This window comes from Colossoma macropomum, unplaced genomic scaffold (genome assembly GCF_904425465.1).
Source record: "Colossoma macropomum unplaced genomic scaffold, Colossoma_macropomum, whole genome shotgun sequence".
NCBI classification, from domain to species: domain Eukaryota; kingdom Metazoa; phylum Chordata; class Actinopteri; order Characiformes; family Serrasalmidae; genus Colossoma; species Colossoma macropomum.
The window spans coordinates 1,579,658-1,651,746 of NW_023494787.1; the positions used below are offsets into that span (position 1 = coordinate 1,579,658).

Genomic DNA, 72,089 nt, shown 5'->3' on the forward strand with positions numbered 1-72,089 from the left:
TCTCTTTAGCACATATTACTGTTCTGTTACTAATTAATGTTGTAACAAATTATTCTACTATTAATTAATGTAATAAACCTGTGTGTGTTTCTGTTGCAGGTGTATCTAGGAGGTGATCAGGGTGTCCGTCTGATGATTAACTACCTTCACGCTTCTCTTCATGTACCTATGAGTTTCACACTAATAAGTAAGCAGTACTTCAGGATCGTGCATACATTGCAAGTTCAATATGTAGGTACACAGTAAATACTGTGTGAAATACCAGGTGTATTTTAGCTTTTAGTGATTCAGCATTTCAGTAAATACATGCATACATCATAGAGAAATGCAGAGTTAAATAGAATGACTACCTTCTTTCCAGTACATTAACCTTTTCCATATTAACGGTACCGGTAAGGTCTCTGTAATGAGATAGAAATAAGACTAAGAATAGCAGTGATTTTAAATATATTCATATCATGGCACATCATAATGAATTAATAATGAAATTAGACACATTATATGACATGTAAAATGATTAATGGTGTGCTGATATGTTTAGCAATTTGTATAATTAATTATCATTACTGACATTTTTCCTGGCACAACTTAAGTAAATCAGCATCACATTGATCTCAGTCCTCTGCTGGTAACTGACAGCGCAGAACGGCTGCTTACAGAGTTTGATGAAAAGGTCTTGTGTGTTCAGTCTAGTTTTTCATAAATAAACTAATCCTTTAAACTGTACTAGGGTTTTCAATGAAACACACAGTGTTATGACTGTAGACAGAGCTGCTCTGCTGCCAGTTACATTATTATTTTCATTGTTCTTATTATGCACCAGTATTTGTTTGGGTTAATCAATAACTTATCTAATCTAAATCCTCTGGAAAAGGTCTTTTGTTCTGTGCATTCTGTATTTGAAACAGGCCTTTGGAACGTGGTTAGTTGTTGATTAATTAATAACCTGCCTAATCTTAATTCTTTAGAGAAAGCATTTGAATCTCATGAAAAGAAAATCTTTTCCAAGCAAACAAGGTCAGGCAAGATATTTAGTGCGTTCCATTCTGAAGGCAGCTACCTAACTAGTCACTGCCTTCAAAGGTTCCTCTCTCCTTGGGCAGCATTTTAACTGAAAAGGAACCTTAGTAGGCATCACATTTGGGACACTCTACAGAACCATCATACATCATAACTTTCACTGTGCTGTACACGTTTTCCTCGCAGTCGCTGTTTAGCTTACACTCCCCTCCGACTGTAAAGGTGGATCAACTCAGTGTATAAAGACCTTGAATCTGCAGCAGCTGTTTTCCTGCACTGACACTGCTGTGGAAATGTGTATGAAGAACCGGCTGCTTTAAGGAGTCGGATCTGTCGTGATTTACTCGATTCGGTGCAAATAGATACAGATAATCGTGACTATTAGTTTGTGGTTCATTTTAGTTCATTTAGTGTCTTCATCCACCTTAATGAACGTGTTTTACTTTAAAAACACATAGAATTAAAACTACATATAATCTTGTACAAAATGCACTCAGAAAACAGGATCGCACACAGTCTGTTAAGCTGCTAAAATGCATTTTATTTTATGCATTCTCATCTGATGTATGAGCTCCTAGTCTGAAATTTTGCCATCAACATTCACCTCACACTGATGTGACTGTGATAAACACAGTAATAATAGAGCTGGCAAAAATAAGCATTTGTGGAATTTATTTTTAAAAACATTTTGTTTCTGAACTGCTACGTCGTCCAGTACGTTAAAGTATTTTTCATAGTTCAGAGAGAACATCAGTCTGTAGTGCTGGTTCCACCGTGTGTTCCCCAAATACGCTTGTCAAGTGAGCTGCATTCAGCCATTGAGTGCAGTTTTCTCCCCCTAACAGTTTCTGTTCCTCAGCTCCTCAGACAGCGGCTCTCTGCTTCTGTAACGTTATTCCCTGACGACAGAAAAAAATCAGAGTATAGAATCAAATCGATAATTATTTACATACAAAAATCACTACTAAACAGTGAACAGTCAATGTTTTAAACAATAACATTTTTTTAAACAATACTTTTTTGAAGATTCAGTGCATTTATACAGCTAGCCCATTAGCTAAGCTAACTAATGTTAGCTTCACCTAACAATTTACAAACACAGCCTGTCAGGTTGCGTTAGACAAGCAAACTGCCTAAATTTCTTCACAGGAACCATTTCTAGAGATTTACAAACACAAATATGTTAAATACTTTACACAAATACAACAACCAATCAAAACAGTAAAGTCAGAAGTCAAGAAATAACTTACATTTTGGTTGGTCAAAATCAGCCACTTGGTCAGCCATGTTTATCAAACTGGAGCGACGGAGCTCTCGGCCAGTTAGCAGGTGAACAGTATTGTGGGATTGTCTTCGCTGAGAAGGATACATACAATGCTGCCTTCAGACCTTCAGACTTCAGTTGACTTATGCTGCCTTCTGAATGGGACAGCCTTCGACTCAGAAGCCCAAATTCTGCCTTAGAATGCTGCCTACTTAGACAGCTGCCTCCGATTGGAACGCACCACTGAATTCACCCATAACTCAGGCACAGTCCTGTCCTTTTGTTTTGAAACATAAAAACACAATGTAGTAAGTTTCTACTGTAGTCAGTGCACATACGCATTTCTACTTATTGCAATATACATATTTATAAATATATAAACATTTATCTTAGCTGCTCAGTTCTTTATCTGCTCATATTATATATTTGTACTTCAGCACTTGCACATCCTTTATATTACTCAGATTATTTGTGTATTGTTCACTGTATATATTCCAAATTTATTTTATTGGATCTAATTTTATTTTATATCTATACCTGCACCAAGAGAAATTTTCTGTACATCTGATACTTGGAGAATAGAAATTCTGATTCAGACTCTCCTGAAATTATAAAATCCTGTGACACAAATTGAACCACATGCACTTGAAAGAAAAGCATTTGTATTTGAATTTCTTGAGATGTACAAACAGGCATGGTCTTCTTGTACGATATCTGTTTTACCGTATTGTTTCAGAATTATAAGCATGTTAGTGCTTTATTAAACTTAAAGCTGCTGCTGATGTGCTGTTATGAGTGCATGCTAGTTAGCTTGTTAATTTAACTAATGTGAGCTAAGTTAATGGGCAGTAAAACTTTGTGCCTCAGATATAAAACAGAAAGATGTGCAATTAATATATTAGCAGAACATGCTGTGATCAGTCTCAGCTCCCAGACTTTCTCCTTCAGTAGTAATGACAGATGTTGATTTCATTTTGTTTGGCTGTATTATTTTCAATGTTATAGCCAGCCAACTCAGGGATGTTTTCACATGTGGACTGTTTGCAAATAAAAAGGACTCAATAAACAACTTATTTTACTATCTTACTTTTTTCTAAATTTACTTCACTTTATACTTTTCCAGATCATCATTAACTCCCAGTTCATTAGTAATGAGTCACCATGTGTTCCACTTCATAATAGTGTTCCTGATCATCATTAACTCCTAGTTCATTAGTAGTGAGTCACCGTGTGTTTCACTTCATAATACTGTTCCTGATCATCATTAACTCCTAGTTCATTAGTAGTGAGTCAGCATGTGTTTCACTTCATAAAAGTGTTCCTGATCATCATTAACTCCTAGTTCATTAGTAGTGAGTCACCATGTGTTTCACTTTATCATACTGTTCCAGGTCATCATTAACTCCTATTTCATTAATAGTGAATTACCACGTGTTTCACTTTATACTGTTCCAGATTATCATTAACTCCTAGTTCATTAGTAATGAGTTGCTCTTCACAGATAAAAAATTACTCAACAGACAACTTATGTACAACATTTCTTAATTAATTAAGAAATTAATTAAATTAACTCATTAATTTCTTTTTTTGTACTACAGTACATCATGTCTTTAGGGATTTCTATTTCTAATGTATGTATTTCACTGTTCCAGATCATCAACTCCTAGTTCATTAATGATGAGTTACCATTGTTTCATTTTATATTGTTCCTGATCATCATTAACTCCTAATGAAGAAAAGCAATATCTCATTCATTATCTAACAGAAAGTAATTATATAATTACTTGGTAATATTTAGAACCAAGTGAATTTGAAGGTAGGACACATACACAGTCAGATATTCCTGTGAGCCCTCTCTTCAACTGACCCTGCCCTCCAGAGGACTTTAAAGGAGAACTACTGTTCAGAAGAAACACTGGCACACATGCTCCTGCAGAAAAGAATGGTGTTTTCTTTTCTAAAGATGAGAGGTAAGCAGACTGGTCTACTGCATACTGAAGTATTTTAGCAGTTGTCCCATTTGTAGGCTGATGTGCAAATTGGTTCACTCTGCCAAATATGAAGAGGTGCATTGGCCTTTTAAGGTTTCTGACCAAAATAAACCCATGAGGGACACCAGTCAGCACAGTGTGGTGTGATGCCCCCAGCCTTCTCTGAGGATACCTGTTTCTGTGAATAGAAATGCAGGATATAATCCATTATATTGTACACACTGCATACTGTGTAGTGTATTTCACTACTGTTAGAAGTGTTGGAATACGATACATCAGTTAATAGTTTTGCAGGACTCAACTAATGAGCAATTAATGTTGAATTGATCAGTAATTTATGAGTAGTTATTCTAAGAATCCATAGTTACTAAGTAATTCACTATGAGACTCAGTAGTTAATGTTTAGTTAATAGTGAACTACTCTAATCATTAGTTTGCTATTACCTACTAAGTAGTTAACTAGTAGTCCTTTGTAGTTAAGAGTAGTTACTTAAGTGTTAATGCAGCACTACTCATTCATCCCTGCTTAGCTCCTGATTAGTTACTTATTAAGTATGAAACAGTATTGTAAAGTGTAACCCAGAAGTTTTATGAGCTTCTGATAAAAGAGACTGAGGGCAAAGCAACATCAGAGTTTGGAATCAAAAATGTTTCTGAAGCTCATTAACACTGTTAGAAATAAAGGTTCTGTGCTGAGAGTGAACTGTTCTCACTGATGATGCTGCTGCTGCACAGACTCAAACTATGTAATTATAATTTTTGCTTCACCTGTTTTTCCCCAATTCTGTATTTTAGTATTTTATACTAACATTAAAACTTTATCCTCTGTGCATTTTGCTCGTGTTATGGGTTCCCCTTTTGAGTCCTGGTTCCTCTCAAGGTTTCTTCCTCTTGCTCTTAGGGAGTTTTTCCTTGCCACTGTCTCCATTGGTGATGCTCATGGGGGCTCAGACCGGATTTTTCTGTAAAGCTGCTTTGTGACAACATATGTTGTAAAAAGTGCTATATAAATAAACTTTGACTTCTGAAGTTTACAATCACAAATGGTATTGTTTTGCAAATTTTACTCTGAATAACATTCATATAATAATTATTACTATTATGTTTTTCAAGGAAAATGTGAATTAGTATCTACAGAGTTGGAGTTGTGCTGCCACCACAACCATGAAGCTTTAAAATGTGCCTCATGTCTCACTGTAACACACACACATTTTCGAAGCTGTTTATCCTTCTGGGTCGCAGGGGTGCTGGAGCCTATCCCAGTGGTCATTTGCGAAAGGCAGGAAACACCCTTGATGCCAGTCCATCACAGGGCAGAGAGACAGACACACAGACATATACAGTCACACTCACAATCACACCTAGGTGCAATTTAGCATGTCCAATTGGCCTGACTGCATGTCTTTGGACTGTGGGACACTCCACACAGAAAGGACACTGGTTACCCAGCCGTATTAATATAGTATTTTACTGAGTAATAACAAAGTTTTGTCATTAAGTAATATCACAGAGTAATACGAGCCTTCAGAAATATTATATCCCTATTTAAAATATAAAACTCAGCTCAATACTAGGACATTAATGGTCGTGTTCATGCATGACATGAAAACACTAAAGACACAATGTGACATCTGAGTTCTTTATTTTCTGTTCCAAAGAAGTTCAAACCATGTTGTTTTACTTACACAGAAATATTTGCTTTATGTGGGTTTGCAGATTTCACAACGTTTTACATTTTTGAAAGCCTATTTGCAAAAAAAAACAAAAAAAACAACGACAAGCGATGCATGAAACTGAACTCTGATGATGCTTCTGGAAGGTGGGAGGAGCTACAACTAGAACAAGAATTTCAACTGCTTTGTGCTGATTTTTTTTCATAAAGATAATACTACTGAATGCAATCAGGGAGCCGCTTCTCTTTAACTCTGCTTCTCTCTCTGGTGTTGGGCAGGGTTCTCAGAATAGGGATAACCGTACCGTTTGAAAAATGACAGTGGAAAACAAACCTGCCATCAGTCTCGCAATGAAGTTTATTAAAAAGGTTAATCAGACTGTTTTGGTGTTTGTGTGTTTTCAGGAATCTCGTACAAAATCCTGAAGGGCTGTATACTGTCCACAGTGACACCCGAATAACCAGCAATTAAAGGAGAGGTCAAGACCAGACGAACACCTTTATCATCTCCTACGTACACCTGAAACAGAAACACAAACAGGATCATCAGAACATTAAAAACTCCTAAAGAGAAACACGTCCAGCGTTTGTCATCATGTTACCATCATGGATGTCTTTCTGAATGATCCAGGGCTTTGAATTTTGAAAGGGGCTGTTTTGCTACTTGCCCTGCGATGGACTGGCGACCTGTCCAGGGTGTATCCTGCCTTCCGCTCAATGACAGCTGGGATAGGCTCCAGCACCCCACCGCGACCCAGAAGGATAAGCGGTTTAGCTGATGTATGTATGTATGTATATTTTGCTACTTTTTTCCACATATCATCTCTTCATAATAAAAACTACACTATTTGTCCAAAAGTATCTAGACGCTCCTTTTAATGAGTGAATTCAGCTACTTTGAGGTCATTTATTGCTGACACAGCTTGTATAATCTCCACAGGAAAGCACTGAACAGTAAAATAGAGCTCTGGAGCAACTGATCCTAAGGTCTCCATGCCCAGTGCCCAGCATAGTCTAGAGGGGTATAGAGCCCCCCAGCATTGGACTGTGGAGCAGTGGAACTGTGTTCTCTGGAGCTCTATCCAATACCTTTGGGCTGAGTTGGAGTGATCCAGAACTGACCATCCAACATCAGTACCTGACCTCACTAATGCTCAATCAAACCCTCACTGCAATGTTCCAGCATCTAGGATGTGTCTCAAAACCTAGTGACCTCTCTACATAGACAGCACTTCATGTCATAATACGCGTGCTCCCGACAAGAAGGCTGTCTCAATTCTTAGGTACCTCAAATATGCTGCCTACCAAGGGATCTTATTTTGGCCGAATATTGAGAGGGCATTGGATGTTTCCTCGATGAATCCCACGATGCAACGCGGTGCAACTTTTGTTTGAAGATGGTGGGCAGAAGTGGTGCAGTAAGCAGCTCGGCTATTGGTGAAGGCATCTTACAATGTAAGCTATTCTGAATTTCTGTGGTGTTTTATTTGTTTTCCTGTCACAAAGGTGCAGAAATAGCTCTCCATGTTCACATACATGAGTTGTTTCCACTGTTTAGGGACCTGATCAGCGCTTGTGGCCTCCATAAAGGCTCGTATGGAGACAGGCTGTTCACCAGGGAGAGAAACTCTGCTTTACACACACAAAATCATTTTTTTCATCAGAACACCAAAAAGTTCTGAACTGCAGAAAATATGGCGATTCTTAATGTTCCACACTGATTTTCAGACTTTGGGACACATTTACTTCAAAACAATTGGATCTAACTGCTCACCATGTGGCCATGAGGGACAGGGATGCAGCCTCACTTCCTGCTCTGAAATTCAGGGGCAAGGCTAAAATAAGGCTCCGCCCACAAACGAAAACAACTGTGTTTTGGTAGTGACATGAAAAAATGGGATAGCTTTTTTTATTTTATTTATTTTTTTATTTAGAAATTAAGCTCATGATCAGTCTTAATCTTTCTGATTCACTTTAATAGCAATCAAATTAAAAATAACATTTAATAAAACATGCATTATTTTTAGAAGTGTAATTTTAGGGGTTGGGGTTTGAACAGACCGCTCCCAGGATAAGAACCTATAAATGATGAATGTGTATATATTTAGCTTATTACTATTTCTATTAATGTCATGGGTGTAAATACATCACAATGTAATCCTTATAAATATCTAAGATCTGAACGCTTCGTTGTTTTTTAACAGTATTTTTACTGTAGAAGCTCAGTTTGAACTCACACAGTGGAAAGGTCCTTATAAAGGTCGACTCTGAACATTAGCAGGGTGGCAATGTTTACAGACATTCTCACAGTGGTAATCAGTAACCGGGGGTGGTGGGGGGTGGTGGGGGGTGGGTGGAGAAAAATTGGAGATTTCTCTACACTTAATGGAACAAACACCCGCCCCCCAGCGAGATGGAAGCCAGTGATGTGGCAGATATTTTGGGGTGGTATACGGGGTGGCCAGTCAGATTTCTGGGTGGACACTGGCCACCTTGGCCACCGCTTTAAAACTGTGCATGCATACATTTCCACACACACTAACACACACACTAACCTTGGCTTCATATCGTCCTATTCTTGCCAGTAGGAACACTCTGTAGGAGAAGGCCTTGAAAAGCTTAAATGAGCCGGGAATTTGATCCCTAACCTCCAGTTGAAGGAAAGAAAACAGAATAATTACACAATCAAGATCAGCAGTTTACAGCATTTCTTAATCTGTGTAGCAACAATAACGTTAACAATGAACTTCTTTATAGAGCACTTTTAATACAGGTACTTGCTCAGTATGCTTTACAGACAGTAGTAAAGTAAAACTGGTAATTATACAGTAATAATACAGTAATAATACAGTAATAATACAGTAATAATGGTAATTTGTCCTTCTATTACGGTTACTCTTTGGTAATAGCAAAATAATTAAACAGTAAATGAATAAAAAAAAGTTGACAGCATTCATTTAAATAATCTGAGTCTAATTTAAAAGGCCAATAAAAAGATGTAAAAATTTTAACTAAAAAGATATATTTTCAAGCAGGGATACGGAAAGAATCTAAGGATGCTGAAAGTTTAGGCATGAAGATGTCATGCAAAATTATTTGCCTTTTTTAATGTATTTATTTTTATAATTTCTATCAAACATAATGTGTCATTTATTGTTGTTTTTTGTCTCTAACTTAGTAAATAATCACATTACAGCATCACACAATTACAGCTGTCATTAGAACCCTCCACTTAGAGAACTGTAAAGTGCTACATGTTGCTTTTCCAAAATTATAGTTTACTTGCAATAAGGAAGGCTAATTTTGGTGGCATAAATAATGGCTTTTTTCAAATTTTACCTAGGTGACTATGTTATATCTACATATGACAATATATTACCAACATATATCAGTATGGTATTTACACAGATGTAGTTTGTTTCTCAGAACTCTCAGAAATAAAGTGATTTTCTACAACTATTTGATCCTGAAGATCCAAATATCTCATTTAATATCTCATCTGCACTTTATAAAGAGTGAGAAAAGAATCAGTGTATTTTTCCATTATGCATCAATTAATGGAAATATACCCAACACACTGTTAGAAATAAAGGTTCTGTTCAGGTACGTTTTCATCATCAAGGTACAAACAGTGTAAATGTTTCCTCAAAGCTCCAACAGTGGTTTTAAGGTCTGATTGTGAACCTTAAATAAGTTTCTCCAGGTGAAAAGTTCGTATTTGTACCTTTTCATAACCGAATGTTTTAAACAGAACAGTAAAATAAAAGCCTGGAGACGAGACGGGGTGTGTGGAGTCAGTACAGCTTAGAACATATCATTTCAGTGGATTATGGTTCAGTTATGTTCCCTGACTAAAGGTACTGAGATGGACCCTTGAGGGTTCCACCCCAGTGACAGATGGGGCACTGACCCAGACACAGTTTAGGACCTTTATTTCTGAGAGCGTATGCCAACATTTTAACATACAGTGTTATACAAAACTACGGTACATGTTACGTTTTATTTTCTACCTTCTCCAATATGTTAAACTTAGCAAATAAATGGAAACTGTGTGCTAAACTGCTCTGTGTGGAAGACATAACTTAGAAAATCAACAACACATGGAATCTGACCAGGGGTGTTCAAACTTTCCACATGCAGCTGTAATTGAGTCCAGAGCCCAGAATATTATCCATTACTCACCTTATCACACATGTCCTGTACCTCCTGAGTGGCAGGCAGCTCTTCAGACCAGGGTTCCACCTTCTCTGAGGACATGATGCTTCAATGCTAGAGGTTTCGTCTGCAGAACAATGGAAGTACAGAAAGATCTAAGCAGGTTTTTATTTCTCTCCCTGCAGCTCCTCTAGTTATACTGTCAGGATCACTGACTCATTTACTGACACATGAAATGTGGGTGTGGCTTAAAACAGCCAATCTGAAAGATTGTTCTGTTCAGGAAATGAGCAATGAGGAAATAAGGGGCTGAACATCTCCCACATGATGAATCTGAACTACACACAGTTTGACCTTTCAGTTCATTTAAGGACCAAAACACAGTCAGACACACAATATAAGACATATCTGCGTTCTAGGTGTAGCAGAATGAACTGTTCTGGATATTCCTTTTAGCTAGACATGTTTCTTTTCCAAGAAGCTGGGTTCTCCAAAGTGATCACTTATTGCTCTTGTATGGACAGTTTTATCTTTGTTATAAATACTATATTACATAAAAGTATTCCAATATCTAATAGTTTTTTAATGATAGTTAATTATTATATCATTTTACCTGTGCATTAATAAGTGCCACTTGAATTTCTAACAATAGAAATGACTAAAGCAATAATGTTTAATAAGTTATACAATATGTTTATAAATGCATTACATATATATATATATATATATATATATATATATATATATATATATATATATATATATATATTCTTCAGATAGCACCAAAAAGGGTTCTTCAATTGTTAAGATGTCAAGCTTTTCAGTGCTATGTAGAAACATTTGCAAAGAGATCCTATATAGAACCATACACAACACATCCTCCCTCAGTCTGAAGAACAATTTCACCATGCAGAGAACTCTTAAATCATGCAAGGGGTTCTTTGGCTGATCATAGTTCTATACAGAACCATTTTCTTTACTAAAGAACCCTTGAACCATCATTGTAAGTGTGTACTTCACATAGGAATGTGTCTGAAGAATTAAAAATTAATGAAACATTAATTTTGAGTGATTTTTGTATTTACTATTTACACCATCAATTAACATGTAAATCTCACTTACACCAATAACTGTTCCACATTCCCAAATGGACTTTAAACTGTTTGAGTTTTTGAACCTGTGTCAGTTCGTTAATGGCTATGCAAAAAATAATAATTCAGTCCATGTAGTGGGGAATCTGAACCCGACTGCAGCCCAACAGATTTCTGACCGTTAGGTCAGAGTTGAGTTCAGACAGAATCTTTACTTTGAACAAGTCAGCCTCACTGAGGATTTACTGAATGTCTCTAAATCACTGTCTGAAGTTCACCAACAATCCAACACAATCATTTTAATCATCCCTGAACACGTTTTTTAAAGGGATACTATTATTTATAATCTAGAAATACATGAACAAGTGAAAGAAATAAAACAGGCCGATGATGAGAAATGTAGCATCTTCAAAACAAATTTAAAGGAAATGAGATAAAAGTATGAAACTAGTGTAAACAAACAAAAATCATTACTGATTTATCAATGATTAACACAGTGTGACTTTCACTAAGTCTAAAACATTCATGCAGAGGTGTGTAATGAGGACGACTGATACAGCTGTGTGGACAGTGTTACAGTCGCGCCCTGATAGTGATTCTCCTTTCAGTGTTGTGAAACTCTCTGATAAGACTGGGAATAATTTGGGTGTGAAGTGAAATATCTGTCAAGTGACATTAGGACAGAAAATGTTTAGCAAAAAATCCTTGAAATTATTTTTAATACAAATTATGTATCTACCTTCAGCAGTTATATATACACTGTTTGTTTAACAGCCAGAAAAGTACAGAGGTCAGTTTAATCAGCTAAGGTGTAAGTCATATCAGTCATGTCAATGACATAAACTACGATTCCACTTTATACAGATTCCAGTTTATCCAGTTTATCACGACTCCAGCAGCATATTGTCCTGTACACCATGTACACCAGTCATCACCACCTTGGTACCATATTGTCCTATCTACACCAATCTACACCAATCTATACCAGTCTAGTGGCATATTGTCACATCTACATTCTACAGCAATATACACTAATCTAGTAGCATATTGTCCTATTAACACCAATTTTCACTAATCTAGTAGCGTATTGTCCCATTAACACCAATTTACACTAATCTAGTAGCATTCTAATTTTTTTCTCATTTACTGAACTTCTGTAAAGAATAATTTACCCTGATTTAAATTCTGTTGTCAGCATTAACGAAATATTCAGTTGAGCCAACCTAAGAATATTTGTTGACCTAAGAATACAACTAGCAGAAAATCTGAGTCACAGCAACTTTTCTGCCTTTATGTCTACATTTTAGCACATGATCTTATTCAGGTGATGTACAGTTTTAATCATGCTACAAAGGCAGGCTAATAATAGGCATGTTGCTCAAGTCCACCCTAATCTGCTGTGTGGTCAGCTGTAGTTTAAGTTGATTAAGCCACAATCCTTAAAACATCATGATCCATTATGAGGGGTTGGTGTAGTGTAGGGTTAACACTGCTGCCCATAACACGACACAGGGTTCAGTTCCCTGCTGCAGCAAAAGCACCATGCTCCATCAAAAAGTACTACTAGTACTACCAAAGTAGCGCATGATTAAAACCTTACATCACTGTGGCTAATAGCATCTGCTAATAAATGCCTTAAATCTAATGTCAGTATGAAAGGAGTTTTGACTAATTGTGTTTCTTAGGACAACAAAATTATTCACAGAATTTGAGTAAACGCTAGTGGAAGCTATTATACATTGGCATTAAGACATTTTGTTGGAGCGTATTGTTCTATCTACACCAGTGTAGTAGCATATTGTCCTATATACCCCAATCTACAAGCATATTATCTTATCTACACCAATCTAGTAGGATATTGTCCAAAATACCCCATTGTAGTAGCACAGTTTCCTATCTACACTGATCTACATCAGTCTAGTAGGAGGTTGTCCTAAGATCTGAGGCCTCACCTCCTTTGCGGAGTAGAATTACATGAGCTGTTTTCCAGATACTGGGAATTTCTATGACAATTTAGACCTTTGGCCGTCTCTTCTCTTAGCACTCGCTGAAACACTTTATAAATGCAATCGGTAGCATCCAAGTTAGATTAGTGCAGCGTTCCTCTAACTGTCATTCCAGCCAAAACCCCAAACAGGTTACAGTACAAGGTGATTCAAAAAGATTCATCTGATTTCAAAACACCATATTTCTCCAGCCATGAGGCACAGAGGAACCAATCACAATCCAACTGAAAGAGGGAGTTTCTGACTGTCAGTGGAAGACGGCTCCCTTCAGCCTGAGAGGAGATGAGACCCCTGAGCAGAATGTGTTACTGAGACCTTGTACAATTACATAATAAACTTTATGCTCATTTAAACCATTTACAGTTCACTGCATTGATCTGTAATGATTTACAAGAGAAATAAATCATTTTGAAATCGGATCAATCTTTTTGAATCCTGCTGTGTTTTAGAGAATGCATCAGAAAGGGTCGTAACTTAGTCTAAAAGAACTGACCATGTCACCCTCATTCTCCGGAGCCTTCAGCGGCTGCTGTTTGATACCATTAATCAATAATAAAACAGTATTTCTCTATGGTCTCTAAACCTCTCACAACTTTAATTTAGTTTAGATTTTTAAGTCAAATTCATCACGAGACAGAATGGATGCAATGAATCAATTTATTTGATTAGAACATTAGAGAACAATTAGACTTTTGATTGGTTTACACTGTTTACTTTTCTTGATCTTTTCCACAAACAGACTCGATCATTTCATCTTGTTTTAATAATCAATCATGTTGATATGCTGATTTTATTTGGGTGTCTGTTCTCTCTCTCCCTTTGGTCCAGGTTCCACGCTTGGCTGAAAGAAGTGGAGAGAAAGGTCTTAAGTAAGAACTGGAATATAATCCAGAATCAATTCCAGCAACACAGAAAATCCCTCTAACTCACCTGCAGTGGGCAGTAGGGAGGGGCACATGATTCTCCATACAAACTGTGCTTCATTATCTGAAACACATTAAAAATCATTCCTAAAGCTCACCTTTACAGTTCCCTTCTATCTTTTAGCGTTTTTGTTCTAGATCTTATGTTGGCTGTGAGTTTCAGCTTCTTCAGTCATCAGTAACTCCTCTGAACAATCAATCACTGCTTTAATGAACTTTAATATACAGACAGTGATACAGCAGCACTTTGACAATGAGGATAAACTCATTCCAGTTAAATCTCAGACACACCTCGCATCTTGTCCTTTGGTCAAAGGTTGACATCAGCACCCAGATCATCTTGGTCATTGCTGCCTCAGAAGTGATGTCATATCCAGGAATAACATGTTTCTTTGTCAAAATCGGGCACAAAAAGAAACAAGGCCACAGTGGTCAATGAACACGGTGCACACGTCATGCTTACAGGCTGGACTACAGAACATAATAACTGGCTTATTGCTTTTATAAAACGTGGGCCAACATAAAATATGATAAAATGTAGTTTCTTTAGAGTGCGGTATCGTTTTTGTCATAAAACAATGAACATATGATAACGCAGCACTGTTTAATGCAAACACTTTCACTTTATAAGTACTTTTTGGTGACCAAACTTCCACCGCGAGTCTTATTTAGCACCAATCCAGTGGCGCCCTCTTCTCTCACTGGGCTGAATCTCAAAAGGCTCCCTGCTCCCTACACAGTGCACTATGTAGGAGTTTAAATACTGGATCCTGCAGCCCAGCAGAGCAAAATACAGCTAAGAAACAGTCATGTGGGACTCAGACTCATCCACACTCGATACATGATGCACTGTTTGACTGTAGAGGCTAGAACTTCTAAACTTTTATACCTAGAACACTATTTAGGGAGTACGGAGCCGTTTGGGATTCAGCCTGGGTTTGACGCAACTTCTGACTGAAACACGGATATTTGAACCTTGTAAGACATTAAAGTGACATTTTTAGATTTTTATTCTGCCATTTTACAGTTAATCACACCATAAATACTTTAACTCAAGCCTGTGATGTTAATGATGGAGCTGTTTAGCATGTTAGCACTCTTTTAGCCTGTTAGCTAGCTGACCAGCCTTGTTCTAGTTAAGAACATAAGTCTCCAGCCCCTCAGTTTTAACAGAACCGGGTTCTTACTTCAGTGATATACTCGGCGGCCAGTGTGAGCAGCATTAGAGTTAGATTATTTTGTTCAGTTCAGTTGTTGTGAGGAGGTCATAGGAGTGGCATATTGGCCTAGTATCCTCTACAACAGCTTCAAACACAGCTCAGCCAATCAGATTTTAGGACTGGAACTATCCATTCCATAATAACTTATTGCATTTACATGTGTAGCTAATTCAATCCTTACACTGTTAGCTGGTACATCTGTAGTTTGTTTACGTTTGACGTTCCCAGTGAAGATAAACATGCTGATGTTTTTGTGTTGTGATTCTTTTTTATGAGGAGTTCATTTGCAGAACTGCTGGATCAGAGCGATTTTTCTAAGAGGAATGTAAATAAATTTCCCTTGTTAAGCAGTTTGTGTTGTAATTGTCTCAAAACCTAATAATAAACATCAGTAATGAATCAGTGGTATGAAAAGTGCACTGACTTAGTTCATATTTATACATCAGTTCCACATGAATAACATTTTTATGTATTGCACAGGTTACATCAACACATATTTCATTTCAGTTCACTCACTTTTGGCAACGAACATTGGTTACATCGGTTCCACATTGGGTCTACATGCATATACACTTTTGCCAAAAGTATTCGCTCGTCTGTTTCACACACATATGGACTTAAGTGACATCCCATTCTTAATCCATATGATGTCGGCCCACCCTTTGCAGCTATAACAGCATCAACTCTTCTGGGAAGGCTTTCCACACGGTTTAGGAGTGTTTATGGGAATTTTTGACATTCTTCCAGAAGCGCATTTGTGAGGTCAGACACTGATGTTGGACGAGAAGGCCTGGCTCACAGTCTCCGCTCTAATTCTAATTCTAATTAAGAGTTCCTTTCACTGGAACTTAGGGGCCGAGCCCAACTCCTGAAAAACAACCCCACACCATAATCCCCCCCACCAAACTTTACACTCGGCACAATGCAGTCAGACAAGTACCGTTCTCCGGGCAATCCGTCCATCAGATTGCCAGACGGAGAAGCGTGATTGGTCACTCCAGAGAACACGTCTCCACTGCTCTAGAGTCCAGTGGCGGCGCTTTACACCACTGCATTCGACGCTTTGCATTGCGCTTGGTGATGTAAGGCTTGGATGCAGCTGCTCAGCCATGGAAACCCATTCCATGAAGCTTTCTACGCTGTTCTTGAGCTGATCTGAAGGCCACATGAAGTTTGGAGGTCTGTAGCGATTGACTCTGAAGAAAGTTGGTGCCCTCTGCGCACTATGCGCCTCAGCATCCGCTGACCCCACTCTGTCATTTTACGTGGCCGACCACTTCGTGGCTGAGTTGCTGTCGTTCCCAATCGCTTCCACTTCGTTATAATACCACTGACAGTTGACTGTGGAATATTTAGTAGTGAGGAAATTTCACAACTGGACTTGTTGCACAGGTGGCCTCCTATCACGGTACCACGCTGGAGTTCACTGAGCTCCTGAGAGCGACACATTCTTTCACTAATGTCTGTAGAAGCAGTCTGCAGGCCTAGCTGCTCGGTTTTATACACCTGGAAGTGATTGGAACACCTGAATTCAATGATTTGGATGGGTAAGTGAATACTTTTGGCAATATAGTGTATTTGCTTTATATGTTACGTCGGTTCTACATCAGTTCCACAACGGTTCCAATATATATATATACATCAGTAATGAATCAGTGGTATGAAAAGTGCACTGACTTAGTTCATATTTATACATCAGTTCCACATGAATAACCGGGTTCTATATATATATATATATATTTTATGAATATGTTTTATTCATGTGGAGCCGATCTAAACCTTTGAATTAAGTAAAGTCAGTGCATTTTTGATGTGGTACAGTTGTAATAATACCCTGGTGCTGTAGTGTGAGATACTGGTGCTGCTGTTCTGATCTACTCAGCCTTCAGCCTTCAGCTCACCAGTGCCAGTACCTCAGTGTAGAGCACTAACTCCTGTGAAGTACTGCGTTAGTGTAGAACCTGTGGCATTTAAAGTCCATGAGGAGAGCAGCTCAGTGAAAGATGGAAGGAGGGACAGAAACTCAAACGACAGTGAAAACTAAAAAGGTTCCTGATGGTGAAACCCCTTCACTTGCTGTGCTGAGTGGTACCTCAAATGTAGCGTAGATGGGTAAGACTGTGCCTCGATACACCTGAGTACAGTTCAGCATCAGAACACCTCTTTCATAAGCTTCAATCAGACGATCTCCTAGCCATTTAAAATTTGGAACGTTCCCACTGCCGTACGTCTCCAGGATGACACCGTCAGCTCCATTCAGAATGCCACAGACCTGGACAGCAGGCAAAAAACACAATATATACGTTTGGTAAATACAGATTTAGGGCGTCTGAACTGCTGAAAAACATATTTAACTTCAGTATATTTACATTTTTTTTATCATTTTACTACTTTATCACCACTATTATTGTCTTTGTGTTGTTTTCTTCTTCTGTCTTTTTTCTTACCCAATGTAGTTATCTTGGTGGATCATTCTCAGCACTGCAGTAACACTGATGGGGTGGTGGTGTCTTGTGGGGTCTGATGGGGTGTGTGTTGCGCTGGTCTGAGTGGATCAGACACAGCAGTGCTGCTGGAGTTTTTAAACACCTTAGTGTCGCTGCTGGACTGAGAATAGTCCACCAACCAAAAATATCCAGCCAACAGCGTCCTGTGACCACTGATGAAGGACTAGAGGATGACCAACACAAACTGTGCAGCAGCAGATGAGCTATCGTCTCTGACTTTACATCTACAAGGTGGACTGACAAGGTAGGAGTGTCTAATAGAGTGGACAGTGAGTGGACACAGTGTTTAAAAACTCTAGCAGCACTGCTGTGTCTGATCCACTCAGACCAGCACAACACACACTAACACACCACCACCACGTCAGTGTTACTGCAGTGCGGAGAATGATCCACCACCCAAATAGTACCTGCTCTGTGAGGGTCCATGGGGGTCCTGACCACTGAAGAACAGGGGGCTCACAAAGTATGCAGAGAAACAGATGGACTACAGTCTGTAACTGTAGAACTACAAAGTGCACCTATATTAGGGGTGGAGGGGTCGATTCTTAGATGCATTGCGATGCGAACGTTGATGATTCTGAATTGATTCACACACATCAAAAATCAATTTTCTAAATTTTAATTGATAACGTAATGTTGACGGAACACAAAAGGCAGAACTTTGCAAAGTGCAGAAGTGCAGCGCCCGGACAGTCTGTGGCGGCTATCTATTCATCTCAAAATTATTTATCATCTCGAATCTTCCTCTTTGCCTTTTTGTTAGCTACTAGCTAGGTGAACTAGTGGTTATAGGCTACATTAACTCCAGCATTTAAGATCATTTATTGTTAAACTGTGTTGAACGATCAGCAGAGCTTTATTTTACTGTAAAGGAGGATTATTTTATTTTTACCTACAAATCTAATTCTGCTGTGGCGCAGTCGGCCAGTAAAAGAGCTGCAAGTTGCCAACTCCTGTTCTAGGCCAACGTTTACTACTATAAATGTCAGAGCTTCCGCCCAACTCGGAACGAACGAAACGAATTACAAACTCTATCACAACTTTTATTGGCAAGGATTTGCGTTCGTTCTCAGTCATTGAGAATGAGGGCTTTCGTGCTGTGCTGGACACTTTGGAGCTGAGATACAGCGACCAGTCTCAAAGATATTTTACTGACATAGCGACCCCCCCCCACTCTCTAAAAGGAGACCAAAACTGAAGTTATGAAATCACTGAAGAAAACTGTTAGAATAGCTGTAACGTGCTGCGTGGACGTCCACTGCCACTGGATCTTATTTCACTGTAACTGAGCATTTTATGACAGATGAGTGGCAGCAGCGTCTCATGTGCTCCAAACAAGAGCAGTGAATGAGAGCCTTCCAGTTCAGCCTCATCACTTCCATTTGATTTATTAATAAAAGATACTGGAAGTAAATTCTTTATACATCATTACAAATACTTTGCTTTGAAAGTACCAAGTCCTCACACAATGAGAAAACAGAAATCCTGTATAGAAAAAAATATGATAATCTTTTTATAATCGCATCACAGCCTCTGAATCATGATCGAATCGTGAGGTGCCCAGAGATTCCCACCCCTAACTTATATAGTAAGTGGAGCTGATAAATATAACGTTATGCCTGATCGGTGTATATTTACTCTTTTCAATCCCTTGTTTTTTGTACAGTGCTTGGCTACATTGTCAATGAAGGTCTCCCTCAGTGGACCCCGAGGTTAAATAAAGGTTGACAGATCGATTGATGTTATTATGGTAACGTTTATACACTCATTGTTAGTGGTCTTCACCACTGGTACTATGTCGGGACTGACCATGGCAAATACCACCGTTATACTTGGGTTCCGTAGATTAAGCTGCCAGCTTTATTTTACACAGATAAATTACCAAACAGATTTCAGTGAAGGGGTAGAACTAATGCTGACAGCTGCATTAGTCATTTTCCAAGGCTGTGTCTGAATTATATTTAGCTTACGTAGTTTTCTGTGATGCCTGGGAAAAATCTCAGGATCCTCACTTCTGGTATGCTTTCCGGTGTGAACGTCTTGCACTTTAAGGAGGAATGGAATATGGGCTCCACCATCTTATGTTCAAATACTGAAGAAGTAAAGAGATGAATTAGTTTTCTACCTGTGTACATACAGCACTGCACCATAGTACATTCATAAACACTTATATATTTAGTTTTTGTTAATGACAGTCTTAATCCAGACATGATTAAATATGGCAAACGATTTACACAATAAGACACAGGAAAGTCTATTACATGTTTAGTAATTACATTGATGACACTAAATAGACTCATTAGTCCATAATTAAAGTTTAACTGAGGTCTGGAAAACAGTAAAGCCGCTTGGTATTTACGTTTGATGGTGGTTTCCAGGCTGGCGAGAGGGAACACATCAGGACTGTCAAACACACTGAAGGAATCACAGTCAAACTTCACCACTCGGTTGCCCCGGTACAGTTTGTTCAGGTCATAAAGCATCACCTGTAAGTAGACAATGGAGATCAAAACCGTGGATACTGTGTAGATTCGAATGTGCTGCTTCACTGTGATGGTGTGCCCATAAATAACAGCCTTCAATTTGCATTATTGCATCAAATATTGATATTTACTATGTGCTTTTGTCCCTCAGAAAAACATGGATAGACATTGATTTTGTAGCAATGACAGAACTACCAATAAAAATATAGACAAATATTATGCAGGAGCAGTTATTAAAGGATCTAAATAATAAACAATTATGTATAGATGCATAATAACATAAATGCATAGTTCAAACAGAATGTAATGTAAAACAAACTAAGATGAATGTTCTGTTCTTCAGCTGACCTGATGCAGCATTGGTCTGTCACAAAAGTACCCAGCCATGAGCATCGAACCAATAAAGTTATCCAGACCGTCAGTTCGAGGATGGAAGATGGGCATCTACAGATACGGTGGAAGAGGAGGAGGAATCATAATTATATAGCAGTTATTTCTGGCTTGTAGCTCCCTAAAACAAGAGAAATGTGCAGATTGTGAAGATATTTTGTCATGAATTAAATTTGATTAATCGTTTTTGTTGTGGTTGTTGTGTGTACTTTCTTATTTTTTCCTGACTATGTACAACCCATTTCCAAAAAAGTTGGGACACTGTGCAGAATGGGAATAAAAATAGGATGTAATGATGTGCAAATGATGTAAACCATATTTTTAAAGTAAAATACTATAAAAAAACATATCAAATGTTGAAACTGAGAAATTTTATTATTTTTTGAAAAATATGTGCCCATTTTGAATTTGATGCCAATAACATGTTCCAAAAAAGTTGGGACGGGGGCCTGTTTACCACTGTGTTTCATCACCTCTTCTTTAACAACTCTCTGTAAGCGTTTGGGAACTGAGGAGACTCTGCTGTAGTTTAGAAAGTGAAATGTGTTCCTGTTCTTGTTTGATACAGGATTTCAGCTGCTCATCAGTTCAGGGTCTCCTTTGTCATATTTTTCATTTCATAATGTGCCAAATGTTCTGAGTGGTGACAGAACTGGACTTCAGGCAGGTCAATTTAGCACCCGGACTCTTTTAATATGGAGCAATGCTGATGTAATACATGCAGAATGTGGTTTGTCATTGTCTTGCTGAAATAATCAAGGCCTTCCCTGAAAAAGACGTCGTCTGGATGGCAGCATATGTTGCCAAAACATGTATATATCATCCAGCATTAATGGTGCCTTCACAGATGTGCACGTCACCCATGCCATGTGCACTAATGCCCCCTATACCATCATGAATACTGGCTTTTGAACTGTGCACTGCAAGCTGAGTGGTCTGAGTGACCACAGGACACTTTACCACTTAACCTCAGTCCATTTTAAATGAGCTCAGGCCCAGAGAAGGTGACAGTGTTTCTGGATCCTGTTTATATTTGTTTATTTGCATTATTGCGTTATTTCTTCTTTGCATTTTAGAGTTTTAACTTGCATTTGTGGATGCGGTGATGAACTGTGTTCACAGACAGTGGTTTTCAGAAGTGTTTCTGAGTCCATGCAGTGATTTCCACTGCAGAATCATGTCTGTTTTTAATGCAGTGCTGTCTGAGGGCCCAAAGATCACAGCCAGCAGATACTGGTTTTTGGCCTTGTCCCTTACATACAGAGATTTCTCCAGATTCTCTGGAGAAATGCACATCATTGCATTTTATTTTTATTTACATTTTTCACAGCATCCCAACTTTTTGAGAAATGGGGTTGTAATATTATAGCAGTTATTTCTGGCTTGTAGCTCCCTAAAACAAGTGGAACGTTCAGACTGTAAACTTTCAATCCCTGCCAGATCAGTGTAGAAGAGATATTTTGTCATGAATCAAATTTGATGAAAAGTTATTGCTGTGGTTGTTGTGTGTACATTCATATTTTTGCCCAATTATGCAATTATTTGCATGATAAAAAGTGTAAAATAATTTAGATGACATATCAGTTGGTAAATGTGTAGGAAATGTGACCTGAGCTCCAGTCACGATCACAGGCTTGTTGATTTTCCCCAAAAAAAAGGACAGAGCAGAGGAGGTGAAGGCCATGGTGTCTGTTCCATGGATAATAACAAACCCATCGTACTTCTCCATGTGCTCCTATAAATGAGTCATAAGAAAGAGAGAAAGAAAAGGAGCAAAAGGGAGAAAAACTTAGATTTGACTAAACAATTATAGTTCATTCAGAATAGTGAACGATTATTTCTTGTATTTTACCTCAATTTTTTCATACATGGCCAACCAGTCTTTAGGGGTCACATTTGAGGAGTCGATCGGTGGTTTTAGGCCGTCCATTTCATAAAGAACCTTGTACTGGTTTCCTTTGGCTTTAGGGTCATCATCAGCCAACTGGTGACTGAGAAAATAATGGAACATGGTGACCTTAAATGAAAGTTCACTACAGTAAGTACCTGGTATTGAACGTGTAAATATGTAGTACCTGCAAGTAATTTTCTGGTACATACTTTACAATTACATACCAAGTGTGTATGAAGAATTATTTGTTTTTTTTATGTATTTGTGATATGCAATACATAACACACGGTGATCATAACCATACACAATGTTCACAACCATACATAGTGTTTACAACCTTACACAGTGTTCATAACCACAGCGTTGATAACCATACGAAGTGTTTATAACCATACGAAGTGTTCATAACCATACAATGTTAATAACCATACACAGTGTTTATAACCATACATAATGTTTATAACCATATAATGTTAATAACCATACAAAGCGATCATAAACCCATACACAGCGTTCATAACCATACACAGTCTTATGGATCAGTAGGTTAACAAACAAGGCTAAAACGTAAATGGTGTCTATACTGTAGTGTAAAACATGGATGAAAACAACTCACAGGGTTAAATTAAGTAAAAATGGAAGTGTATTGCACTAATATAAGCTAACAAGTGAAACAAGACGGTCAATACAGAGAAAATTTGCATTATATATGTAAATATAACAAATGATTACTGTACTAAATCCAAAGAACAGACAGCAGAGTTCAGCAATTATTCAGCTCAGAGTTCAGAACAGAGTCTAACGAGTGGGGATTACATCACACGCAGCAACGAGACGTCCAATAACCCAGAAGATGTGGACTGGAGTTCTGGATTGAACTGTATCGGCCTGTACTCAGTTATATTCAGTAATTCGTCAATAACAGCCGATCCAGTGCAGTCCAGTACTCCAGTCCTTCTTTAGGTCTTCCTGTGTCTCATTGCAGTGAAGACATATGGATGATGCATCACTGGCCACAACACAATTCATAACACAACGAAAGCACGAGCTGCATTCTGAGCGTTACAGTAAGGGGCACTACAACGACAGCCAAGCCTGACCAGACTGACTCGTACCATCAGACTGCTGTCATCATCTGTCATCAGCATACAATCAGTTAGACAAGTCCTCGCAAAAATTGTTTGTTAACATATTGTAGCGTCGGCGCAGAAGAAGAACTGGACATTACATGTTCAGGCAAATGCTCTTTAACTTTAATAGGGGTCACAAAGAGTGACTTTAACAAAGAGTAGAGAACTGCCCAGCCCAGCACTACCCCAACATGACACAGGGAGGGGGCAAAACAGGAGGACAAGACACACGAGGAGGGCAGATTAGATTAGGTTATGTTTCTACATTTCAAAACAATCGTTGATTATTCATCTGTCACTAAATAAATCATACTTTTTATTAATGCATATGTAACGATTATGTTATTAACAAAATATCACATAATGATTAAACTGATGTTTATTAGGGCCTGTTATTAAAGTGTTACTAAAGATGGATATGCAGAAAAGGACCTTATCCTCATTGTTAAGTATGGTAGAGGATCTTTGATGTTTAGGCTGTTTTTTGTCCAAAGGCCCTGAGAACCTTGTTACAACACGTGACATCATGGGCTCCAAGAAGAACCAGGAGATTTTAAATTAAAATCTGGCTGCTTCTGCTAAAAAGCTGAAACTGAGTCATGGTTGGATCTTCCAGCACGACAACAATCCAAAATTTACGTTCAGATTCACACAAAAATGGTTCAGTGACCACAGAATTAATCTGTCAACATGGCCACCCCAGCCCCACTTTATATTAAGTGTCTCTAATAACTGTGTAGTTACATATTAACAACACATGCAATACCAACATAACTACTAGTGTAATAGGGTGTAATAGAGTCATATGCTGTTTTTCCAACAACGCTTTTCTGATTGTAGCTGATGTAGAAGTACCTACATTATGAAAGTACAGGAAACACCAACTTCCCTAAACATCAGCTGACTGTATGTGTGTATTAGTTTATCATATTACAACACAAATATTCCACAGTATTTGTGATATACACTTTAAAATGAGGGGGCAGTTCCAGTGTAGTTGTTATGTTAACACAGTGAAATTACAGTCAATCCACACACAGTTTTAGGGGTATTATAGAACCAAACACCGTCAGGCAAAAACCTTATATTTCCATTTTTGTTGTTTCTTATTTATTTATTGATTGCATGATTTGAAAACTCTAATTACCCTTTGCATTGTATTACAATTTCATGGTGAACGGACCAACGGAAACAGTACAAAATTTTGGAGATAGAAGGTTTTATTTCACTGGCAGTGACATTTTAATGAATTATATAAAAGTCATTTTCAAAGCTGTGCTGTTTCTGTGTTATACAGTCACATTTCACAGTAGTTTAAAGCTGGAACTTTGGTTATCATGTCACAGAACAAGTGTCCCACTGCAGCTAGATAAATGTTCATTGGTGTTTCCTGTGCAGATACAGTATATAGGTAATTACACACCTGTTACAATCAGAACAGTCTTGGTAGAAGAACAGCAGTTCATAGAAATGTTATTACCCTTAACTTGTTACAACATGTAATATTACATGAGTCATAACTGAAACTGATACATATGAATATTTATAGAATCCATCTGTTACAGTGAATCATCACCATCACCAGTAGTTACACTGTATTGTTAATGAATAATTACACAGTTATTAAGGACACATAGTGTAAAGTAGGACCACCATCACAGCCTAAGCCCCACTAAAAACCTGTGAAGAGGAGAGTCCTAAAGAGAGGATCTAGAACCCTGGAGGAGGATCTGAGAGGAGTGCTCTCACACTGCTCACTCTAATCTCTGATCTCACCACACTTTATAAGAGAAAACTCAGAGCTGCTATGTTGGCAAATGGAGGGGTGCCATTAATTGTGACATGTGGTTTTGTAAAAATATTTTTTGGGGCTGGGGTTTGTTTTCTCAGGGTAAATGTACTTCAACTAAAGATGGATTTTTTCTCATTTTTCTAATTCAGAATGCGTTTGAGATAATTAACCACAAAAATAAGCTTTTAAAATAAGTTTTAACTCACTATAGTGTGATGAGACCGTCCGGGCTGATGATGCGTTTCCTGACAGCCTCCTCTGATTCTCCTGGTCTCCTCTCGTAAAGGATGGTGTGGCGAATGATGAAGTCTTTGATGACATCCAGGCTCTGTGGAACGAGCTTCCCTTCATATGAAAATAATGATATTTAAACATGAATTGATCGGTTTCGGACAAAATCCACAATTTAAGTGAAATATATAATATGACTCGAGGAAAAGTAGAAAGTCTCTGTACAAAAGTACAGTGTCTGATTTTAAATGGGCTCAAATATCAAAATAAAAGTTCTGTGAGTTAATCTATTACAGCTGTAGTTTTAAAAACTCTTAGATTGTCAGAGTTTGTATGACTGGTTTGTTTGGATTTGAGATATTGTGTTGGAACAAAAATGTAGATATTTTACTGTGAAATGCAAATAGTTTAGTAAAGTACAGATTCTTGAACAAAGGTACTGAAGTATGTTGTTTATTCTGTCCACCACTGGAATTAATGCACATTTCTGCAGACACTCAGACGAAGACTTGAGCTCACACGTTCCAGAGACTAAATAAATGATTTACTTACCATCATCATCTTTTTTCATTCCAAAAGTTCCTCCAGTGTAGAGAACATACACCTTTCTCTCTACAGCCATGGTCCAAAAATGGTACAATAGCTCTACAGATAATTTACTACAATGAAATGATATAAAGGTTACAGTAAACTGATTTGAAAATAACACAGTTGTGAATAAGAGTGAGATTAAGACCAAACAGTAGTTGTTATTCGTGTTCTATTCAGAGTCGAGTAAGAACCTCTTTCAGGTAACTTTCTGTCTTTCATCATATCCTTATTTTACATTTTAGAAGAAACTTTCATTTTAAAAATGGATTTTCTATTCAGTTTCCTTGCTTAGAAAAATAATAAAAGAAGAAATGAAGTAAATTGAGATTATCTCACATAATTGCACAGTACAGAAATATGAAATATGCATAAGAAAAATAAATGTTAATACTTGTACCTGCGTTCTTGGTCACACGTAGAACTAAGTGGTGTTAATGGACTGGGTTGGGGTTTAAATATCAGTCTGTAGCTCCACCTTTATAAAAACATCAGAGGGTGACCAATGAACTGTACACAAGGGGGCGTCAGACAACAACATGGAAAAAGTTGCATTTTGTGATATGAAGGATGAAATAGATTAAATGTCTCTCACAGAGACTCTGTGTAGGATCTAAAGGGGAATTCCACCATTTTTGTCTTTTTCCTAAATTCTACATAATTCAATCTCTGAAATGTAAACAAAATCACAGACTCAGATGTCTTTACAGTGGTGGTGATAGGAACCAGGGGTCGCCATGACTACAACACAGATATAGACATTTTATTTATCGGTCATCAGGCAGTGAATTCATAACCATTTCATGTAGGAACTTTCTGTATAAAACAGATTTCGGTAACACTTTCTTAACATTCACATTCATAACATGGTATAATGCATTTATAAGACATTATAAACATGGCTATAAATATTTATAAAAATGCATTATACATTATAGCCATGTTTATTATGCATTATGAATTATACATTATAAGTACTGATCATAACAGATTATAAGCGCTCATAAGTCGTATTTGTCTGCTCTAAGTAAAGTGAAGCATACTGTACTAAAGCCTCCTCCAGTGTTCAGAGTGAGGCTTCAAGCTGAAGTATTTACTGAAGGATTTACTGAAACACTAAAACATTCACAGTAAAGCACATTACAGGCTTCAAATGTCAGAGTTTAAACTAGAGCTGCATCAGTGTTTTACCCAATGTGGGAAAGGTAATGTTCACCACCGTTAGCTTGGTATTTGTCTTTACTTTACGCTCTCCAAGCTGGGACTGACTTCTTTGGCACTGACATTATAGCATGTAATTAACACTACTTATAATGCATTATATTAACAATTCATAATGTATAATAAACATGGCTATAAAGTGTAATTCAGTGTAATTCTTGTTTTATAAATATTTATAAGATGTTTACAATGCCTTATGAATTATAAACATGTTATAAATGTGTTTATAGATGCTTACAAAGGTGACATTCATAGAAAGTGTTACCCAGATTTCTTTAGAACTGGAGTCAAACTCTTACCGGTGCCTTTCCAGCACCGTAAACCTGCTGGCCTGGAGCCAAGTTATGCAAGCAGTCACAGAGCTGGGTAAGGTCAGTTTGTTTCTAATAATCTCTAATAATGACTAATAATAAAGGTGTAATGAGCCTTTTGTTTTCACTGTTTGTGTTATCAGCTCTATCACTCTATCACGAGTGAGATGCGGCGAATCAGAGCGAATTGTTAGAAAAATTATTCCATGTGTGAATCAAAGCTGGAGCCAAACACAGCCGTAAATACAGCTCAACAGTTTGTGTGGAACGACGTCTTTTTCAGTAGCGTAAACTCTACAGTACCGTCGTAGCAGTGACCAGTGTCTGCTGAGTAAACCAACACTTCAATGGCGATTTGGTTCCCTTGATGAATTACAGTAGAAACTTTCCCCAAAAATCAAGGTGTGTGTGGAAATAGAAGATCAGATACTTCATTTCATGGAACGTAATTGTTGTGTTCAGTTTTGTTTTGCAGAAAGAAAAAAGAACATCTATTACATTATTTTAAACATTTTAGACTGAAACAAACAGAGAAAGCCTTTAATTCTGCTCTGCTTTACTGTCAGTGTTGTGACTGTGGGCAGTGCTGCTCTGCAGCCAGTTACATTATTATGTTTTACTGTTCTTATTACGTGACTGAGTCTGTGTGGGTTAATTAATAACTCACCCAAACCAAATTCTCTGGAGATTCTCTGTCCTTCCTGATTTGGAAACAGGTCAAAGTTTCTCTGTTTGTTCTGTCTTTATTTCTTTATTTCTCCAAAATGTGTCATTACAGTCATAAAACCACGTGATGAGAAAATACAGTAAAGGAATTGTGTGTTCTGATTTGGAGCTACATTTGGTACACTTACTATATAGCACTGCTGTGTCTGATCCACTCAGACCAGCACAACACACACTAACACACCACCACCACGTCAGTGTTACTGCAGTGCTGAGAATGATCCACCACCCAAATAGTACCTGCTCTGTGAGGGTCCATGGGGGTCCTGACCACTGAAGAACAGGGTAAAAGGGGGCTAACAAAGTATCAGAGAAACAGATGGACTACAGTCTGTAACTGTAGAACTACAAAGTGCACCTATATAGTAAGTGGAGCTGATAAAATGGACAATGAGTGTAGAAACAAGGAGGTGGTCATAATGTTATGCCTGACCGGTGTATATATGTTTATAAAACAGTTTGCGGCTCTTTAAAGGACTTTTAGACTTACCTGGAGAACTGTAGACGTATCCACTTGAACTATCCAGAACTGTGACTGATTCCAGAACAGAAAGGACAGGACTTTGCCTGAGTTACTGGTGAATTAATAACTTCCCTAACACTAATTCTGATTGTTACTCTATTTGTGTCTCATTGCACATCCTTTATATCGCTCTCAGATTGTTTGTGTACTTGTGTTTTATATGGATCTAATTTTACTGTATGTTGAGAAACTCCTTGTACATCTGATCCTTGGCGAATAAAAATCCTGATTTTGATTTTTCTGAGATTGAACTTTATACACTATGAAGGAAAGCATTCTTATGTGAATCTCAATGTGAAACATAAAAATTACTCGATGCAGGAGATAAACGAGTTCATAAAACTACTAATTCATTTAGCTTTTTCCAAATGTGAAAACAAGACAATGCAGCTGCATTTAAACAGGCATATTAAAATATGCAAACACATTAGAATAGAAAAATGTGAGTAGATTAGACAAAACTTCATTGTCCATTTTCACAGAACGTTATCCTACACAAAGCTGCTCCATCGAAAGTACACGAAAATCCCAAAATGCATCAACAATATTTAAATGCATACACAAACACACGATGTCACACGTCCCTCCAGCCCGGCTGGAACTACAGCCAACTCGGTCACCTCGGACTGCCTTTCCCAGAACCCCTCACTCCCTCGCATGACTGAGGACTCACCGAGAGCCACCTGTCACCATTCAGCCTCTCCAGACTTCTAATCATGTTCACCTGTTCCCATTTCTGTTTAACCCGTCTGTTTGCATCTGTTCATTGTGAAGTATCGTCACTGTTTGCTGTGCAGACCGAGCTTCCATGTCTGTAGGTCCGTTTATGTGTATGACCTGTTTTCCGTTTTTGACTTGTTCTGTTGTGGATGTCCAGTTTTTCAACTTGTCTTTCCTGGTTTTCCACTGTGTTTTTTGATCGCCTCTTTGGAATAAAGCTCACAAAACTAGCCTCGTCTGCGAGCGTCACAGACACCATCCCTGTTCACTGATCACTGCAGCAAAAAAAAAAATCTCCTCTGTTTTGACAGGTTTTTAAGATATTTTTAAGATATTTTATTTTGTTCACACCATCCTGAAAAAGGCCTGCCTCATCCTCGTCCTTCGTTAACGCCACTAATGCACAATCATCTAAAGACTTAACTCCATCAATTTAGCTAAATTATTGAATCATTTAATGGTTTAGATGTAAACAAAATCATTCAGAGTGGTTTGGTGTGAAATGTGCCTTTCTAGAGAAACAAAATTCTTTCTAGAGTCAAAATTGTTTACCACTGTAGTAGTAGGAACCAGACGTCTGTATGTCTACACTTCAACTATCACCATTTTATCTGCTCTCCAAAATAACCAGTGAACTTGTGTGTGTCTTGTAAGTTTTAATGTCATACTGATAATGTAAAATACTGCAAAATTAAAAAAAAAAAAAACCTTTTTAATGGGTACTAATTTTTTCCTTGCCACGCCCTGCATGCACTCAAAAATTATTTAAAAGTTAAAACTTATGTATTTTAATTATGTCGATTTTCCATTCAATTTAAATACATAAACCCAATGTAAAATGGTGTTATAATTTATGTTTCTCCATCATGTTCAATAAACCTGAATGAATTATATAACATTTAAATTAGAAGTGCTTGTAGAATTTATGCAAGTTTTTCACATAACATTTATATATTTCTAAAGAGTTAATAGCACCTTCTGTATTCACAGCACAACTACTTACACTGTGTAAATGTATTAAATGACAAAACATGTTAAATTCACAAACATCTATTTTAGTCCAAACTCTATTAAACAGTATTTGCTGAGGCTCATTACACGACACATCTAAACTTTAAAGTCTAATGTGAAAGAAATAAACATAACTTTATATATTTCAGCTGTGATCAAATTCACTGCTTTAGAATTTCTGTTCACTCACAACTGAACTACTAATTAAAGCAAATGTTTATGTGCACAACATTCCTACTGAGGTGCAACTAGCTAACACTATCGGTCACTTCATGCCATGCTAACATGTTGAGATCACCTACAGTTCCAAAACCCATGAACTGCTGATTTGAATATTAATGTAATACATCTTTATTTATGCTTCACAATAAATCAATAAATCCCTCCCACTGTTTATTTAATCCAACTTTTGTACCTGTTAACATGACAGCAGGCCTAGCACGGATGCTAGCTAGCTAGTTCACTGGTGTTGTTTAGAGTATCTCTCAAAATAAGCAAAATGAAACATTAATATTTGGTCAAAAAGATTAAAACCACAAATTAAGTTAAAGCGCATCACTATTTTATTACAGTTGCACTGAATAACAAAGGATGGCAGAAGACTGTAAAAATAAAAAGAACCATTTCCTGTCCACCACGTCAGCTGAAGCAGTTTCCTGATGATGCGTTTCCTGTTACTAACGGCCACAGTGCGCCTCCTAATAAGATTTAGTGGAAAAATCTAACAGGTCTTATACAGTTCAGTTAAATCAGTTTTGGATTTATCCAGATTGGGTTGCTTCTAATGAATATTAATAAGTGAAGTATATTTGTATATTTTTAAATACGTTTTATGTAAAATATTTGCAATATATGTTTATGGTGGCTATAAATCATTTTTTTGAGTGTGTACCTCTCTCCGCCCTGCAGAGCTGCAGATTTACACACCCGCACTTTCACTACAGCAGAAACTGGAATCAAGGTAAGAAACTTTTGCGAGTAAAATAAATTAGTTGTTGTTAGTGTAAGGTGTTGTTACTCGTTCTGGTCACCAGGTGGCAGTATACGCGCTACGCGTTGTTTCTCTCTTTAGTGTTGGTGCTCAACAAGGAAAGCACAGTATTGTGTGCATCCTTGAAGGTGAGACATGCTGACTGTGCTCTGTGATGAATCCTAATTAATCCTTTAAAAATATCTAACATCCATCAGTGTTTTGGACAGATAACCACTGGATAACATGTTATGTTCAGTTAGTTGTCCATATTAGTACATATTTTCGTGCTATTTTTTCGTTTTTTTTAATATTGCAAGCTAAAAGAATGTGGTGTAATACTAGTTGCTAAGCTCATTTGTTTTATCAGTTTTAGTTTAACGTGACCTGTTTTTACATGTAGGCTTGGGAATTTAAACTGTTTAAGCAGTATATGGTTTTTTTTTTATTTTTAAATGAGCGCTGTGAACGCCACCGAGTACGACGTACATTTTAAATTGAAGAAACTGTGAATGTTAGCTGAGATTTTCATTTAGTGTAAGTTAGAAGTGGGAAAAACTGGGCTTATTTGACAGTATTGTGTGCTTCCTTGAAGATATGCCAAGCTACTGTCTGAGCCTGACAATAAAACAGCGCCACCAGCTGATTGCACCACATTCCAGCGCTTCCTGGTCCCTTTTTACTACCATCAAATCACAACGCAGAGCCCAGCTGGGGAGCCGTGTAGCGAGAAAGAAAGGGTTACATTAGCATATGTCACTATTAGCCATTAGCTTAGAACAGACTGTCTAACATGGGCAACGCGAAAGACAAAAAAAAAAACTAAAACTACCTCACTGTCCTACTCTATACACTGGTCAGTGGAGTAGCACGTAGTTTGGTGTTGAGACCAGCACTTTCCATTCACCCTGGGCTGCTCTGCATCAGCACCAGCGGATTGTCTCTCTCTCTCTCTCTCTCTCTCTCTCTCTCTCTCTCTCTCTCTCTCTCTCTCTCTCTGTCTCTTCTTTAAACCGCTGTGTTTTCTGGTTCAAACTGATATGGATCTACAACGTTTTGGAAACAGACCTCCTCGAAGTCCTTCGCATGCTCTCCAATCTTCCAAAATAGGTAAGAAAACTGTAAAATAAGCTGTAAATGAAAGCTGTAGCTACAGGCCAGTGACAACAGAAGCGCGTTAGGTTACGTGCGTTGATCTCAGTTGAGAATGTGGTTTGTGAGGAAACACGGAAGTGATCCTGGAGTAAAACTTTATACTAAAAATACGTTTTAGACCAAAACTTTATAACAAAACTATCACAAAACAGTGTCTCAGGTATCAAACCATGTATTTATAACCGTTTTGTGTAATAACAGGATGTAGCTTTTAGACCCATTAAACGCGCCGGATGTCTGGTTCCTATTTCTATAATAGTGAACAATTCTGACTCTGAAAATTTCTCTAGAAAGGCGCATTTCACACCAAACCACTTTGAATGACTTTGTTCACATCTAAACCACTAAATGATTAAGTAAGTTTACAAATTTAATTTGTAAATTTTACACAAAGTAATTTTACACAATCACTGGTATAAATTGTGAGGAACAAAGGGAGCCAACACATCCCTGTGGACACCCACAACTTTTCAAGACCAAAGAAGAACAAAAATTATTAACTCTGACCTGCTGCTGCCTATTAATCAGAAATAAACAATACCAATAAATGAAATGGATTAATCACCAGCTGTTGCATCTTAGGAAGCATATCATATCGTACCAAATATATCATATTAAATGCTAGTCAAAAATCAATAAATAATAATGTCGTATAAGGTCTAGAATTTGTATAATCCAAACGCTTTAAAATGTGTGAGAATGGCTACAGTTGCCTCTGTGCTACGTTCTTGGTAGAACACTTACTGATATGGGTCTAACTTATCTTGTATAGCCTGATAAAGCAAATGGAGCACAATTCTCTTCATTGACTACACTAGTGAGGACCCCCGGTCAGAAGTCATTATGCCCCCCAGGACATGTCTTCTTAGGAAGTGGGACAATATGTGGAATTTTCCAAGCAGTTGGGACCAAATTTATATCCAGACATCTCTGATGGACAGGCTGCCACACCAGGGCTAACTCCTCATTTCAGGAGAATGGTGCTAATGCAGTCTGAGACCATGGCTTTGCGCTCATTGTGGTGTATAAAACAAAACAAAGCCACACGTCACTGAAATCTCAACTCTATTTTCAGTCCCAACATCTACTGATTCTGGTACCTTCCAGCTTCTTTCTGAACTCCCAGTGTTTTCAAACCTTGTACAAAAGGTGTTCAGATCTTTTGCAGCTCATCCTTAACCCTCTGGGCTCTGAGGTCATTCTCTTTCCATGTGTTCATCTCTTCTTAAACTCTCCTTTAAAGGCTCTTCATATAATATGATCCTCATATGTTTCATATCTAAATGCTCCGTTATCTTCATCACTACTTTCCAAAACCGCTGCAGCAGCTTCAGCAGCTGTAAACTCTCTGCACGCCGTTTCACACGAGTCTCCGATGTGGACTGAATGAAGAATGAAGGGTTTCCGGCATGACGGTCAGTCCTTAGTGATTTCCTGAGTGTCCATTGGTCAGTTTCACACAGAATGTAGACGGACACACGAATCCACCAGTTCCACACGGTGAGAGGCAGATGACGTGTATCTCAGCCCCTCTTCATAGGCTCATAACTCCGGATGTGAGTCTCGTATGATCTCACCAGATCATCACAAGATACAGAAACAGATGTAGAAACATTGAATTTGATGAGCGGGCAAGTTCATGGACCCCAGATGGCTAATTGATGTTGCCAGTGTAATGGGTTTAAATCGGGGGTCAGCAACCCAAACAGTAAGAAGAGCCTTTTTATCTTGACTTCCCCTCCTTCTTTTCTGCAGGAACCACTGCTTGTCCATCTGAAGTTTAATTGTTTGAGACCTTCCCTTCCTGCTGTGGAGCCAGCAGGCCTATAGGGGGTTTACATCTATTTTAAAAATATTGTTTAAAATGAATTCATTAATTATTCTAACATCAACAAAAGAAATCTAGCTTTCTGACTAATCTCTGCTGATTGAGGTGGGGATAGATGTGGCTATTTGAGTAAACAAATAACCAAGATTACTTGTTGTTTAAATTAATAGGGACATATATAACCACATAAAATGCGTCATCTGATTACAGATATTATAACATTTAAAGTGATACTTTAATTTAGAGTTTAGTCCTTAGATGGAACCTGTCCCCAGACTTTAACTTTGTGTGACTGATACTGGCTGCTAAACTTCCTTTGGGGTCGATAAAGTATGTATCTATCTATCTATCTATCTATCTGTCTGTCTGTCTACTCTGCTCGACTGGTCTGCCTGTCACCTCTGGTTCTCTTGTTGGTGTTTCTGACCATAAGCTTATTGAAGCTACAGCTAATATCTCATTTTTCTGCCCTTGTACCAAGTCTTCAGTCTCTTCGTAATATCAAGTCTGTTTTTACTGAAAGTTGTGACTTTTGCACAGCACTGTAAGTACGTACTTCTGTATGTCTGTGTGTTAGAATAGTGGACAGTGGTGATGGTGAAGATGTTTCTACTGTACTTGTTCAGCACATGTTGTTTAAAATGTGCTTTATCAATACATTGGAACTGCAGGAAGTGGGGACTGAGGTGGTCTCATATTGTTATGTATATGTGTGGGTCAGTCCGTGTTGGTGTCCTTCAGTTCAGTCCGTGGGAGTTGAGGAATCTGATGGCTTGTGGAAAGAAACTGTTGCCCAGTCCGGCTCTGAGGGCCCGAATGCTGCAGTACCTTCTTCCTGATGGCAGAAGAGAGAACAGTTCGTGTGAGGGGTGTGTGGGGTCAGTCACAATGCTAGTGGCTTTTCAGATGCAGCGTGTGGTGTAAATGTCCATGATGGAGGGAAGAGAGACCCCGATTGAGGTGAGGTTCTCCATTAGGTGAACACCATGGAACTTGGTCCTTGCAACAGTCTCCACAGGAGAGTTGTTGATGGTGAGTGGAGAGTGGTCACTCTGTGCTCTCCTGAAGTCAACAACCTTCTCCTTTGTTTTGTCCACATTCAGATGTAGGTTGTTGACTTGACCACTCATCGTTCTTGTTGATGATGCCAACCACAGTCGTGTCATCAGCAAACTGATGTGGTTGGAACTGTGAGCTGCTGCACAGTCGTGAGTCAGCAAAGTGAACAGCAGTGGACTGAGCACACTGCCCTGGTGGGCTCCAGTGCTCAGTGTGATGGTGTTAGAGATGCTGCTACTGACTGAGGTCTCTCAGTGAGAAAGTCCAGGATCCAATCGCAGAGGGAAGTGTTCAGGCCCAGCAGGCTCAGCTATCCAACGAGATGCTGAGTGATGATGGTGTTGAATGCTGAACTGAAGTCTATGAACAGCCTCCTAACATAAGTGTCCTTTTTCTCAAGATGAGTGAGGGCCAGATGAAGAGTGGTGGCCATGGCATTATCTACAGAGCAAGTCGGCTATGGTTAGCCTTTAGCCTAGCATGGACCCCGGCCCTCCTTCCACACTCCTGCCACCTCGCTTTTGGCAGACACTCCCCTGGGCTCCCTCATCAGGAGATGCCGAGGACTGCCGGGTGTGAGCAGGCCCCCGCGAGCTTTGCTGTCTTAGCAAACTGAGCTCACGAAGCTTCTGCAGCAGGTCGTCTTTAAGGTTGGTTTCTGTCTGTTTCCTCATCTGTAGCAGGGTCTGGCAGTGGTAAACAAAAGTTGCTGTGGTTTCCATGTACTTGCGTCAGAAAGAATACACTACTTAAACCAATAAAACAGAAATAGCACCATTTGTTGGACCCAGAGAGGCAGCTGCATGTGTTACTGCGCCGCCATCTTGGTCTGATGTGTCAGATGTATCATATTCAGACCGTCTTTAGCAAAGTGTTCCTTCAGCAGTGCCAGGTTCCAGCTCAACTCTCCCTTCCAGAATTGAACACTGTCTCTGTTCACTACAGCAATATGTAAGTGTGTGTGTGTTCAAGTACCGTTTCCTGGTAATATCACACCTGATTTACTGTTTAAATCCAGCTTTTAGGTTACAGATGCTAGATAATATGTGAGTTTGGTGTTATTTCAGACAGAATTCCATTAGATTTTAACATCATGTACTCTTTAAAAAGGTTTGAAAAGGGGTTCTTTGGAGAGATGCCATAAAACTTTCAATAGACTGGTCTTTAAAGACTCATTGTTATTAATGAGATGTATTATTGTACAGAACCTTCTTAAAGAACCATATTCCACATAATGTAAAGGTTCTATATAGTGTCAGAGGAAAATGTTCTGTGCAGGTACATTTTTCATTTGTCAAGGTACAAAGTGTGTACACTGAAAAAAATGCTTTGAATTGATGTTATTAAATATGTAAAAGTGGTTCACATGATTAAAAGGAATTACAAAAACACAATAATTACCAAAACAAGTGGACTTTAAAGGAAGAAATTGCCTTGATGTAACATATTTTCATTGTGTGCAACTTTTTATGTACCTTGACAGGTACAACAATGGTTTAAAGGTTCAATTCTGCACCTTAAATAGCTTTTTTCTCAGGAAAAAGATGTGCATTTGTACAATTTCACAACCAAATTATTAAATGGATTGTTTAAATTATGTTCCAGTTATGTTCCCCAGTAATAGTTTAGTACCATTTTTCTGAAAGAAAATTTAAGACTTTAAATTTAAATTTAAGACTTTTCTTAAACTCTACACCTTTTTAAAAATCAAGGGTTCTTTAGTAAAGGAAATGGTGCTTTAGTTGTGCTGAGAGTAAAAGTGCTGTTACTGCAGTGAAATAAAGACTGCAGTAAAAGTAAACCTTTCCAAAGTAAAGCCTGGACAGAAGTACAAAGGTAGAAACTCAAAGAACTACTTAAGTACTGGGTAACATACTGAACTGCAGTGGAACTTCTTAGAACCTCCAGAACCAACTTTCAAACTATGAGGCTGAAACTGATTTCTTGTTCAAATATTAAATTGCAGTTGTGCAGGTGTTCCAGATGCACCACTGAAGGTGTAATGGATCAGCGTGGGTGGAGCAGAAGTCTGTAAAACTCTCTGCTGTTTCCACTGCATGTGAGCGTTTGGTCTGCAAATATCTCGGTGAGTTCATTTCATCTAATTTTCTGAAGTAACTTCATATAATTTGTGTGTTTCAGTGTAAAGTAATCTGGTCCATGTTAAAAGTTAGACATCCTCTATACACTCAGAGTAAGAACAGGGGACACTGAGGTGCAGCCTGACTCATTATTAAAAATAATAATAATTTTATACATGCAGCCTTCAAATCTTTGTTTTCAGCTCCTACTGTTCATGAATGTTCTGTTCCCCTCAGGTGTAGCTGGGGGTAGAGAGGAGGTAACATAGTATGTGATAGAAGAAGGAAGGGAAGGACACGGACATAGTAGTTGCAATTTCAGTCAATCCTTTTTTTCTTTACCTCCCACTTAACAATAATAATAATAGTAATAATAACATTTTTTATTTATAGAGCACTTTTCATGCTGGTGGCAGCTCAGTGATTTACAGGCAGGTGAAAAAGCTTAACAGTAATACAGGAAACTGAGTATTAATTTAAACTCATATAAGACGATAACACAGATCAGATCAAAGAGATAAAGACCAAAGAGCCGTAGAGTTTTACTGAAGCTCTGAGTTAAAGAGCTGTGTTTTCAGATGTTTATTAAAAGTGAGCTCTGAGCTCGACTGTCTAATAAAAGCTGAACTGAGCTCCACAGTTTAGAAGCAGAATAACTGAAAGAGTCTCTCCACGTTTCCTGTGTTTTACTGAAGGTGCTCAGAAGGTCAGAATCTGCAGATCTGAGATCACTTTAAAAGTGTATAATACAATTAATAAACCAAATTAATAAAAGAAAAAATAACCTGCCTGTCCACTCTTCACGCTGGACGAAGAGAAGTGAGAAAGAGAGAGAGAATAAGAGAAGGAGCAGCAAAGTGAGACTGACATTTCAGGTCCATCAAGTAGCACAGCTTAACAACACTGCTGGCGCCATAAACGTCTCAGGTACGCTAAATGCTCCCACACATGACTCCTCTCAGGTGGGTCCTTTAATTTGCCAAGACCTGCCCTCATTGGTCCATCGCACACCTGTATAGTCAGTCAGAGTTATGCATCCTCATTACAGCAGAGTAGCAGAGGCAGTAAACCACAAAAGGATCTCTAACAGCGGCTCTGCTAAATGCTGTTAAGTTTAGCTACAGCAGCAATATGTCTTATTTATACTGTTCATTTGTTCACCTACAGGCAGTGTAGATATTCAGGACCAGATGAGGTACATTTACTGAGATTCCACAGAATCAGGGCAGGAAACACATCATCACATGTTCCTTTAGTGTCACCTTTTATTCATAAAGTACTGTGACTGTATTGTAAAGCACAGATCTGACTTTATAAAAATATCTTTCTTTAATCCAGAAATGTGTTTTCTTATAAAATCCCTGGAGGAGATGACAGAATATAATTTCATTACAATATTAGCCAATTTATTGAAGTTAATAAAAACTTTTAATATAATTTTCAGTAATATCAATAATACTAGTTTGCAATGTAACTGTTATGAAAAATATCACATTCCCACATGATTTCATGGGCTGTAAAAATCATTGTTTACTGTTGATGCTTTTGATCTTTCATTCAAAATACTAACACAAATTTAACCTTTGTTTAAGTTTAATAATTACAAATAGAAACTAAAGCTTGTCATTAAATATTTTTAATTAAGTCTAATTAGTTTAATTGTATGTGCCACAATTGACATTTATTTCCATCATATTTTATGATTCACCTGAAATGGTCAGTGTGTTAAAATGGTCAGTCATGGCTTACCGTTTCACTGAGGAATATATATGAGATGAAACACAGGCCAACTTCCCTCAGTCATCCATCGCTATGAGAAAGACCAGAGTATGTGCGACAAAAGGTTACTGAGCTGCACAAATCAGGAAAGGGCTACAAGAAAATTTCCACTATCAAGGGAATAATTAAGCTTAAAAGAACTAGAGATGTTAAGAACCTGTCAGGAAGAGGAAGTATATCTACACTGACCCACACAGAATGGGGAGGATGGTTTGAGTGGACAAAGAATCTCCAAGGATGGACACACAGATAGCCATGCAGAAAAGTAAATCCTCACAGTGAAGTATGGTGGTGGATCTGTGATACTGTGAGACTGTTTTTCTTCCAAAGCGCTCTGGATCAGGTTTTCATTAAGAATATCTCCGTACTTTGCTCCATTCAGCTTCCCCTAAACCCTGACCAGTCTTCCTGTCCCAGCTGCTGAAAAACAACCCTGCAGCATGATGCTGCCACCACCATGCTTCACTGTAGGGGTGGTATTGGGCAGGTGATGAGCAGTGCCTGGTTTTCTCCACACATAATGCTTAGAATTGATTCCAAAAAGTTTAATCTTGGTTACATCAGACCAGAGAATCTTGTTTCTCACAGCCTGAGAGGCCTTTAGGTGCTTTTTTGCAAACTCAAGGTGATCTTTCATGTGTCTTTTACTGAGCAGAGGCTTCTGTCTGGCCACTCTGCCACAAAGCCCAGATTGGCGCCACAGTGATGGTTGACCTTCTGGAAGTTTCTCCCATCCACACACAGGATCTTTGGAGCTCAGCCAGAGTGACCATGGGGTTCTTGGTCACCTGTCTTACCAAGGCTCTTCTCCACCGATTACTTGGTTTGGTGGGGCAACCAGCTCTAGGAAGAGTGCTGGTTGTTCCAAACATCTTCAATCTGAGAATTATGGAGGAAACTGTGCACTTTGGAACTTTCAGTGCAGCAGAGTTTTTTGTAGGCTTCTCCAGATCTGGACTCCAAAGAGGGGTAGAAACATCTCAAAGATTTTCAAGAGAAATGGGAGGCCCCCAGAGTTAAATTTCAAGTGTCATAGCAAAGGGTCTGAATATTTACGTCTGTCAAAGAGTCTGGAAAATATATATATATATATATATATCAGGCATAACATTATGACCACTGACAGGTGAAGTGAATAACACTGATTATCTCTTCATCACGGCACCTGTTAGTGGGTGGGATATATCAGGCAGCAAGTGAACATTTCATCCTCAAAGTTGATGTGTTAGAAGAAGGAAAAATGGGCAAGCTTTTGGGCAAGTTTGACAAGGGCCAAATTGTGATGGCTAGACCACTGGGTTAGAGCATCTCCAAAACTGCAGTTCTTGCGTGGTGTTCCCTGTCTGCAGTGGTCAGTATCTATCAAAAGTGGTCCAAGGAAGTGGTAAACCAGCAACAGGCTCATGGGCATCCAAGGCTCATTGACGCACATGGGGAGCGAAGGCTGGCCTGTGTGGTCCGATCCAACAGACGAGCTGCTGTAGCTCAAATTGCTCAAGAAGTTAATGCTGGTTCTGATAGAAAGGTGTTTGTTGCATATGGGGCTGCATAGCAGAATGCACTATGGGAAGAAGGCAAGCCGGCGGAGGCAGTGTGATGCTTTGGGCAATGTTCTGCTAGGAAACCTTGAGTCCTGCCATCCATGTGGATGTTATTTTGACATGTACCACCCACCTAAGCTTTGTTGCAGACCATGTACACCCTTTCATTGAAACAATATTCTTTGAAACAGTATTCCCCCTCTTTCAGCAGGATAATGTGCCCTGCCACAAAGTAAAAATGGTTCAGGAAAGGTTTGAGGAGCACAACAACGAGTTTGAGGTGTTGACTTGGCCTCCAAATTCCCCAGATCTCAATCCAATCGAGCATCTGTGGGATGTGCTGGACAAACAAGTCCGATCAATGTAGGCCCACCTCGCAACTTACAGGAGTTAAAGGATCTGCTGTTAATATCTTGGTGCCAGATACCACACCTTCAGGGATCGAGTGGAGTCCATGCCTCGATGGGTCAGGGCTGTTTGGGCAACAAAAGGGGGACCAACACATTATTAGGAAGGTGGTCGTAATGTTATGCCTGATCAGTGTATATATGTGTGTGTATATATATAATATATATAAATGGCTTTCTTCCCATCCACATTTAATGTGTGATGAATCTGTATTTTCCAGGTTGACGAACCCGATTCAGGCATGGCTGAGGTTGAGGAGATTATTGAGGGAGTTGAAGAAGCGCTAGAAGGAGCTGAAGAAGGTCTGGATGAATTACCAGAAGAAATACGAGAGGAAGTGGAGGCTGCAGTAGCTGAAGCCCGAGAGGAAGTCTCAGTGCTTTCCAAAATCCAGAGCGAGTTAAGAGAAATGATTGGAATCGTCCCAAAATTCATCACAAAAGCCATTAAATTTACTCTCCAGAATGTAGCTGTGGGTGCCATCCTGTGGGGCGTAAATACGGCGCTATCAAAGCTCCTCCCACATGGAGACCAGCAGAAGATTAGACATCAACAGGCCGTAATCAAAGCTCTGATCAACGTGATCAAAACTGAGACGGACATGAGCCAGAAGACGGTGAACTGGCTGAAGGAGCACAAAGACGACACCGTCATTCTGGATGACGAGCCGGTGCCACTGGAAGCCCTGCTGGATAAATACTTGATTCCGATTTCTGATGTAAGAATACAGTTACAAGAAAGTTAACTCGTTATCTCAAGATAATAATTCAGAAATTTATATCCGTATTTTGGAGAACATCTGAAACATTGTATTATTCATAAGTAAACTGGCTGTACAGGATGTTTAGTGCAGACATACATGATTTAAAACAAATAATGAATGTTGGCCAATTTAAAGTCAACAAAACTGGTTTCTGGAAACTGTTTACATTAATCAAGGCAGGAAATGGTTTAGTGACATTAAAGCGAAAAAGTAATCAAGCTTACTGACTAAAAATGATAACTGAAGCTCTAATAGTAGCTGAATTTTTTGCCTTACATTCTGTTATTTTACGATATGTTGAGTTTTTGAAGTTCAGTTAAATCTTGTTGTGTCTGTCAGTCTCAGATTGATCTCTGATCACTGTTTTTCTTCTGACTCTGTGTTTTCAGGCAACTGATCAAGCTATGGCTGCTGCAAAGGCACTTCAAACCGAGCTTCAGTACTCCGGACCTCCTGTAGGAGATACAGTGAAGCTCATCTCAGCTGCTGACGCGTTTCTGAAGGGCTACAGTGACCTCGTCACATACGTAACTCAACACCAGCAGAAGTTTCCACAGTTAGAAAGCTTTCCAGTGAAACTGCCTGATATCATCACCCTCACAGTTCAGATCCAAACTGTCAGAGATTTACCTCTGTGGTAAAAACACACAGTGCCTCCCTAATAACAATGAAACAGCCACTTTCCACATTTCTCTGATTTCATCTCCACCCTGACTTCCACATGTAACTTTCCTGTTGTTTTATTATCATAAACAGTCATAATTCAGAGCTCATTTACATATTATGCCTTAAAGGCACAGTAACAGAAACAGCCTGTTTAACTGCAAGGCTGGACAGTGATCGTGTAGAAACGAATTCCAACTCGAATTCCAGCAATTTTCCACACAAACGCTATAAGTGGAGATGATGGGGGAAATGAAGGGAAGGAAGAGTGTAGGATATGGGCCTTTAAAACAGAACAACAAGTGAAGACATGCAGTACATTTCCAGAGCTGAATAACCACATAATGCAGCCCGTTTTAGTAATACAGCTTCAATTCTGTTTAATCTGTAATCCAGCATTTCTTGAATTTAAGCTTTTGTGTCAACTATTACTTACAAAAACTCTGAATATGTTACCAATCATTGTCTTATCTCTTTTAATATATACAGAGATTGATAGATTACCGTATTAGTGCATTCTGACCCATTTCTTTTAGCAGCTACTCAGATTATATATTAGATTATATACAATGGACACATTGCTTGTGTTAGTTACATTAGACAGTGTAGTTGGTGGTTAATTGCTTTTACTTTCTATAACAGCAACTTTTTTATCCTAATCTAGCCTTTAATTTTTAATTTGATTTTTTAACTACCCTAGATTAATTTCTTATTTGATTTTTAATGTAATGATTTAAACCAGGCGTTAATCGTGTTTTTAATTTCCATTCTTCTTTAACTGTGTATTTTCTCATTTGTAAAGCACTTGAATGATAGCAGTGTATGAAAGCTGCTATATGAATAAACTTGCCATGTCTTTCATTTTAAACTGCCTGAAAAAGTTTGGGTTTGTTTAACAACATGAAATAAAAAAACAACAAACAAATGACAGAAAAAGCAAAACTTTCTTGAAGTAAACTTTTTAATAATATATCATTAATATGACTATTTGCTGATATAACTGATCATATCATGAGCATAACATAGGCACATTTTATAGTAATTTTATAGTAACACTGATGGATCACCTGATGGAAAAGACTGAATAAAATATTGGCTGACTAGAGAGTTTGGAGCCCTCCTTAAAAGGTAATATAGGGAAGCAGACTATGGACTGTGTGCTGCGACTGTTGAGATCAAGATCGCAAGTAGCCTCACAACTCCCTCTGCTGTTTAAAGGGTGTAAGCCCACTTATGTGCCTTGGTCATTCACAGACCTGAAAGGGTTAATTGAACAGCTGCCAAGTATGAACAGCGGAGGCCAGAAGTGGATCACTGACTTTGAGGAACGCACATCAGGATACAGACTTGCAGTTGTAAACATCAAAGCCATCCTGTCACAGACAATAGGAAAAGCAAAGATGGAAGCCATCCTGAGTCAAACCTACATGACAAGTTTCATCAATTCATCAGAAAGTGATGACAGATCCTTTGATCCATACAGGAATGGAATATGGGATGCTATTAGGAAGGAATTTCCATCTGTAATGAACCCCAGCCAACTGGAAACAATGGAACTGAAACCAAGTACATGTGTCAATGAATTTATCAACAGCTTTCAAAAAAGATGGTTGGAGGAAACAGCTCATCCTGGAGACTGAAACCAGTCAAAGGCTTTTTCAAATGATGCTCAAGAGAAGCCTACCTCAAGAAGTGTAGAATGCACTTGATGAAGTTGTGGGATTACACAACATGCAATGGAAAGTCTTCAAAGACCTTATAATTCACCACGTGGAGAGATATAGGAAGAACAAAGAACGAGAAAGAAAACAACGAGAAACTGACAGCATGACTACAGCAAGCCCAACTGAATGAATTGAAGAAAAAAGACAAAAAGAAAGAAGAAGCAGCCAGTCAGTAATAACTCCACAACAAGGAGAGACTTCAGAGATCAAACAACAAGACCAATCAGTGACTGCCTCACAAAACAATGTGGTCACACAAGCAGCAGTGGTAGCTCCACCACATCGGGGATTTGATAGCAACTTGAAGAACATACCAAGTGTACAGCCAGCTCCAATGACTCCAGGCCTACCACCTATCAATGTCTATGTGAATGGAGGACCAGGATTTAGAGGAAGAGGAAGAGGAAGGAACAGAGGAAGAGGAGGTCCCATGAGACCAATGAGCATGCCCCCAATGGGCATTCCACCTCAAGTAGGGGATCAACAGGTGTCAAACAATCAAGATGGCCAACAATATCAACAGTCTCCAATATATTGCTGGACGTGTGGACAACCAGGACACATGAGCCGCAACTGTCCTAATGGACGGCTGCTCAATCAAGAATGGTATTGGACGGTGCCCAGAGAGCCAAGAGGGGGAGTATCTACAATAGGCAGCCTCCACATCATCAACAGGAGAACCTAAATTGCAGGTGTCAATCAATGGCCAACAAACATTACCTTTCCTGGTGGATACAGGGGCCACACATTCAGTGATTGGCCCAGATGGGGCTTACTCCCCAGTCCAATAAAAAGATTAGGACACAAGGCTTCTCTGGGAAAATGCAAACATTAAAATTTACTGAGCCACTGGAATTGGCCATTGACACACAAAGAATAGTAATGCCCCTATTGTACTCAGATACATGCCCAGTTAATTTACTGGGAAGAGATATATTATGCAGGCTGAATGCAAACATTAAATGTACACCTGATGGAGTTCTAGTAGACTTTCCAGTGCCTGTATGGCAAATGTTTTCAACTGCTGCTGAACATTACTTAGATATGCCCCATCCAACAGTTTATTGGCTACGACTGATGGAACCCAACTTATATAACAACTTCATGACATGGAAGACGTGGGTACAGGCCATTCAACCTGAAATGAGTGAAGTATCGGACGACTTACACTGCACACTACTGTATGACCCAAAAAGTGCTCACGAAGAATTTGATTCAGCATGGAAGGAGTGTATGGTAGGGAAGATCCATCCTAGTGATGACAGGAGATCTAATTATAGGCCCACAGGGCGTGGCAGTTGAAGCAGAGTTGGACCCAGACACAGCTCAGTGGTACAAAGTGTCAAATGCCATTCCACATGTATCTTTGATGGTCTCCAAAGACCATCAGCCCATAGACCTCGGACCAATGATGAAAGCCAGCAAAGAAGTGAACTGGATCAAGACAGACAACAAGTACATCCACAGGTCAGCAGACGGGTGCTATTATCAAATAGCCATTAAGTCGGTGGATAGAGCAATGGCAGAAAAGGTGCTGGTGGACAGAATAAGACCAGTCTCTCAATATGCTTTGAGCACAGAACATGAAGAGCTGCTGAAACAAGTGCCAGGTAAGTTATGGACACGACACAACACCACACAGATGTAGGGTTAGTGAAATCTGCAGGAGAAGTTCAGATTAAAGTGAAACCAAATGTACGGCTTCCATACCAAAAACAATACCCACTCAGTACAGCAGCATATGAAGGTATCAAACCCACAATTGAAGGGTTAATAAAAGCAGGAGTCTTAGTTGAAATGAAAAGTCCATGTAACACCCCTATCTTTCCAGTTAAGAAACCAAATTCAGATAAATGGCATTTAGTGCATGACTTACGCACAGTCAGTGCTGTGGTTGAAGCTGAAACATCTGTTGTGCCAGACCCATACACTTTGCTTTCAAACATACCAGCTGATACAATGTACTACACAGTTATTGATTTGTGTTCAGCTTTCTTCAGCATTCCAATGCACGAAGAGTCAAAGTACTTGTTTGCCTTCAGCTATGGAGGTAAACAATACACCTACAATAGATTGCCTCAAGGCTATTGTGAGAGTCCCTCAGTGTTTAATAGGGTAGTGGCAACGGATTTAAGGGATATTGCAGTTGACAGTACAGTCTTGCAGTATGTAGATGATTTATTGATTTGTAGCCCAACTAAGGAACAGTGTGAAAAAGACTCAATTTCAGTCCTAACAGCCCTGGCAGAAAAAGGACATAAAGTAAATAGAGAGAAGTTACAGTTCTGTGCTAAGGAGGTGGACTACTTAGGTCGACATCTAAAGGGAAACAAACGCTCTGTTATGCCATCACATGTAAAACTAGTCCGTAGTGCACCGAAACCCACCACCGTTTCTGAGATGTTAACTTTTCTGGGTATGATCGGATACAGCAGGCAATGGATATGTGATTTTTCATTAAAAACAGCTCCGCTAAGGAGATTGAAATGTAGTGCAGGTCAGCAAAACCTTAAGGGACGACTAGTGTGGGATGAAGAGGCAGAACAAGTCTTTGAGCAGATAAAAATAGACTTATGCACAGCCCCAGCACTTGCAAGTCCAGATTATTCCAAACCATTTCAGTTGTATGTAGCTACTGAAAAAGGGTATGCCAATGCTGTTCTGACACAAGAACATGATGGCCAGAGTCAACCAGTTGCTTACTTTAGCACTCAACTTGATAGAATTGAACAAGGGATGCCACCATGCTACCAAGGGTTGGCGGCCGCAGCATTCGCATACGAAAAAGCAACGTCCATAACAATGGGACACAAAGTCGCTCTTTTTACAAATCATGCTTTGCACACCTTGTTGACATGTAATTTTTTGTATTAACCAATGCTAGGAGAACAGGATATGATGTCATTCTTTCAGCTCCAGAGCTGACAATACGAAAGTGCTCCAAGGTGAATCCTGCAGAGAGGTTAGCTACTCCTGAGGATGGTACACCACATGACTGTGAGTTATTAACAACAACTTTTTTTAAACCTAGAGAAGAGCTCTATAGTGAGCCATTACCTGACAGTGAGTTAATTTTGTTTGTAGTTGGATCATGCTTCAGAGGCCCAGACGGAAATTTAGCAGGTTATGCTGTAGCCAAATATAGACCTGAAACTGATGGTTTTGAAACCATATTCAAGGCAAGCATTCCCCAACCCCACCAACGTGTGACTATTATAAGCAATTCCACGTACGCCTGCAGCATATGTCTAATTTTCGGCAGCGTATGGGCGCAAAGGGGATTTGTGAGGGCAGATGGAACAAAAAACTCGCATGGGGAGGCTATAGCAGAATTATTGAGGGCAATCCAACTCGCAGATAAACTTCCTATAGTGAAATGTGCAGGGCATAAAACAGATGGTTCCTTAATAACCCAAGGGAATAATTTTGTTGATCAAGAGGCTAAAAAAGCTGCAACAGCAGTGCTTCAATGTCCCTTAGAGGGCCAGATAGGTGACCATCTACGTTTAGGTCGCGACCTTACCCTGTCAGATGTAGATGAACCTCAATTTTTGGCTGATTTAACAAGCTTAAAGGAGCTACAACACCTAGCTGCATCATTTGAGAAGGACAATTGGAGGCATAGAGGAGCAGTCTGTATGCATGACATCTGGTATGGACCGAATGGTCTCTATGTGGCCCCGCATAGATTACTTAACATCTTGATACATGATGCCCATGGACCAACACATGTGAATAACAAAGAAGTGATAAAACTAATTAAGCAAGATTGGTGGTCCCCATATTTGGTGCCAGCCATAGACGAGTACCTGAGCAAATGCGTACCATGTGTACAATATAATTACAGGAAGTCATTTACAGCCCCATTGGGACACATTCCCACACCAGATGGACCATTTAGACATTTGGTAATGGACTATGTAGACATGGGTAAACCAATAGGGAAATATCGATATGTATTAATGGTAGTTGACGTTTTTTCACAATGGATAGAGGCCCAGGCTACTGCCAAGGAGGATGCAGGATCAGCTGCTAGGTTTCTCTTGCGGGTAGTCATACCTAGGTTTGGCAAAAGCAAAAACTGCTAAACTTTGTGAGGCTAGCGGACAAAAGTTAACTGGCTTAACGCCTTACCATTAGCATTAATGAGCATGAGAATGTCTACAAATCGCAACACGCACCTGAGATGCTTACCAGACGACCAATGCCAGTAACTTATCTGAGAGGACCAACTAGAGGTTCTCGTCTTGATCAATTACAAAATGAACTGCATGAATATGTCAAATGTCTCATTAAGATCCACAGAGAGATTTTCAATGATGTGAAAGGTGCCACTGAAGGACGCCAGTCACAGATTGCAGACGAACCCAAAGAGGTGCTCCCAGGTGACTATATCTACGTGAAGACTTTCAAAAGAGGCTGGCACGAACCACAATGAGAAGGTCTTTTCAAGGTGGTCCTGGCTACTCCAACAGCAGTCAAGGTCGAAGGCCAAAAGGTGTGGATACATCTGAACCACTGTTCCAGGGCACCACCTGCACTAGTTCCACGTGAACCAAGTCAGACCACAGCCCAGGCAAACAAATGAGGATGACTCTCCAGGAGAAGGACGAAGTGAACCCACCAGACCATTCACCAGAGCACAAGCTCACCAAAGAACGCCACCTGAACAAGAACAAAGTGACGACTCTTCTTAATATAGAGTAGGGTCAGGGAGTGTGTGCTTAAACCCCGTTGAGGTGGGACGAGTTGCTGATTGGGCGTGCCCGCACTCTGAGCACCAAAACACGTCAAGAAGGGTGCAAGTTCACCTCTTTTAGTTAATAGGGACAGCAGACATACATTTTGATACATCCAATCTTAGTCACGGACATTGCAAGGGTTCATCATGTTGTTCTTCGTGACAGTACTTCTGATGTTGGCAGATATAAACTATGGCAAGACACTACACTTCACCGTTACGGAAGGCACCTCAGTACCTTTACATTTGACTTCTGTTCAGTCATCACTTGCTCAACTCCAAGCTATGCCCAACAATTGATAACTGCTGATAAGTATATGTGTATAGGTTCAACATATCAATACGACCCCGATTGGGTCTTTAGACGCTGGGAGGAAGTGTGGTGGAATACAGGCACCAGTGGTTACACCTATATGACGGAGTCTTCTGAATGGCGCTCATTTCGGGATAGGTTTTCCCTGGTTCAGGGCCGTGCTACACACTCTTGTGATATGGGCTGTAATCCCATGTACTTAACCATCAAAAATGTTAATGATCGGATGAATGGAACATATGGCCTAGGTGCCGATGTTTCAGGTAAGGAAGCGTGACACAGTCACTTCAAATACAAACACTCCAGTAAAGCCTGGCACAGCTCCATTAGCTAAAAACTCACCTGAAGTCAAGGTATTCTCCTCAAGAGACCCAGATGAAGTAATAGCAATAGAAACTGGGTTTAGGGACATAAATAGATGGATGGACTGGATACACTACACTGCGACAATGCTTGGAGCGTGTAATTGTTATGCTTGTTCCACAGCCAAGCCTGTATTGACAACAGCCCCTTTCCCAGCCTTACTAAGAAACTCTCGTTGTACCCTGTGCTTACTGTCATTATTACAGATTGATTTTTCAAGCAAGGATTTCACCACTTTCACGGTGCCAAGGGCTGATGTCTGGTGGTACTGTACAACTACCATTCTGAGACCAACTTTGCCAAGACTCTGGACAGTCCTTACTATGCCAGTAGTCATCATCACCTCACATGACAATGCAACTCACCACAGAACTAAGAGATCTACAACCATTCCTGGCAGCTTTGACAACAGCATCTATATTGACGCCATAGGTGTTACAAGAGGAGTTCCAGATGAATTCAAGGCACGAAATCAAATAGCTGCAGGATTTGAATCAGTATTGTTCTGGTGGTCAACCACCAACAAGAATGTTGACTTGATCAACTACATCTACTATAATCAGCAATGCTTCATCAATTACACCAGAGATGCAGTAAAGGGATTGGCTGAACAATTAGATGCAACTAGCCTCATGGCCTGGCAGAATAGACTGGCTCTGGACATGCTCCTAGCAGAAAAAGGAGGAGTATGTGTGATGTTTGGAGCCACTTGTTGTACATACATCCCTAACAACACCGCTCCTGATGGCTCTGTAACAAAGGCCTTGCACGGTCTCACCGCCCTGGCTAATGAACTGGCTGAAAATTCAGGCATTGATGACCCATTTTCCAAGAAGCTGAAATCATGGTTCGGGAGATTGGCAGGATTAGCCACGTCATTCCTGGTGGCCATTGCCACTGTAGCAGGACTTCTAATAGCATGTGGCTGTTGTGTGATTCCATGTGCTCAAAGTCTTGTGGAGAGATTGATCGAGACTGCCCTGATGAGGAAGGAGTCGAAGAATGCCTACCAGATGATGACAACTACTTATGACGGCGTGGAAAACCCAGATTTGCTTCTTTCAGAACTGGGTCTGGACTTTGTTGACCAATCACTTCGTGACAAGCCCCTGCACCCCCCGATGATGGATGACTGGGTGTGATGATGTACTGGTGACCTCTTGTCACAGCCTACACCGTGTCCCTCTTCATGGCGTAAAGTCACTGGGACAGAAGACGAAGATACTGCATTGTCTACAACTGTTTGTGTTGTTTGTAATATTGTGTCTTTGCTTGTTCACTAACTATGATTATATACTTGGCATTTATCATTTATTCTTCACCTAGTATTATAGGTTGTGTGCACCTGATTTAACATATTTTTGCTCCCAGTGTTCTGTCCTTTGTTATCAGTTCTTGTGCATTAAGACCCATAGGCTACGTGGTTGACTTTCTAAAACTTTACTTTAATTATATGAGTCTGGCTTACTTTCCAGCTTACACTGGTTACCCAACTGCAAGAAGTTGGAGTTGGGACACTGGCTGTTGCCTTAGGGTTTGAGCGGGACCGGAAGGGTTCTGGGACCGGAAGGGTCCATTTTTGGGCTAAACAGCTATGTTGGGCCACCTGCTTATTTATATATATATGGGCGTTTTAGCTCTATATGATGAAGTCATAAGACTTTATATACAGGAAGGACCGGCTACGCTGTGCCCGTGTTTATCTTGTTTCTCGCCCTATTCTTGAAGGTTCGCCAGACTATAATTTCTGTCCCAAATTGTAAGTTTCTTGCAATGGGCTTATTGCATTCCAGAGGGTCCTCATGTATGGGTACTGATTTCTTTGGAGGGAAATGCTGAGTAGATATTATTAATATTATTAATCATTTAATTTCACATTTAATCACTTATAGTTGTACTCATTCATAATCGCTCACGTTTAATCACTTATGATAGTATTCATTTGTTAATCATTGGTATATTGGTATTATACACGTGTGTAATCATTCATTAATCATTTACTAGGATGAGTGGTAGATATTACTAATCGTTTTAATCAAGTTATACATTGCATATATTGGTATTGAGCCATTTAATTGGGTTATTCGTTGCATAACATTTTGACAATTGTATGCTGATTCAATTTAATTCTGATTTGGGCTTGTAGTGCATTAGATACTGATCCGCCTCATAGGTAAAACTTTAAGTTTAGTTTGACTTATAGTTGCAATTAGTTCCTGGTTATGTATCGACCCTAATAATAACATTAATAGCATTATATCCAACATTACCTATGGAAAGTGAGCCAAATATGGGGTCATGGTTTTTAAACCATGAAAAGGAGGGAAATGACGGATGTTTTGAATAAATAATCTTTATCTTCTGATAATGCTAACAAGTAGTGTTTATTAACCAAAAATAGTAATCTTCACACTGTAAAATAGGCCTTTGCTTCAAATCCTGTTAGTAAAAGGGGCCTCCTGAAGCTTGTGAGGATCTGCTGTGTGAGCAAGAAGAACTGTCCTTGAGATAAGAACCAGCCCTGGGATAGGTGAACTTACAATGCAACCAGTCAAAGCTAATGTCCTTGGGAACTGGAACGTTCTGGTACAGCTAAGATAAGATATTTTTTAAAAAACATATATCATGTATGATTGGAAATAAGGGTTCCCAAGTGCAGATGTGACGGTTCCCATGTACATGTAAGGTTTGGAAATAATGGGAACTAAGACGGTATAGAATTCCATAGAAAAGGAGGGGCGATTACTTCATCGCCCCAAACAGGATATAAAAGTGGGTGTTTTTGACATGTTCTTTGCATTGTGGTTGTCCCGGGAACCATCTTGCCATCCAAGCTCAATAAGGCAGAAGGCCTTTTCCTTCCTTCCACAAGAACTCAGCGACTGAAGTCTTTTATTTTAATTTGCTTTTTACACTTTGACATTTTTCTTATTTTGTTAGAAGTTATATTGCGGTTAGCTCTTAAGGTAACAGTATTAGAACACGCTAGGAGGATCCATCTCTGTCCACGGGCCTTGAGCACAGAAGAGAGGCTTTTGGGCCCGACAGTATATTAGTAAAGAAATCTTGGTAACACTTTCTATGAATGTTACCTTTGTAAGCATCTATAAACACATTCATAACATGCTATAATGCATTCATAAGGCATTATAAACATGGCTATACATATTTATAAAAATGCATTACACATTATAGCCATGCTTATTAAGCATTATGAATTGTTAACATAATGCATTATAAGTACTGTTCATAACAAATTATAAGAGCTCATAAGTCGTATTTGTCTGCTCTAAGTAAAGTGAAGCGTACTGTACTAAAGTCTCCTCCAGTGTTAAGAGTGAGGCTTCAAGTTGAAGTATTTACTGAAGGATCTGTCTGTTCGTGATGGACTCTGGGCAATGGAGTCCGGGTTCCTCTGAGAGCTCGACAGATGTGTGACAATTTACAGCAGCTTGCAGTGCAGGAACGATGTGAGCGTCTGTAAAGGGGGAAATGTTAAAGCAGCAGGTTGTGCAGACAGTACAGAGAAAATGTGCACTGGAAAAAACGTGTTCTGGTGTTGAATTCCATCATGAATCAGCACAGGTCAGTTGTCTGGTGCAGCCCTGAATACAGGTGGAGTGTTTGCTTGTCAAGACCGAACTAAAGAAATAGGTTGGCAGGTCCACATCGTCCAGGGCAGGTCTGAAAGCTCCTCCCAGCTGGAAGGGAGATTCTGATTGGCCCTGAGTTTTACTCTGTCTGTTCATGATGGTCAGCACTTCATGCAGTTCAGGGAAGGTGGAGGTTTTTATGCACGCGTCCTAAACCTAAACGTAATGGGGTGTCACTCTAGTACTTTGAAAAGTGGTGGGTCAAATGCCCGCTCACCACCGTGGTTCTGCTGACCCTCCCTTAACAGCCACTCAGGTAACAACCCATACAACAAGGCAAACTGCTAGCAACACCTTAGCAACCATTCGGTGGACCTGGCCAACATCCTACCGATAGCTTAGCAACCACCTAGCAACACATTATACACAGACCAGTTAAGCATGGCAACCACCTAGCAACACATCTATCTGTCTATCTGTCTGTCTTTGTACCTGTCTGTCTATCTATTTATGTTCAATCTTTAACTTTTTATTTTTTATTTCATATTTGTTTTATGTTTTGCTGTGCAAGCACTCGTATTTCCTTCAGCAGAAGCATATGTAGTTCTAATGTGGTACAGTGCTCTACTGGAATTAGGTTTATTTGTGTTTATTCTAATGTTATGTTGCACTATTATGTAGAGTTTTTATTCTCTTTGTGTTCGTTTGTGTTTTTCTAATATTTGTCAAAGTTTTCTGTAAATAAAAGAAATCTCCCAGTTAATCAGTATTGTCTTTTGCTCAGATGGGTTTATTGAAGCTTCTGCTCACAAGCCCAGTAGAGACTTCTTGGTCGTGATAACCTCACTCTTGATGGTGCGAGTGTTATCACAGAGTGGACATAGACACACCCATCAGCATGTTTTTCATAGATATGCTGACATAAGTAAAAACTCTTGCCATAAATTGAAGGCCTTTCCTGTTATTTTCAAAAAGCAGAAGAGACACAGAAAAACACAAACAGCTCTTGATTCTGACTGCAAGTAGTTACATATGAAAATATCCGTCCTTCCACGAATTTCTCTATACGTTAGTTCATAGAATCTCCTGACCTTTTCTGACCGAATGTTCCAGAGTGTGCTGTTCTCATTCCGAGTCGGCCTGTCAAACCTTAATGGTTACATATAGACACTATAATGAAGTTTAAATCATCAATTCAAGGGAATAAAATCATTTAACATCTGTTCATATCCTTCAAGAAATAATGATTGACTGACCGAAAAAGGATCTCCAAGCCGGGATGGGTTGACCACACGACAAAAGAGCCAATGCCTACCTGTATTACTCTACTATAGTATGTGGCAGTTAGACAAGCATGAGCGGTACATCATGCTGTGTTAGCGTGTGCCCTACCAACACAGATCTCTAGATAAGCGAGGTTATAGTGATTAAAATCTGCTGTAACTGACCAGTCGACGATGCTTATATGTCGGTGAGTAGTTCTATTCTAACTGTCTGTCATTGGACATCAGGCTCCATTGCGGAACACAGTCTTATACATCAAGAGTCTTTTATTCCATCGTTTCATGTTAGTTTCCTGCTGGAGACTATTCTACCATCATTTGCTGTTGGTCTCCAACCAGAGACTCTCAGGGTGTAAATAAACTCTGTATTTGTCTTTACTTTAAACTCTCCAAGCTGGGACTGACTTCTTTGGCACTGATGGTATAACATGTTATTAACACCACATATAATGCATTATATTAACAATTCATATTGTATAATAAACATGGCTATAAAGTGTAATTCAGTGTAATACATTTTATAAATATCTTTATAATGTCATATGAACGCATTGTAATATGTTATAAATGTGTTTATAGACGTTTTCAAACGTGACATTCATATAAAGTGTTACTTCCTTACAGTTTAGCTATTCATATATAGATACCGATTCATTTTTTTGGTTTAACTTCAATGGTTTGATGATGGCGATATTTGTGCTGCTTTGTGATTGGTTACATCTCTGACTTTGGAGCTTCTGTATTTTAGATCAAAACTCCAAAAACAGAAGAACAGTCGCGCAGTCTTCAGTTCCAATGCTGATGAGTGCTGGATGTAGAAGAGTTCCACTGCAGTATTCAGTATTTGAGTACATTTTTGAACTGTTAATTTTGTCCTTCTACTCAAGTTTTGAGTGGGAAGATACTTTTACTGAATTATTTTATTCAAGTATCAATACTTTTACCTGAGTATTGATTTAGGCTCCTTTACTGTCCTCTGAACCTGATCATGAACAGTGTCAGTGTTTGTTTTGATGCTGCTTCAGTAGCTGCAGCCTCAGATGGCGGTTTTTGTTAGCTAACATCTCTGAAGAACATCAGGCTGTTTTCATGCCCAGTTCATTTTCTAAAGACCCACCACAGTTTGTGATTTCGTGATATCATATTCTTTTCCTTGGGATCAGACGGTCGACTGTAAAGGCTAAAGTGGACTAAATTACACAAGTTTGCTGGTTTATTGATCAGAAGTTCTGCAGGGATGTAAGCGCTCTGCTACTCTCACCTTCACCACCATGAAAACAGGAAAACAGAAACGCTTATCGTCTGTGTGTATACCAACTTAATTTTAACCAATCAGGTCGCTGATGCTTGGCCAAAAAATTGCACCCCAATCCATAATCAAACGCATATTATTATTTTATTGCTTGTCTTTCGTTATTTATGTAACGTGCCAACAAGAGTCAGACGCTCGCGGTTTGATAACACAAAAGAGGCTTTACTACCAGAATCAAAGTCCAGGTTCTTAGTCAAAAAACTTGTGTGGGTCAAATCCAAAATAATGTGGTACAGTGCTCTACTGGAATTAGGTTTATTTGTGTTTATTCTAACGTTATGTTGCACTATTATGTAGTGTTTTTATTCTCTTTGTGTTCGTTTGTGTTTTTCTAATATTATATTTGTCAAAGTTTTCTGTAAATAAAAGAAATCTCCCAGTTAATCAGTATTGTCTTTTGCTCAGATGGGTTTATTGAAGCTTCTACTCACAAGCCCAGTAGAGACTTCTTGGTCGTGATAACCTCACTCTTGATGGTGCGAGTGTTATCACAGAGTGGACATAGACACACCCATCAGCATGTTTTTCATAGATATGCTGACATAAGTAAAAACTCTTGCCATAAATTGAAGGCCTTTCCTGTTATTTTCAAAAAGCAGAAGATACACAGAAAAACACAAACAGCTCTTGATTCTGACTGCAAGTAGTTACATATGAAAATATCCATCTTTCCACGAATTTCTCTATACGTTAGTTCATAGAATCTCCTGACCTTTTCTGACCGAATGTTCCAGAGTGTGCTGTTCTCATTCCAAGGCCTTCATTGTTAATCACAAAACAGCCAGGACACAGTCGGCCTGTCAGAACTTAATGGTTACATATAGACACTATAATGAAGTTTAAATCATCAATTCAAGGGAATAAAAATCATTTAACATCTGTTCATATCCTTCAAGAAATAATGATTGACTGACCGAAAAAGGATCTCCAAGCCGGGATGGGTTGACCACACGACAAAGAGCCAATGCCTACCTGTATTACTCTACTATAGTATGTGGCAGTTAGACAAGCATGAGCGGTACATCATGCTGTGTTAGCGTGTGCCCTACCAACACAGATCTCTAGATAAGCGAGGTTATAGTGATTAAAATCTGCTGTAACTGACCAGTCGACGATGCTTATATGTCGGTGAGTAATTCTATTCTAATTCTGTCATTGGACATCAGGCTCCATTGCGGAACACATGTCTTATACATCAAGAGTCTTTTATTCCATCGTTTCATGTTAGTTTCCTGCTGGAGACTCTTCTAAACTTTGTTTCATAAACTTTAGTGTGACTCTGTAATCAATCAAACTATTGTTATTGATTTTTAATTTTTCTATTTAATTTTTATTCATTCGTTTTTTTAATTCTCCACTGACTTGGTCTGCTTTCTTATCCTGTATTTTTTTTTCTTTGATTCATTTATTCACCCCTGCCACACCACCCCCACTAAACCACGGACACACTAAACCAGTATATGGCGGATTTTGGTCGAGTCGATCCTTGGAGACTAAATAACCTGAAAAAAAAGAATACACATACTACTCATCTGTTCATAAAACATGCTCAAGAATGGCCTTTTTCTTATCCAGGAAAACCACACTGCCCGACACATCAAAGAACAGTATACACCCAACTGTAATCAGTGACCATGCCTGAGTTTCTCTTAGCTTTAACTGTAAGCAACCCATGCTGCCCGCACCGAGATGGCTTTTCAATATCTCTGCTTAAAGACACCGACTTTGACCCTTTTTTAAAAGAGAATGGGCATCCTTCGTCGAAATAAATAATTCCCCAGAAATCTCACCCACATTACTCGGGGAGAAATGATTGCATATTCAACAAATAAGATGAAACACTATATACCTCTGAACCAGATTCATCCCCAGATGACACTAACCACTTTTTAAACTCTATTAATCTACAAAACCTTGCAGATACACTGGAAAAGCCAAAAACTGAAGAAGAATTTATGATGCTCTAATGCAGATGCCCAATAATAAAGTCCAGATGGCTTTCCTGCAGAATTCGACAAACATTTTTGTCACATTATCTTCCCTCAATTTTTAAAAATGACAAGATGTACAGCACAACTCTAAGATTCCACCTCATATGAACACAGCTATTATCTCAGTACTGCTTAAGCCTGGCAAAGACCCAACACTTCCCTCACTTCCCCTTATCACTTATTAACACAGATATGAAAATAATCAGTAAAGCACTGACTAACCAGATCGAAACAGTCATGCCATTAATTATTCACCCAGACCAGACGGGTTTTATTAAAGGACGGCACTCTTTGGATAATTTGCGTAGACTATTCAATATGATTTTCACCAGCCAACAACACAATTTATATGTCATAATTACCTCATTAGATGTGGAAAAAGCATTTGATAGAGTCAACTGGAAATTTCTTTTTACAACATTGCAGAATTTTGGCTTTGGGAGATCATTCATCCAATGGAGCAGGACATTACATACATCACCCATGGCTACAGTCACTACTAACGGGCTCACCTCCCAGAGTTTCACACTGCAGAGGGGCACTAGACAAGGATGCTCATCGTCTCCATTTTTATTCTCTATTTTTATAGAACCACTAGCAGCAGCAATCAGACAAAATAGAAACATCAGAGGTACAATTACACAAAACACACAACACAAGATCAGCCTCTATGCAGATGATATATTGTTATACCTACAGGATCCATGTAACTCTCTACAAGAGACAATAGCACTTATGAATACATCCAAAATATCTTGCTATTCAATCAACTGGTACAAATCTATAATTCATCCAATCTACAATGGTGGTCGTAATGGTGTACCCCAAACCCTATTCCCTGCCTTCACCATTGGCAACATTAAATACCTGGGCATCATATCCTCCAAATTGTCAGAGCTCTTTAATTTTAAACCACTGCTGAAAACCATAGTGCACTTACCTATTTCATTACTTGGTAGAACAGCAACTATAAAAATGTCAATCCTCCCAAAAATAAATGATGTATTTACAAAGATCCCTGTTCAACGACCCACTAGCTGGTTCAAGTCACTCGATCCTGCAATAACTAAATTTTATTGGAAAAATAAAAACCCAAGAACTGAACTTTCTACACTACAAAAAGCAAAGAACTAGGAGGGCTTGAAGCACCGAATTTTTATATATATCTGGCAAGCCAACTGCAACATATATATATATATATATATATATATATATACACACATATATATATATATACACACACATATATATGTAGAGATTTATAAAAATCTCTCTATATAAAAATATGATCTCACTTTACTTACACAGCAGAAACAATACGCATAACTGTCATAACAGAGTATCGACATCAAAACATTCAGAACTACAGTACAGCAGATTTACAATTCAGTGCTACCACAAAGTGTCAGATCTTTGACAGGTGCTCACCTTTGTTTGATTTTGCAGCCTCACTTGTCCAGTTGTGTAACATCATCACCAGCAAAAACACACTGGGCTACAGAGTCATTTCACCCCTGAAAGTGTTATGATAACCTTGTGTGAAACCTGTCACTGGACATGAAATAGACAAAAGCAGCCTTTATGAGAGCTCATGCTTATTGGAATAAACCTGTATGAATGTTTATGTAGGTGTCCTACAGCAAAGTGTTACTTATAGTTGTCATATTACACAGGGACATATAAACAAACCATAATATCTAATTTATATTGAATCCTAAATTGAGCTCAAAGCCAAAACGGGGGTAAGCAAAGTGTAAGAAATCTGATACATAAATACAACACACAAAGACTCATCTTTTATTATTGTGGTTGAGTTAAAAGAAAAGGATAAGGCGAAATATGTACTAGATTGATTTAATAAATATAACAGAAAAATAAAAATTTACAATTAGTAATATTTGTAATCATGAAATGGAAATAATGGTAGTGAGTGTGTAAAAGATACATTTTCCAAGATTCCCCATGGCATTCATCCATTTCAGAAACATGACAGAACAAAATTAGGTACTAAAAAGGTAACAAAGTTAATAAGAACAGAACATGTTAGATGTGATCTACAATCGTAGTTGTACACACTCCGGATTGTTCCTGTTAGCACTTTTACATATATGGATTTAACCAGATAATCTCTGCTGTATTTCCCATCATTACTTCAGGTTTTTATAAATCGAAAGTGATTTGTCTTAAGAAACCAGGCTGGGAGAGATAAGGATACTGTTACAAGAAACCAAAATAACAAACAATATCAAAAAAAGAGTAATGACAATAGAAATGGCACAAAGGAAGACTAAGCAAGGCTAGGCCTCGGTTTGATGTAATGTCCTCTGGTATGCTGAAACAACAGAAAACAGTGACAGAGAGCCTCCCCGACCGAAAGGCGGTGGGAACCTGGAAGAGGGATGAGACAGCGAGCTAGAAAACTGCAGCCAGTATGGTTGGATTCCCTTCTACTGTTGGGAGGTCTGTGACAAAGTCCGTTGACAGATGTGACTGGGGCTTTTGTGGTACGGGTAAAGCTTCCAAAGTCCCAGCAGGTAACTGATGTGGGTTTTTGGCTCAGGTGCATATTGAACAAGAGGTGACATCATTTTGGAGATCAGAGTTCAGGCCTAGCCACCAATATCTGGAGGACAACAGTTGCTGTGTTCGAGTACCTCCTGGGTGAACTGTTGCTAGTGAGGTGTGTGTGTCTAGGTGACAAGCCCTACCCCTAAAGGCCTCTGGCAACAGCATCTTCAATCTCTTTGTCAATATCCCAGAGGATGGGAGCAGCCAAGCAAGTTGGCTGTATTATGGGTTCTGTAACAGAGTCTCATGGATTGTGGTGAACACGTGACAAGGCATCAGCTTTAGTGTTCTTAGAACCTGTTTGGGAGAAAATGGTCATCTAATATCGACTGAAAAACAGCCCACCTGGCTCAGCGAGAAGTGAGACATTGAGCCGAATGTATTAGGTTCCAGTGATCACTGTAGACTATGAACAGCTCCCTCTAACCAATGTATCCACTTCTCCAGGGCCAGCTTTAATAGCAAGGAGCCCCCAGTTGCCACATCATAGTTCTATTCAGCTGGTGTCAATTTTTTAGAGAAGAAGCCAACTGAGTGTAGATGGTTCTCCTTGCCTTTGGGACAGTACCGCCCTGACGTCCACCTCAACTACAAAGGGGTGCTGAAGGTTGGTGACTGTGGTAAATCTCCGCTGAAGACCAGGAGAGCCTGTGTGGAGCGCCTTGGAGGAGCACAGTGAGTCGGGCGGCGATGGTGCTGAAGTTTCTGATGAAACAATGACAGACGTTGGCAAAGCCCATAAACCACTGAAGCTTCCTGGGTCAGGACCAATTCAACACAGCCTGCACCTTTCACTCCTCCATACTTATACCTTCCAGGGAGATGATGTAACCTAGGTTAGATGGAATTGGCGCTTCTCTGCCTTTCTGCAACCTTGCCAACACTGCCCTCAGCGTAACTTCACTGTGACATTGTTACGTTTTCTATTCCAAGTTTCGTTAAGTTTCTACCATAATGTGGAGCATGTTGTTCTGACAGAATGTTGGGGTGATTCTATGACAAACATGTTCATGGTTTGTAATGTTCATTTCCTCCTTGCATGAGTAGTGGTTAGGTTTTCTCTTGGACCATCCCTGAGCCTGAGGGTCATCCATCTATGGTGTTGACCGGAAGCTTTGGCTGGCATGTGTGCACTGGGATCTCTGACCAGATGCTGATTAATAAAACTACCAGCAGCTCCAGAATCCAATATTCCGGTAATGGTTGTTATCACTCCAATACAACAAAATCTTTACTTAAAATGAAACGTGGTGTTAGGTAAAGTCTCACTCACCATGTCATCAGTGCAGCTTTGGCGACTGTCTGGTCTGAGTTTACAGTTAGCACGCAGATGGTCAGAGCCACCACAGTAGAGACAGGGGCCAGCCTGTGACTTCCATGGGCTCAGGGGCATCAACAGATGCTGAGATGGTAGGCCTGGGAGTTCCACGTGGGCATCGTTCTTTTAGAAGACTGTCCAACTGGATGGCTAGGGAGATGAGCTGGTCAAGGCACAGGCAGTGATGACAGCAAGCAAGTTCTGTATGTAGCTCCTCACACAACCCTCTGAGAAATACTGTGATGAGTGATCTCTCATTCCGACTACTAGCAGCAGCCAAAGCCCGGAATGTCAGGGCATAGTCTGCAGCAGGGCTTTTCCCTTGAGTGAGTTTGAGTAGGTTCTCACCCAGCTCCCTTCCCTCTGTGGGATGGTCAAACACGGTGCCCACAATATGGTAGTAAAGGAATCAAAGGAGCGTGTCTACTCCTCCTGTTGTTCCCTGATGGCTATGGCCTATTCTTGGGCTCTTCCTGTAAACAGGGAGACTATGAAAGCAATTTTAGTAGAGCCAATAGAAAAACTGAACGGATTATGGATTATGTATAGAAAATATTGCAACATAAAGGCTCTGTATGCTGTAGAATCAATATCATACGGATTAGGCTTAGTCTGTATTTAGTAACTGCTCTTTTTTGGTTTCTTCCTTTGTTCTAATTAAATCTTCTGCAACAGTATCCTTAACATTCCCAGCCTTGTTTCTTATTACAGAAGGCTTTGTCAGATTAAACGGATGCTGCAGAGGATACTACAACAGGCACTGAGCAGAGGCAAACATCTCCCTGTTATTCTAAAATCACTAATCAAGGTTATGCTAACAAGAGATAACAACAGACTAACAGGACAAACAAAAAGATGAACAGAAGGCTCGGCACAAAATACACAGGTTCATGCTAACGCTAATGTCAATGCCAATGTACAGACAGATATCAAGGACTGTCACAATGTACAGGAAGATGCTAATGCTAACGGTAATGGACAAATACAAACAGAACCTAATTATGGAAGACATATGCCCAGTCCCGATTCTTCTTTTTACCCTACCCCTTGTTTTCGAGTGTCACCCTGACCCCTTGGAACTGAGTTACAGGGTAGTGGTTGAATCTTCCTCTGAAATGGGACCCTCAAATAAAAAGAGCATCACTTCATTAACAGCTACCAGCGCTGCTCTGTAGGAGACCCTGCCAGTCTGCAGTGACAGCAGAGGAGGGTAAAGTTCAGCTCCTCACTGCTGGGCTTTAGTTACATTTAGGGCATCATATGATCTTCAAAGAGGGGGGCAATTATTTATTATCGCCCACCACTAATTCTTCAGTGATATGAAGCTGAAGTCAGATATTCACCAGATTCTTGTTCGAATTTTCCCGTTCCACCTTAAATGGAGCAGCAGTTACATTCTGGCGCTTCAGGCGTCAGAACTGCTGGACTGTTTAAGGTGGAACGGGGAAGTTAGCTAGCTAGTTACCGAGACATTAGCATGCTATTAGCATTTTTTTATGCTTGTAGAAACCGTACAGAGAAAACAATTCCACTGTGCTTTTTAAAGATCTGTGATGTTGCATGAGTCCTGGTATTTAATACACTGCCTCCATATATTGATACTGTTTTTATATTGCAATACTGTGTTTGATTTTTTTCATTTTTGATTGATATTTTAAGAAAAGGTGCAGGGTACATTTAGTGCTGGATCTCTTTTTAGTTAATAATTAATAATTAATTGTGTAAAGGTGTGCTAATTTTAATCAGAGCCCAGTACACCGCCCAGCCCACAGAACCAACACTCAGAACCAGGAATAACGTCCAGACAGCGTAGATTGCTCTGTACTCCTCAGCCTCCTGCCAGGTGGAACCCTGTTTAAGAACCAAACATTACAATAAATTATACTTACACTCAACAGTGTTGTTTACACATTAATATATCTAGAACAGTTCTACATCAGTTTAATCTGCCTCAAATCTACATTTTTCAGGAAAACCTCCTGACTGACCATCTTAGATCGGCTTCAGTCTTTCAGGAAATAACGTCACTGTGGCCAAAAGACAGTTTACAAATGTATAGGCTTGTATCTTTATTAGGTTCTGAGATATAGAGGCTTTACAAAGTGGGTGTGGCCTTAGTTTTTTGCTTTAATACTAGTAAAATGGAGAAGAGTGTAAGTTGTGATGTCATAACATTTGAACTATTTATGCATGACATTATCAGGGATGGCTGATTTGTTTAAGATGTACACAATATGGCTAAAAGTATGTGGACATCTATATGAGTTTGTTGGACGTCCCATTCCAAAACCATGAACATTAATATGGAGTTGGTTCCCCTTTGCAGCTACAACAGCCTCCACTCCTCTGGGAAGCTTCCTACAGAACAGCATTGTCTGTACAGAACAGCATCTGTGAGGTCAGACACTGATGTTGGTTGAGAAGGCCAGGGCAGATCTAGCAGGGAAGAAATTTCTTAAACTGACTTGAGGCAGAGGTGGCATCCTATGTCAGTGCCACGTTTACTGCCAAGTCACTGAGCTCTTCAGTACGACCCTCTACTGCCGGTGTTTGTCTGTGGAGACTGCAAGGCTATTTGCTTGATTTTATATACCTGTAAGCAATGGGTGTGGCTAAAACAGTAATTAGGAGGGGTGTCCACATACTTTTAGCCATACAGTGTATCTAACCAGCAACACTACTGACTGAGTACAGTAAATTCATTTCTGAAAGTCTGAAGTAAATCAGATGTCCACAGGAGGCCGTCAGTGATTTCTGAAGTATTGACCCTCAGTTATTTATCAAGACATTAAAGTGATGATATATTCACCATGAGCACTCCAGCGACGACGGCAAACAGGACAGCAGTGAGCGTAAAGTAAAGGCAGCGTTTCTGAGGGTAATCTCGCCCAATAAAGCTCCTGAGAGAGACAGAGAGAACCCAGAACATCAGAGAACTCTTCAGGGTCATTAATATACAGTAATTAGAAAAGATTCAGTGAGTTAAACAGGTCTTACACTTTACGGCACCGAGGACAGCGAACTCGCTTCTTCACTGTTAAAGGAGGAACCTGAAAAACAGACAGTCTTTAGATAGAACCCTGAAAAACAGAGGAAGTCTTCAGATAGAACCCTGAAAAACAGAGACAGTCTTCAGATAGAACCCTGAAAAACAGAGAGTCTTCAGATAGAACCCTGAAAAACACAGGAAGTCTTCAGATTTAACCCTGAAAAACAGAGACAGTCCTTAGATAGAACCCTGAGAAACAGAGACAACCTTCAGATAGACCCCTGAAAAACAGAGACAGTCTTCAGATAGACCCCTAAAAAACAGAGACAGTCTTCAGATAGAACCCTGAAAAACAGAGACAGTCTTTAGATAGAACCCTGAGAAACAGAGACAACCTTCAGATAGACCCCTGAAAAACAGAGACAGTCTTCAGATAGACCCCTAAAAAACAGAGACAGTCTTCAGATAGAACCCTGAAAAACAGAGGCAGTCTTCAGATAGAACCCTGAAAAACAGACAGTCTTCACATAGAACCCTGAAAAACAGAGGCAGTCTTCAGATAGAACCCTGAAAAACAGACAGTCTTCAGATAGAACCCTGAAAAACAGAGGAACTCTTCAGATAGAACCCTGAAAAACAGAGACAGTCTTCAGATAGAACCCTGAAAAACAGACAGTCTTCAGATTTAACCCTGAAAAACAGAGACAGTCCTTAGATAGAACCCTGAGAAAAAGAGACAGTCTTTAGATAGAACCCTGAAAAACAGAGACAATAATGGACTGGTAAAGGAGAACCTTGTTGTTAGTTGTGAGCAAATAAGCTTCATACCAGGAATGTTTGTCTGCAGTGTCCACAGCTGACTGTGGTTCCACCGTACTGCCACTCAGTACCGCTCGATCCTGAACCGGTCAGATCTATTACTCTCTTACTGAGAACAGACAGAACAAAACAATCAGACAGAAAGAAACACATATTAGAACCCAAAAAGTTAAGAGAACCCAAATTCTACACAATTTTTCCCCTGAAAGTTCCCTTATGATGTTTGTGTGGGTTTAGGTACCAAGAAAACTGTCTGAATTAATTTTGATATGAATTAATTTGATATTTTCCAATCTCTCTTCATCCCCTACACATATTAATGTATGTAAATGAGCTCTGCTCTGACTGGCTGCGAGACCGGGGTAAATAATAAAGTTCAGCTGCTCCTTTCGCATCTGAGGATCCTTCAGAAAACTGTAAAAATAAACTGTAAACAAAAGCTGCAGTTAGCCGTGAGTGGCTGAGCTACAGGCTGGTAACAACACGTGCAAGTTAGTTTGCGTACATGGATCTCAGCTGAGAAGGTGGTTTTAAGAGGGAACATGGAAGTGATCCTGGAGTAATAGTTTATATTAAAAATACATTTTATAATATTTTATAACAAAGCTATCATAAAACAATGTCTCAGGTATCAAGCAATGCATTCATAACCATTTAATGTAATAACAGGATGTAGCTTTTAGACCCATTAAATGCTTAACCTCTTATTCTCCAGGGTATATTTTGGTTTGTCCATCTGAATTTAAGTGACCAAATCATAAGGCAAATTATTCAGTAACTGCATGAAATAAATGTACATTTTTATTTATTTATTTTTTGTAAAAGCTCCCCTCAAATTAACAAACGTGTTTTATGATACACATATTGATATATGCTTACAATTTACTGCTGAAAGACAAAAATCTTAGACTCTTTGTATTATTTTATAAAAGTAATGTTTACAGAGCAGATCACTGAAGAGACGCCATCTGTTTATAGTTTATAGCCCAGGTTTGTGGAAAAATGGGTCGACTTTCAGTAGGAAAAAAATAGTGAGTTCAGCTTCTTTTATTATAAGGGTTTAAAATTAAACCAACCACCGGTGGTTCCAAGGAGCATAAGAGGACGTCTGGTTCCTGGAACTATCATGGTAAACAATTCTGACTCAGTAAATTTCCCCAGAAAGGCGCATTTCACACCAAACCACTCTGAGTGATTTTGTTTACATCTAAACCACTGAATGAATATATAATTTTGCACAATGGGTGGAGTTGCCCTTTAAGCTCTTTACTCTGTTTCCACTTCTCTATTGTCTGACTTTCACTTCTCCTTACCAGTGTGGACGGGGACAGGCCACTCTCTGGGCAGACGCTCTGCAGATCAGGAGACAGTTACAGGGGCAGCGCACAAACACCTTGCCTGCAGGGGGGCTCCTTACAGGCTGTATTGGGGGAGAGGGGGAGAGGGGGGGAGAGGGGGGGGCAGATATAATCTACTTTCAAGTTATATCGAGTTATGTCATTAATCGGGTTCAGTTCTTCAAAGATGCACATTAAAAATACTAAAGAACAAAAAGGAAGTCAGTATGGGTCAATAAAGTCAGTAAGGAGCAGTAAGGGTCAGTAACGGTCAGTAAGGGTCTGTAAAGGTTAGTAAGGGTAAGTACTGATCATTAAAAATCAGCACAGAGTCAATAAAGGTCAGTAAGGGTCAGTTATGATCAGTAAAAATCAATTAGGAGTCATTAAAGGTCAGTAAGGGTTAGTAATGATCAGTAAAACTAACCAAGGAGTCAATAAAGGTCAGTAAGCGTCAGTAATGATCAGTAAATATGAATAAGGAGTCAATAAAAGTCAGTAAGGGTCAGTAATGATCAGTAAAAATGAATAAGGAGTCAAAAAAGGTCAGTAAGGGTCAGTAATGATCAGTAAATATGAATAAGGAGTCAATAATGATCATTAAAAGTCAGTAAGGAGTCATTAATGGTCAGTAAGGATCAGTAATGATCATTAACAATCAGTAAGGAGTCATTAATGAGGTCAGTAACGGTCAGTGTAACTCACTGTGGCCTCCTGGCAGACGCTGCACTTCACGATGCTCTGAGTGCTGTCGGCTTTCACACTGATTAGAGCTCCACAAACACTGCAGCTCAGCGACACCGAGCCATCGTCTGCTGCTGACCAGTACGGAGGGGGGGCTTCCTGACCAGGGAGGGCCTCCTGACCTGAGAGGGCCTCTTGACCTGAGAGGGCCTCCTGATATGGGGGGGCTGAGGGGGCGTCTGAGGAGAAGCAGAGGGAAATAAGACCAAGGAGAGCAGCATGGAGGAGAAGAGAGAGACGGACGGGTAGAGAACAGACAGAGTCCAGTTTGTAATAATCGTGAAAAGTTAATAAAACAAGATATTGATAAAAACAGAAACAGCAGTGAAATATCAAAACACTCAGACTGTGTGTTCTGTTAAATACTCACAGTTCCACACACGGGATGCTCCTAAAGCTGTTTGTGTTCTTAAGGGGATAAAGCTGTCCAGTAGCACACCAAGGTCACGTTCTAGATCTTTAGATTTGGGGCTCTCGAGTCAGAAAGGCAGCTAGTCTGAGCCTCTCAGTGCTTTTCCCAAATAAAATAACCTCTGTTTCATTTTTAGCAACTCTCAACACCTCGACTATGTTTGTCTGTTAGATGGGATCTTTTATTACTGTGTGTTTGTGTTTGTTATGTTTTATGAAATATAAGCTATTTTACAGTGCCTTTTAACTCTGGCTCAGTGCTGCTGACACTTATTAACCATGTAAAAATAATTTAGTAAAATAAAACAGTAAAAATTAAAACACTCAGTTATTGGTTCAGATATGTGAATGACAGCTGGGATCAAAGATCAAAGTTTATTCAACAAAACATTATTCAGCACAGCTGAGTGAGTCGAGTTGATGCTCTTATTGGGCAAAATTGAAGTATATTGTGCAACGTTTTCAGTGTAAAAGAATAAACAGTTGTTTGCATGTGTGAAAACAGTCGGCGGCACCGGAAATAAGCGAGCAGCGTCGCCGCGAGACGCAGCTAAACACTTTTGGACCAGCGCTGAAACCAAATACATACTTTACGAAATGAAGGAATTCAAATATTCTTCATCTGCCAGATGATATATGTTCAGAATTTCAGGTAAAGTGGTGCAATATTTAAAAAAGAATAGCCGCAACATGAAGTTTAAACTCTTTATGTTTACGTCGCGTCTTCTTCTGTGAGTTTATTGGCTGGTTGTAAAGCATTAATCCAATTACTGCCTGATTCATATTGACCTGAAGTTTCCCCATTATCTGATTACCCAAGAGCATGAAAACCAGTTACTGACACAATCTGATTTTCTGCAGTTATCAGATTATTAAGTGTAAACACACTGAACCGGTTACTGACACAATCTGATTTTCTGCAGTTATCAGATTATTAAGCGTAAACACACTGAACCTGTTACTGACACAATCAGATTTTCTGCAGTTATCAGATTATTAAGCGTAAACACACTGAGCCGGTTACTGACACAATCTGATTTTCTGCAGTTATCAGATTATTAAGCGTAAACACACTGAGCCGGTTACTGACACAATCTGATTTTCTGCAGTTATCAGATTATTAAGCGTAAACACACTGAACCGGTTACTGACACAATCTGATTTTCTGCAGTTATCAGATTATTAAGCGTAAACACACTGAACCGGTTACTGACACAATCTGATTTTCTGCAGTTATCAGATTATTAAGCGTAAACACACTGAACCGGTTACTGACACAATCTGATTTTCTGCAGTTATCAGATTATTAAGCGTAACACACTGAACCGGTTACTGACACAATCTGATTTTCTGCAGTTATCAGATTATTAAGCGTAAACACACTGAACCGGTTACTGACACAATCTGATTTTCTGCAGTTATCAGATTATTAAGCGTAAACACACTGAACCGGTTACAGACACAATCTGATTTTCTGCAGTTATCAGATTATTAAGTGTAAACAGACTGAACCGGTTACTGACACAATCTGATTTTTTTATTTGAATTTTATTTATCCTATTTTGATTTTTAATTAATGATTTTCTCTTTTAAATCTATGGTTTTAAACATGTTTTTAATTTCTGTTCCCTATTTTGAATTTTAAATGACTGTATTTTCTCACTGTAAAGCCCTTTGAGTGACAGCCGTGTGTGACAGGTGCTGTATAGATAAACCTGCTTTCAGCCGGTGCTGAAGACCAAACTAAAACAGGCCAAACCAAAAGACGCCACGGTCAGTGACTGATGGGTAAACCTTCCTGCGCAGTGACAGAGCTTCACTCACTCCCTGCAGTTTAAAGCTCCGTCTGAACCGAACATTTACTCTGAAGGGACCATCTGGACCATCTGGACCAACAGAACCCTGCAGTGAAAAAGGAAGTCAAGGGCGACCATTCAGCTCCTAAAACCTCAGACGCGGGTAAACAAAAGATCAAACTGTCTGTATTTACTCTGTACAAACACTTCGAATATTCCGTTCCACCTTAAATGGTGCTGCAGTGACATTCTGAGACCGTTTAAGGTGGAACGAATAGTTCGAATCAGGAGGTGACTTCAGTCCAGCTTGGCTCAGTGACCGTTTCAGACGGACAGCGCTGTTTATACGCGCTGGACCTGTTTATTAAACAGGGTGGTTACAGCGTTGTTGCTGTTCTGGTTACAGTACTGAGGTTCTGCGGTTCTGAGGTTCTGAGGTTCTGTCTGCGCTGCTGTCAGTGACTCAGGCTCGATTCTCAGTTCACAGCTGAACCGTTCCTACAGTTCCTACAGTTCCTACAGTTCCTGGTTAAATAACTCACTGTCTGAGCAGAGCAGCGGAGTTTTCTCTTCATCCGCCATTCCCAGAATTCCCAGAACTCCCAGAGCCCGGCGGTCCGTCACACAGTCCCTCAGGAATAAAACAGCTGGAGGAGAAAAACCAAAACCTGGAACCCAAACAAACAGCAGCTTCCGCATAGAGAGCGCCTGACTCTGAGGGGGCGGGGCCTCAGCGGCCCTGCGTCATCCACAGTCACGTGACTCCACTGACCAAAGAAATTACCTTGATCATTGAATCTGTACTGTAAACAATTTTAAATAAAGCTTATAAACTGAATTTTAAAATCTGTAATCTGTAAATTACACACACACACACACACACACACACACACAGACACACACACACACACACACACGCACACACACACACAGACACACACACACACACACACACGCACACACAGACACAGACACACACACACACACACACAGACACACACACACACACACACACACAGACACACACACACAGACACACACACACACACACAGACACACACACAGACACACACACACACACACACACACAGACACACACACAGACACACACACACAGACACACACACAGACACACACACACACACACACACAGACACACACACACACTCACTCACACACACACACACAGACACACACACAGACACACACACACAGACACACACACACACACACACACACAGACACACACACAGACACACACACACACACACACACAGACACACACACACACTCACACACACACACTCACACACACTCACACACACACACAGACACACACACACACACACACACACAGACACAGACACACACACTGTGACACTATGTGTCATTCAACAAAAACGTCCATTTTTGTGTCCCTACCGTTTACAGATATATTACACTTCAAAAACATGTTAGAGTTACAATTTATTTATATTTTATTATGAAACAATAAGTTATTTTACCAATTACACCTTTGGTTTTTAAATCAATCATCTAGAATTCCAATCACCACAGAAGAGCTCGTCCCCACAGTCATGTGTGAAGGCTGAGGCCATATTTTAAGGTAAAAAAAAAAACATGTTTTTCTGCAGGTTTAATAATCTATAATCTATACATGACTATTAAATATAT

General features: G+C 39.4%; 3 protein-coding genes across 3 annotated transcripts; all 3 read right to left on the reverse strand.

Annotated features, from left to right (window-relative positions):
• Window positions 1-5,900: 5,900 nt before the first annotated feature.
• LOC118805175 (cystatin-B-like) lies at window positions 5,901-10,320 on the reverse strand. The gene is made up of 3 exons (XM_036565791.1): window positions 10,130-10,320; window positions 8,503-8,595; window positions 5,901-6,467 (listed from the first exon to the last, which is right to left on the reverse strand). Exons 1-3 carry the CDS (start codon window positions 10,202-10,204, stop codon window positions 6,318-6,320), a joined length of 318 nt encoding a protein of 105 aa, XP_036421684.1. The 5' UTR covers window positions 10,205-10,320; the 3' UTR covers window positions 5,901-6,317.
• Window positions 10,321-13,838: 3,518 nt separating this feature from the next.
• LOC118805171 (60 kDa lysophospholipase-like) lies at window positions 13,839-29,150 on the reverse strand. The gene is made up of 13 exons (XM_036565787.1): window positions 29,103-29,150; window positions 26,755-26,832; window positions 26,319-26,425; window positions 25,742-25,880; window positions 22,575-22,713; window positions 22,332-22,457; window positions 20,681-20,776; window positions 20,209-20,335; window positions 19,820-19,941; window positions 17,435-17,614; window positions 14,414-14,512; window positions 14,130-14,186; window positions 13,839-14,040 (listed from the first exon to the last, which is right to left on the reverse strand). Exons 3-13 carry the CDS (start codon window positions 26,386-26,388, stop codon window positions 13,990-13,992), a joined length of 1,206 nt encoding a protein of 401 aa, XP_036421680.1. The 5' UTR covers window positions 26,389-26,425; window positions 26,755-26,832; window positions 29,103-29,150; the 3' UTR covers window positions 13,839-13,989.
• Window positions 29,151-63,675: 34,525 nt separating this feature from the next.
• Window positions 63,676-71,168, reverse strand: LOC118805179 (type I phosphatidylinositol 4,5-bisphosphate 4-phosphatase-B-like). The gene is made up of 7 exons (XM_036565794.1): window positions 70,958-71,168; window positions 68,170-68,387; window positions 67,441-67,547; window positions 66,137-66,236; window positions 65,317-65,369; window positions 65,129-65,219; window positions 63,676-64,170 (listed from the first exon to the last, which is right to left on the reverse strand). The coding sequence occupies exons 1-7, from the start codon at window positions 71,112-71,114 to the stop codon at window positions 64,033-64,035; spliced, it is 864 nt and encodes a 287-aa protein (XP_036421687.1). The 5' UTR covers window positions 71,115-71,168; the 3' UTR covers window positions 63,676-64,032.
• Between the last annotated feature and the right edge of the window lie 921 nt (window positions 71,169-72,089).

What these genes read in the sequence shown, in the direction of transcription:
- LOC118805175 (XM_036565791.1), bottom strand. Translation starts at nt 10,204, where the DNA reads ATGTCCTCAGAGAAGGTGGAACCCTGGTCTGAAGAGCTGCCTGCCACT. An exon ending in TACAGGACATGTGTGATAAG is followed by an intron (nt 8,596 to 10,129) that starts GTGAGTAATGGA and finishes CTTCAACTGGAG; the next exon opens with GTTAGGGATCAAATTCCCGG. An exon ending in TAGGACGATATGAAGCCAAG is followed by an intron (nt 6,468 to 8,502) that starts GTTAGTGTGTGT and finishes TTTCTGTTTCAG; the next exon opens with GTGTACGTAGGAGATGATAA.
- LOC118805171 (XM_036565787.1), bottom strand. Translation starts at nt 26,388, where the DNA reads ATGGCTGTAGAGAGAAAGGTGTATGTTCTCTACACTGGAGGAACTTTT. An exon ending in CCATGTATGAAAAAATTGAG is followed by an intron (nt 22,458 to 22,574) that starts GTAAAATACAAG and finishes ACTCATTTATAG; the next exon opens with GAGCACATGGAGAAGTACGA. An exon ending in ACCAAAGGACAAGATGCGAG is followed by an intron (nt 14,187 to 14,413) that starts GTGTGTCTGAGA and finishes AATGTGTTTCAG; the next exon opens with ATAATGAAGCACAGTTTGTA.
- LOC118805179 (XM_036565794.1), bottom strand. Translation starts at nt 71,114, where the DNA reads ATGCGGAAGCTGCTGTTTGTTTGGGTTCCAGGTTTTGGTTTTTCTCCT. An exon ending in TCCGCTGCTCTGCTCAGACA is followed by an intron (nt 68,388 to 70,957) that starts GTGAGTTATTTA and finishes GCTTCTCCTCAG; the next exon opens with ACGCCCCCTCAGCCCCCCCA. An exon ending in TCGTCGCTGGAGTGCTCATG is followed by an intron (nt 64,171 to 65,128) that starts GTGAATATATCA and finishes GTTCTTAAACAG; the next exon opens with GGTTCCACCTGGCAGGAGGC.